This window comes from Ambystoma mexicanum, chromosome 9, assembly GCF_040938575.1.
Source record: "Ambystoma mexicanum isolate Mex_15411 chromosome 9, UKY_AmexF1_1, whole genome shotgun sequence".
NCBI lineage: Eukaryota > Metazoa > Chordata > Amphibia > Caudata > Ambystomatidae > Ambystoma > Ambystoma mexicanum.
This window is the reverse complement of record NC_090931.1, coordinates 1,198,418,511-1,198,490,599: the sequence shown is the minus strand read 5'-3', so window position 1 is coordinate 1,198,490,599 and position 72,089 is coordinate 1,198,418,511.

The window sequence follows — 72,089 nt, the reverse complement described above, 5'->3', positions numbered from 1 at the left end:
CAGCTATACGAGGGCGCTCATAACCGTGGATAGCATAGCAACGGCTATACAAAATTATTTAAAATGTGTATGTTATTATATGTCTGCATATATAATAGGTGGTCCTTAAAAGGACTGTGTTTAGGTGCACTGAGTGTAGTACTTAGCGCATTTGGAGTTCTGCTTTGATGTCATCAAAGAACACATGATTTCATTAATTAGGTAGGTCCTGTGTTGGGATTTGTCTGTGTCCGAGATGGCTGCGGAGAAACTGTAGTGAGGCTTGACACAGAGTCGCAGAGACGCTGCTAGGTTCTTTCCTCTAGTGTTGGATGGACTGGAGTACAGTTAAGACGGCGAGGACATGGAACACGGAGGGGCATTGAGCCAAATGTGTTAGTTGCACTAGTCCCCCAAGTCCCTCAGGTTGATTGTGGGCTCCCAGTTAATGTAAGACCTGTTATGATGATTTCTAGGAAAGCTAGCACAGTGTGCATGGCTGTTCCCCAGCCAATTTCCACCATTCAGGGGGTAGGCAGAATTGCCTCTAGGGTTAACAGCATGGGTCGAGAGCACCAACTTTAAACTGATTTCTTGAAATGTGGCTCGGTTAAATGGCAAAATCATCGATGAGGAATGGGTCACTTTTATCACTGGTTATGATATATTTTGCATACAAGCAACATGGGTTAAGGTTGCTCCGGCCACTATTTTAGGAAAACATTTTAATGCCATCTCGATCTCTGAAGTGGTCCCCAATTCTTGGAAGAAAGCTATAATTATAATTTTTACCTAGGAAGACCAATATAAATCATGTACACCTTTGGTACAATCCATTAGTTACATTGTGCATTGTTTACCTTAGTGACGTCATACGCATCAGCACGTGATTATGTCATTGCGGTAAGATTGATTGATTGATTGATTGATATTTTATTTCTGTTGCGCTCATACACAAGTGTTTCAGAGCACGACAAGGCAAGGGAGGGGAACAGGGGAGAACAAAACAGCGATCTTAATAGGCCCAGTGACATTGAGAACGCGCAAGTGCATGGGAGAGGGGGAGGGGAAAAGTGCATGGAAGTGGGAGAGGTGGAAAGTGCGAAGCAGAGGAGAAACAGATAAATAATAATAAATAAATAATAAAGGCAACAAACAGTGGTAATGCAGCCAGCAATTTGCAAGTGCTAGGTTTAAGGCAGCAGACAGGGTATGTCTAATAAGTGCAGGAAGAAAAAGGGGGGGGGGCTGTATGGGTACAGATACAGATCCCAGTGCAAGGGGTGGCCCGGAGGCAGTGTGGGAGGGTGGCAGGATGAGCAGGTACCTGGGCCCAAAAGACAGAGCGTGGCCAGGTGCACAGTGCCAAGAGAGAACAGATCAGTAGGGGAGAGTGGGAGCGAATGCAGAAGAAAATGAATATCGGCCATCTTGAGAAATCGTGATCTCGCAATTCCCGGAGAACGCTGATTGCATGCACACCATTTAACCCGAATTTGAATGTTTTATAATTCAGGTATCTCCATAGTAGGAGTTACGGGACGGAACGGAATGAGATCATAAGATTTATCGCGACAAGGTAAGCACCTTCGTTCACCTACAAACAAGGGCAACATGGGTTAAGGAATTAGACCAATGACATCTTATGAATCCTATATTAGAGGTACCTGCGATTAGAGCAGACTACTGAAGACAATCTTTGGGAAAAGATCCATATGTAATCTTGACCCACTGAAAGGGTTTACAAGACACACAAGGAATGTAATACAGTGGCCATAGTAACAGCTCCAAAACAGAGCAGCCAGGTAGTGATGGATTTTTCATTTAGGTTTTCAGAGGGATAAGTACGCTGATCTATTGGATAGCACTTCATTAATTAGGATTTCTCCAATTTACTAGGAGATTGAATTATTATTATTATTTTTTTATTAATGTATAAAGAAAGCGCATTAGCAGTCCAGGTGCATTGAGGCGACAGTCCAAGGAAATGTATTAGTTAATGGTACAGAGATTGCTACAGGTTACAACACGCATACAAGTTAAGAGCAGACAGTACAATACTTTATTTAGTTAAATTAGTTATTTATGGATGCAGTGAGCGGTCAATGATCACCAGTCGTAGAGGGTGATGGCAGGTTTATACGAAAAGCATGGCGTTGATCGCTTTGCGGAGGCCTAGGTGGGATGTTATTCCTCTGAGGTGAGGTGGTAGCAAGTTCTAGTGGAAGGCAGCAATTAAGGGGAAGCTGGGGCCTCCGGTGCATGTTCTCAAGACCTTAGTTACTGTGATTCGGTTAGTGTAGGGGGTTCTGGTGGGTTTGGCAGTCTGTGGTCTTGCGATTCTTTGAGAGAGATACAGGGGGGCTGTGTTGTGTGAGGGCCAAGGTTTTGAAGATGACCCTTTCTTTGATAGGGAGCCAGTGGGCTTGTTCCCTAGTGGCTGTTATGTGGTCTCTTTCGGGGATGCCAATGGCCACCCTGAGTGCATTGTTTTGGACAATCTGGAGTTTTTCAATGTTTTTAGCGTAAGTGCTGACATGGAGGGCATTACAATGATCAGGGCGGGATATAATTATGGCTCTGGCTATGGATAGGCAGTTTTGCTCTGAGAGGAAGGGTCTGGCTGCCATTAGTAGTTTGGAATGATAGGCCACTGCAGATGCTATGGCGTTGACCTGTCTTGACATGGAAAGGCTGGAGTCCAGGTGGACTCCAAGTGTTTTGACAGCTTGGGAGACAGAGAGATTTGAGCATTGTCGATAGTGAAGGCATTGTATTGGTCATTGAGTTTTCTTAGGGTTTCAGAGGAGCCAATTAAAAGAAGTTCAGTTTTGTCCCCATTTTAACAAAGCCAATTTTCTGCCATCTATGTTTGGATGGTAGCGTAGATTGAATTGAGGGATTTGGTGTGAGATTTGTAGTCGCCTGAGAGTGGGATGAGGACCTGCGTGTCATCATCTTAATTTGTGTAGGTGATTCCTAGTGCGTCAAGGATGAGGAATAGTGGCCTGGTGATTATCTTGTACAGGGTGGGGGAAATGCAGGAGCCCTGCGGGACACTGCACTTGATGATGTTGGGGTGTGCACAGGCTTGGTCGGAGAAGACCTTCATGGCTCTGTCTTTGAGGAATGAGGTGATCCATGCTGTAGCATTGGGGGAGAAGTTGGGAGCAGAGGATACGTGATGGCAGAAGGTGTCGTGGTCAACAAGGTCGAACGCTGCCAACAAATCTAGGAGGAGGAGGGCTGGTTTGCCTGCATCTCTAATGTCATCCATTTGATTCTTAAGGTCTAACAGGGCTGTTTCAGTTCCATGGCCTGGGCGGAAGCCCATCTGGCTGAGACCAAGAGGGTTATTAGCTTCTAGGAACTTTTGTATTTGGATATATGCTGCTTTGTCCAAGATCTTTAGTTGAAATGAAACTGTGGTGATGGGTCTGTAATTCCCTGGGTTAGTTGGGTCAAGCAAGGTTTTTTTTAGGAATGGGTGTACCCCACATTCTTTAAGACTGGTTGGAACATGCCCTGTGGCGAAAGAGGCATTGATGAATGTGGTGAGAAAGGGGGCAAGAGTAGATGGGAATTCTTTGATGAGATGGCTGGGCAGATGTCCCCTTTGCAACTGGAAGGTTTGATGGAATTAAGAAGATCAATGACTTCCTTTTTGTTTTTGACGTCGATGAAAGGAGAAAAGGGGAGATTCACTCCCATTGAGGTTTGTGGGGTTTGGTGGTTCAGAGGTTTGGTGGTTCAGAGATTGTTGGTGAGCTCGGATTTAGCTCTGAAGGGTGTCGAGTTTGCCCCACATGGCCGATTGGATGCTGTTGCACCAGGCTTCATGTTTGGCGAAGTATTGTGGAAGGGTAGTGGGGGATTCTAACTCTCTGAAAATAGAGAAGATCTCTTTGGTGTCTGACTTGCCGTTGGCTATTCTAGTGTTAAAGGAGGTGGCTTTGGCGTTAATGATGGCCAATTAGTATTTTTTGGCTATTTTATTGAACTCAAGTTGTGTGGAATCACTTGGTTTGGCTTTCCAGGTGGAGAGAGCTTCCCTTTTCCTGGTGCGTAGAGCTAGGAGTTCGGGAGTGTACCAGACGTTGGTGTGCTTAGTCCGTTTAGCTTTCCTTAAAGTGAGAGGGGCGATGGAGTCTACTGCTTGGGTAATGATGACCTTAAATGTGTGTGCTAGAGATTTGGGGTCATTAGAGAAAGGGGGCTTGAGGGCAGGCACTGATAGGTGGGTAGGAGCCTTTCTTTGGTGAGCAGGCAGGAACTCCTTGTGAGTGCATGGGGAAGAGGAGACTCTGGCTGGGGAGAAGCCTTAGTAGTGAACAGATCAAAGAGAATGATGCAGTGGTCTGTCCAAGGAAGGGGGGAGTTAGACTTGATAGTAAGGTGGCAGAGGTGGTGTGCTATCGAGTCGAGGCTACGACCTTTAGTGTGGGGTGGACTTGTGATGGCTTGTTTGAACTCTAGAGTTGCGAAAGCCTTATCTAAGGATTTGGCTAAGGAGTTGTTGGGGTCATTTAGGCCAAGATTGAGGTCTCCTAAGAAAATGGCTTTGGTGGTTCTCTTTAAGTTGTCAGAAAGGCGATGCAGTAAGGAGGCCTGGAAGTCGTTGGTGGGTCCTGGCTGAGGTAGGCACTGTGAGGGAGATGGTACAGTGGGGGAATGGGCTAAGCTTGAGGAGCAAGTGGTCACTTTGGTTGCCTATTTCACTCTCCACCTTTCTGATCTGGATGGATTCTCTAGCTATGAGTGCAACACCACCACCTTTAAGGTTTGGCCGGTCTTCCTGAATATTGTGTAGCCAGGGGGAATTGCAAGGGCTAGTACTGGGCCGGAAGCTTTGTGGAGCCAGGTTTCACTGATTATAAGGAGGTCTAGATCGTGGCTCGTAATGAGATCATGTATGTCCAATGCGTGAGCTGGAAGCAACCAGGCATTAATGAGGGTGATGCTGAGTGAGGGCTTAGTGCTGTGTGAGGTTTGGAGTGGTGCGGCATGGTGGAGGTGGAGGCCTTAGAGGAGTTGTTTCTAGTGTGATTGTGCTGAGTGGGCCACTCGTTGAATTGCCTTGTGAGTTTTGTCTTAGTGTTTGAGGGCCTTATGTTGCAAGGGTAGTTCCATTTTGTATGGGTGACACATCACAATGTTTCATGTCTGGAGCAGGGGGCGAAGGGGTAGCCTTGTCTGTAGCAGATACAGAAGATGTGGCATATGAGTCGGAATCAGTAGGGGTAAGGGGATAAGCAGCATGCATAGTAGTGTGTCCCATGCAAGGTGAAGTGAGTGCCTCAATGAGGTTCAGAGACTTGCTGGAGGGTGCATAGGGATCAGAATGCATTGTGGTGTCATCAGGTGTGCGGTTTTCCGAGGTGGACCTTTTAGTAGAGTACAAGGGCAAAAAGGGAGGTGACGTAGGTAGGAAGTGATTTGGGGGAATGTTGAGTGGTTTGGGGAGTACAGTAGCCATATGTAGTTTTTGTTGATACTGGTAGGCATGGCTGCCTAACTGTGTTATGGTCATCTTGAACAGATTTTCTATGTATAGTGTCAGGGAAGGACACAAGATCTATCCTGCATGAGTCACAAAGCCAATTCTATGTGTGTAGGACGGGCAAGGGTACAGTATTTGGTGCAATATCTAGATGTGTGGGCAGGCTAAGGTACACAGTACAAAGTATCTAAATGTGAGAGGGCTAAGGTACACAGTATACAATACACAGTATCACAATGTGAGACCCAGCTAAAGCACAGCGATTAGATGCACAATGGGTAGTTTCTAGTTGGTCTAGAATAAGATATATGGGTGCAAGATTAAGCTAAGGCAAAGTAATTAGCTGCAGTGAATAAGCTATGGCATTGTACAGGATGCAGGAATCAGGCAAAAAAGGTGATGTTTGGTTTGTCTAGGGTAAAACATATAGATGCAAACTGGATAGGGTACCGCACTATAAGTATATGTGCAACTAGCATGGCATAAGGTCCCGATGTGGAGCGTGTAGGTTTGACTTGAGCGCAGTGTCCACTGAGTGACTAGCAACAGAAGTGTGCCAATTTGCTGTGAATGAACGGAGGGTGTTCCAAGCTACCCGAGTGGTGCACATGTGGCAAGTATGGTATAGTTGAGCACTGTGTGGCTTGAACGTGAGTGTAGATCAAGGATCAGTTAGCTTGAAAATGTCATTAGCTGCACGCTTAACTCCAGCTGTAGGGAATCGATTAGTTGAATGTTTGGTAGAAATGGAGGGCACTCTGGTGTATGCTAGCCTTGCTTATGGGCAAGAGGACTAAGCGAGGCAGGGAGGTGCGAGTGAATCGGGTGCTGTGGAGAACTGGTGTGGCATGGTAGTGCACTTCTTGGGTTGGTCGCATTGGAGGGTGGCAAGACACAGTGTGACGTATAGGGCAATTAACACAATGATTACCTTGCTGGAAGCAGGGTGGGAGGCCTAGGCCTCGGTCACACAGCAGACAGGGCACAGACAGGGGCCTTGAGCATGGGCCTTTAGTGGGGGTTGACGTTCGCCCTCTGGGTCCTGATTGGCCAGTTTATGGGACAGCCAACAGGGTGTAACCAGGTATGAATAACATCAGAACTTATGAAATACGATACTAACTCATTCAAAGACATAGGTAACATTTGGATTTGTTATATCAGAGATGTATATAGTTAACTGAGTTATATGATATGATATGATATGATATTTTATTTATATTCTACTCATACACAAGTGTTTCAGAGCGCTACTAAGCAAAGGGAGGGGAACAAGGGAGAATAAAAACAACGGTTTTGCCAGGCACAGTAACATTAAGAACACGCAAGTGCATGGAAAAGGGAAAAAGGGGGAAAGTGCGAGGAAGGGGGAGAAGTGGAAAAGTGTGGCACAAAGGAGAGAAACATAATATATAATGAGTGCAATATATAAATAAATGCAATAAATAAAGGCAGAGGCAAGTGCATGATTTGTCAGATAGTGTATATCTGATAAGTGCAGAAGGAACATGGGGGACTGTATGGGTACAGATACAGATCCCAGTGCAAGGGGTGGCTTGGAGGCAGTGCAGGAGGGAGAGCAGGTACCTGGGCCTTAGGGTGGCCAGGAGAATGGTGCCAAGAGAGAAAACAGATCAGCAGGGGAGAAGAGGGGCAAAGGCAGAAGCAAAGAGGAAGGTCTTGAGGTGCTTCCTGAACCGGAGATGGTTCTCCTCAAGTTTCACAGTGGTCAGGAGGCTGTTCCAAAGGGAGGCCCCCGCCAAAGACAAGTATCTGCCCCAAGCTTGTTTCTTTGAAAAACGACTGACCCTAAGGGAGTTAGAAGTAGAGGTGCAAAGGGCTCGAGAGGGGAGATATTTAGGGACGGCTAGTTGAAGGTATTTTGGACCCAGGCCCCAGAAAGCCTTGTGGACAATACAGAGTGTTTTACATTTAATCCTTGCATCCACTGGGAGCCAATGAAGGGATTTCAGAGCTAGAGAGATACAATCCCGGGACTTGAGGCCAAGGACAAGTTTTGCAGTCCTGTTCTGGATTAGTTGTAAAGGGCGGAGAGTGGAGGCGAGTAGATTTAGAAAAGAGGCTGTTACAGTAGTCCAACCTAGAGGGAACCAGCGCTTGGAAGACAGTGAGCTTCTGTGGGACGGAGAGGAAAGGCAGAATACCTCTAAGAAGGTGCAGTAGGAAGTTTGACTTTTTAGAGACATCAGAGATGTGTGCGGAGAAGAAAAGTGTGGAGTCAAAGATGACCCCGAAATTCTTAGCTTCACAGGAAGGCATAGGAGGAGGGCCTAGGGAGGCTGGCCAGAGAGTGATGGGAAATGAGGGTCTAGGTGTACCAATGAGGAGGATATTTGGAATGGCGATTAGACAATCAAAGATGAGGGAAGGAGAGGAGGTGTCTGAGGGAAGCCTGAAGATGAGTTGGGTGTCATCAGCGTAGCACTGGAAGTTTGAGCAGAAAATGAAAAGGCAATAGACGTGAGTAGCTAGGTATTGGTTGTAAAGCCTGGGCGAGAGGTCAGACCACTGGGGAACACTGCAGGTAAAGAGGGAAATAGAGGAAAGGAAGGACCCAAGTTGTACCTGGGAGGGTCGATCAGAAAGGAAAGAGGTCAGCCAGGCCAGAGACTGATTAGTGATACACAGTTTGCCACAGAGACGATTGAGCAGGATGGTATGGTTGACCGTGTTGAAAGTATAGGAGAGATCGAGTAGGGTGAGGACAGAGGGAATGTTAGAGTCAAGGTTGGAGAGCAGGTCTTCACGGATGTTCAGAAGAGCAGTTTCCGTGCTTCTTGCAGCTCTGAAACCAGATTGGTGGTCATGGAGAGAGCCAACAGAGTCGGAATGAAGATTGAGCTGGGAGATGGCCAGCTTTACAAGGAGCTTCCCTAAAAAGGGAGTAATGGAATTTTGGCGATCCTTAGCTGGACAGGAGGGATCAGCTGTAGGTTTCCCGAGGAGAGGATGCACAAGGGAGTGTTTGAGAGGGAAGGGGAAAGATCCAGAGGCAAAGGAATGGTTACAGAAATCGGCAAGGGCTGGATCAAGGATATCGATGGAGTCCTTAATAATTTTAGAAAAACAGGAATGAACCTGTTTTGAGGAGGCTTTCATAGATTGGACTAGTCTAGCAACCCAATCTGTGGAGAAAAAAGGAAAGGAGGAGAAAGAAGGGGAGGGTGTGTCTGAGGGAGGGTCAGGTGGCTGGGAGGGGAGAGAAGATGGGGTGGAGGAGAGGGAGGACAGGATGTCCTGGGTTTTGGAATTAATGTGAGAGGCAATGGAGTTGCAAAGAGACTGGGAGGCAAGAGGATGAGTGGAAACTACAGCAGGGTTGGCCAGTTCCTTTCATATTTTAAAGAGTTCAGCTGAGTTGTTTGCTGCCACAGAGACACAGGCTTGAAGGTGACCTCTCTTCTTAGAGTGGACAGGGAGACGGTATTGCCTTTGGAGCAGGCAGCTGGCCAGTTTTTCAGAGGATGAGCAGGAAGCAATCCATTTCCTCTCAGCCGCCCTACACTTACTTATGTTTAAGTGTGGCTAGGTCAGAGTCATACCAGGAATTACACTTGGCTTTGGACTTCAAACGGATCAGGGGCAAGAACATCAAGAGTAGCGGAAATAGAGGAAATAGAGGAATAGATTTGGGACAGGGCTGTGTCTGGGTGTAAGTCAGCCTGTGGTGGAGGAGGGGGGAAGAAGGTGGCAGCGAAAGCCTCAATTAACACATGCTTCATGGGCCAAATGTCCGAGAAGGTGGGTGGAAATATTGGGGTAGGCTTGGCTTGGGGGGAGGAGATGGAAAAATGAGAGGAGAGGAGGCAGTGATCACTGCAGGAGAGAGGAGTGGTGAGGGAAGCAGAGATGGGGGACCAGAGGAGATCCAGTGTGTGACCAGCAGAATGTGTAGGGCCAGAGAGGAGGATAGCGAGGGAGAGTGAATCGCAGAGGTCACGAAAGAGCGCAGATGTGGATCAAAGAGAATCAAGATGAATGCTGAGGTCACCATGGAGGATGAATTGAGTAGTTGAGGCTAGGAGGGAGGAGGAGAGGTAATTTGACCAGGGGCCGGTAGAGAGTAGCAACAGTGAGAGAGTGGCTAGGAGAGAGGGAGTGGCCTGCAGACAGGGCATTCAAAAGAGGAGAATGTCTGAGTGGTGATGATAGAGGTAGGAATCCACTCAGGGAAGATTAGGGCTACACCCCCTCCAGGCCAGTTGGATCTTTGGGCAGAGAGGATCTTGTAGCCGTCAGGGAGGGTAGTGTCAAAACCATGACAGAGCTGACCATGAACCAAGTTTCATTAAAACCAATGACATCAAGCTCAAGTTCTTCTAGGAGGTGGCAGATGTCAGAGGAGTGTTTGACAGCAGAGCAAGAGTTCAGAGTGGCAAGATGAAGAAGGTTGCCAGCCTTAAAAACCTTCCAGGGAGGGGTACAAATCAGACGTATGCCCTGAAGAGGTGTGGAGGGAGCTTGAGATGGGGTAGAAGTGGAAGGAGATGAAGGCAAGGTAGCGAAGGTAGGAGGGTAGGGGCTAGCTGGAGATGAGAGGAAGTTGATGAGGCGGGTAAACTGTCTATCAAAGAGGAGAACATTAGCTTAAGTGCCTTGCACCATGACAGTGCCATTCAGGTAGACATTAATGATGACTCTGGAGCAGTCAAAGAAAGCCATGAGGACTTCCTAGCGTGTGCCACCATTAATGGGAGAGGAGTCGACAGGACAGAGCACAGAGATCATATGAGGGGTCCATAGATCGGGCGAAGGAACGAAAAAGAGAATGTTAGTCAGGATTTGTCTGGCAGATATGCTGGAATAGGTATCAGCAATGGGGAGGTCTGGGTTGGAAACCAAGATATTCTTGTTAAATTTCTTCTTGCCAGACTTAGTGAGAAGGGATGGATAGTTAGTAGAGAAGCAGTTAGAGTAGATAGGAGATACAGATAGCACCATGAGCAGGTAAAGAGAGGAGGCAGTAGGTGAAAATATGCAAGTACAGCAGATGGAACAGTCACTGGGCTAGCAGTGCAAATGAGGGCCTAGGTAATGAGATAAACAACCCAAATTTGAATTACAAAACACAACCCAGATTTGAATTAAAAAAAAACAGCCAGTTATATAGTTTAATATAGTCTTTTGTAATTATTTGTAGAAATGTAATAAGAATAATCCCCCTTGCAGACAGCAATCATACAATCAAAGGGCCATGCTGAATTCTGGCCCCATGTGATGTTAGTAAAAGAGGAAGGGCAAGGAGTGCCCCAACGATGTTCAGCAGAACCTGCATCACTGCTGGCAGACACAAAACGTGTACCACTTTGGCGCCCGCACTCTTTCATTGCGCTGCAGCCTGAAACAAAACCTGTATCATCACTGTGGCACCCACCATCATCTGCTGTTGCGCCACAGGCTGACTCCGAGCTTGAGCCTGGAAGTGCATCTGCACTATTCATTGATCATATGATACCAGGAACAAGGCGATACAATTTGCAGCCTCGGAAGAAGGAGTGATCAAGCCTACATTTCTGTTGATCTTTTTGTTGCCTCTGTTTTTCTATTCTCGGATGAAGTAGGAACCGGAGGCCTAGAGGAGAGCGGTGTGAGGGTTGTGCAAATTGGACAGCCAAAAAAAAAAAACAAGGCTCCTCGGTGCTAACAGAAAATCCATGTGTCCTGAACCCGTGCGAACGAACGGGACGCACATGGTATTAAGGCAATTGATAACTGCTCTGGAGTTCTTTGAGCAATGGGCAAGACGCACAGAGATCTTGCCTAGCGTATAGCAATCCAGGCTGCTAAGAACTGGAAGAACAGACTGTTGACACTTACCGAACTTATTGACATTCCAACGAGTGCAACGAAGAAAGATACACGACGAACACTGCAGAAGAAGGACCATGAGCGAGAAAAATGCCAGAACCAGCTTTTGCCCCCTCCTGCACCACTGCTGATAATGAGCTAAACATAGCGCATAGAAGGTTACAAAACGGGAATGGTCAGAAAAATTGTATGCTGAGCTTAACGATAATAATGTGTATAATGAGTATATTGGCCCCAATAATGACAGTACTGGTATTATGGTACTTGGAAGAAATGCACCCATCAGAAGTACTCTTGCCTGTTAGAAACATCTCCACTACTGAAAGCCCGGTTCATGTGATTTTTTTCACCTTGTCCCCAATGGAAGAAAGACATAGGGAGGGTTATGGAAATAACACATTACTACTAATAATGAATATGACACGCCCAATATTAAGAAAAAATAATTGTTGGGTTTGTGCCCACTTGCCACAGCATGGTGGTAAGGGGATTGGTTGGTATGTGCAGCCTCTGCCATTGAGTTCTGCGTGTTACGCTTCTTTGAGTGCATTATATTATGGAAAATGCAATGAAAGTGAAACTGGTCGACTAGACAGAACAAATATGAATGAATTCGAAGAGATCATTATGAAACCAGTAGGTTGTTCCATATTTCATGAAGCACGATTTGTTACACCAGTAATGATGCCACAAGATAGATTATCGGTACCCTATAAGTCATCTGTGATCACATTTCATATGAACCCAGAAAGAAATAAAGATACAGTGCCCCCCTCCTATATAGTAAATTATAGTCCACGTTCTGTCCCCTTTTGTTTGAGTAAGAAGGGTTCTTACTTGGTGGGAAAATTCACTAGATGCATGAAAATAGCATTCCTTGATAAAGATGTAGAACCAATTTATGTAGGAGATCCTGTTTATTTTATATGTGGAGAAAAAGCGTATCCCTGGTTACCTAGAAACTGGGGAGGTACTTAGGCTTCCTATTCCCTGGGGTGTTCCTTTCAAGAACAGCAGACATAGCCAAATTGGCCAGGTCTCAACCTCGACAAAATGATGAAGGAGGTTTGATTGTAGAGGATAGAGCAAAATCACTCATACCATTCTGGGGCCAAGCAATAAACTCTTATAATATAAGACGACTGTCCAGAATATTAGAGGAAACAATAAATGGAACAACAGAGGAAAAAGGAATTAGATTAATGTCACTCCAAAATAGAATGGCTCTAGACGTAATTCTGGTTGATCGTGGTGGTGTTTGCAAAATCGTGGGATCAGCGTGTTGCGTATTTGTAAGTGACTCCTCCCCCACGATTTTCGAAGCGATAAGAAAGTTGCACGTTCTGAGCTCTGACCTTCGCCCCCCTGAAGGAGGCTGGGTATTGAACATAAGTTCCTGGTTCTGGGAAGTGTTACGATCATGGGGATGGAAATTATTTGCGATCCTAGTAGCAGTATTAGGAATATTCATGACATGTTGCTGTTGCATACACTGCTTACCCATAGTATGCACTGTAATCAGCGAGGGATGTGTACAGATGATAGAAAGAAAAAACACTACTAAAGTAAGCACTAAAGTAAGCACTACTCAGATCAGTAGTGTGCAAGATACAGAATCTGATTCAGATACTTGGTCAGAGGAGGATGCAATGTATGGATGAGGCGTTTGGCATATGGCCAAAAGGAGGGTTTTGTCAGTCCAGAAAGAGTAGACACCCCCTCGATCGAAAGGCAATATACGTTGTTGGCCGAAGACCAACCACCTCATGTGTTTAGTATTAGAAAGGTGTAGCAAAAGCTTAACCATGGTGCGGCCATTTAAGGTGACTGAAATCGCCATTTTGTTTTCTCTTTGTTTTCTCTAGCGATTCCTTTTGCTTCATGCAAAACTGCTTTGCTGAAATATTATTCTGCTTCACTGGTGCATAATGCAAGGCCGCGAGAGGCATGTTGAAACATAACGCAGTAACCCAGACTGAAATGCCCGGTCTACTCCCTCATATATCCTTGGAGAGCGAGCAGCAAGGCATTCTAATCAGTACAGCAGGGGCCAGCTAGTCTTGGTAACACAGTAGAAATACTAGAAAAGAACATTAAATGACTTGAATTATGGTCTTCTTTGTGGCCCCCCTTTCCTGAGCCCTGGAGAGCAAGTTGACCCCCAGCACACAAATAGAAACCAAGAGATAGCAAGGCCTGGAATGTGTCTCTCCCCTACGCGCAGCTTGCTTGCAGAAACAGAAGCATGGTGTTCTTTACAACAAAGACTTGTGTCTGTGGGTATACAAAATTGCAAACTGTTACTAAATGAATGTTTGAAGGTGTCATACTCGTCACCATTGTCAATCATCGTGCTTATTTCAAAGGAAATGTGTTAGGGGCGGTATAGAATGTGTCACTACTGATTACAAGATGCTTGTTTTGTATATATGTAACTGTTGTACGATCTTCGCTCTCTTGCGTCCCCCGAGGTCTGGTAGACACACGTCGCGGGGCGTGGGACCAGTTGGCCAACTGAGACTATTTGCTTTGCAATAAACCCTAGCTTTTGGGAATACAACCTTGTGTCTGGCGTATCAGTTTGTGTGTGGTGATTGTGCCTTGTTTCCATACGCGAGGGTCCCTCAGGGGCCCCTTCAAGATGGCGCCCAAATAGGGACCCTCCCCAACTTGTTCCATCGTGTACGCTGTAAAATAAGGAAGGCGGAGAGAACGGCGAGGACGGGACGATCGAGCCGGGATCAAGAGGTGTTCGGGGCGCCCCTGCGAAAGCGATGAGAGACTCTGTTGCAGATCTGCACACAACTGATCCCTGATCGACGTGCCCAGCCAGAGAACAAAGAGGCGAGGGTCCCGAAACGAGGCAGATTGAGCCAAGATACGCAGACACGACGTCATTGGTTGCGTCAGTATACGGACAAATTGTGTCTTGAAAAGACAACTTGATTGATCGGGTGAGTCGTGACCCAATTCAAAAGTGATCCTGATATTGGTTGAGAGTTGATTTTGCAAAATCAAACACCCAGCGTGAGGTTGATTAGCCGAGGGTAAGGTCAAAACATGCCTGGGGTATTGTCCACCCTAGCAGGATTTTTCCGCTGCAGCAGACATTCTTTGGAAACTGGCCAGGTCGCGCCACCTGTGGGAACGCCGGCATATGAGATGTATGTGAACTATGGTGTGGGAGCGATAATGTTTTGTGAGATTTGGCATAGGCAAACCAGAAAACAGGAAGATCGTCAGTGGCCGAATCATGGGAGTTTTGAGGTGACGAGAATAGATAATTTGGAGAAGGTGTTGATGAAAAAGAAAACACGCCCTGCAGCATTTGATATCCTTAGGGACTGGAGAAGGGAAGCAATGCTTCGCTGGAAAAGTAGAGAGAAACATGCGCGCAGGCATAAGTCGAAAGCATAGATAGCGAAAGAAAAGGAAGAGGAGGAGTGGAATGATAGTTTGAAAAAGTCAAATAGACGCGAGTAATTGAGTATAGAAAAGATATACCCACATTGGGAGTTGCATTCATCAGACGAATGAATAGATAAAATATTGACAGATACAAAGCAAGGTCCAAGGAGAGAGACCAAGACGACCGTGTCAGTGGCAATTGCCCAGCCCCCTCCTGTTGCTCAACCCCTCCCAACTGGCCAAACCCCAGCACAGCCACACACTGCACAAACAGCGCCTCCCATTAGCCAGTCAGTGCCGCTACGGTCATTTCCCATTTTCGTTGTCCCATCAGCACCTCCCTCCGAAGAGATCGGTTCAGTCCCATCTGCCCCTCCCATAATTGAACTTGAACTTGTTGAAACAGAAGAAGGGGCTTGACAAAGTGGATGTACGAGAGTAACTCGTAGTGCGATTAGCAGGGGGAGGAAGCGAGAGTGGGAATGATGAAACGTCAGCGCTGGCTTCGATGTTTGACTTCAGAAGGAGCAATGAAAGACAAGTAGTGTTGGAAAGCATGGGGGAATATTTTGTGGCGAGATGGAAACAGTTAATTGGGAAGCTGCCTCCGCAACGACTGTTGGATTTGAATGCATTGGCACGTTGTAGAGGGAGGGATGAAGAAATAAGGGAACATGTAGATCGACTTTTTGAACTCAAGAATGAACTTGATGATGAATATGCTGAAATGTGTGCCACACCAAGGTATAGGAGTAGGGATATTAGGAGAGATAGAACTGAAGCAGTAGAACCATATATATAGTGGCGATATTTGCCATCGTCAAGACAGACAGGCGACAGACTAAAAGTGTGTATTCGAGAGGCGTTGAAATGGATATCAGATCCTAGTATCCCCACAATGGAAATACATGAGATAGTTGATGAATACCCCTTGCCAATGAGAATAGAAGCACTACGAACAATGGTTAAGGTGCTACTCCAGCAGGTAGCGGGACACAATAGAGGGAGAGGAAACACCCAGGGCAGAGGTAATTCGAACATGCATGGAGGGCCCCTGGGACTGAATCAATGTGCGTATTGCAGAGAGGAAGGTCACTGGCGAGCGCAATGTCCACACTTGCAAAATAGAAATGGGTACGGCCAGAGAAGACAGCATAGGGGGCATCCTGGAGCAAATGGACATAATAGAAATAACATGCAGCAGCACCAAAATAGTCAAGGGAATGGTGCCCAAAATCAGAATCAAACTCAGAATCAAACCTCTACTCAGAATCAGAGCCAGCAGAACATGCAAAATGGGAATAGAGGAAGGGGTGGGAACATTTTTGATACTCATGCGAATGCGTACTATAATAACAGCAGCGATTACACATCGGATGATGTGTTGTTTCCCAATAGGACAGCCCAACACAGGGGTTGGAACAAGTTCCTATTCCTGTGAATCAGAAAGGACCCTACATAGAAATGAAAGTCAGGAATAGAGAGCATAGCTTTCTCGTAGATACGGGGGTACAGAAGTGTTCAATAGATCATCACTTGGTTCCAGAAATACCACTGTCAGGGCAAAGAAATATTTCAGTAGGGTTTGCAGTTACCCCAGTGATTAACCCGTTGTCCCAACCAGTAGAAGTGACATTAGGCCCATTCACTGAATACTGTCCATTCCTCTTAACAGAGAACTGGGGGGAGAATCTTTTGGGATGAAATTTATTTAAAAAATGGAGTGCAGTAATCCACTGTACACCAGATGGAGTATTTCTGACCATTTCACCGCAGAATGTACCAGTATCTGAATTTGTGTCCAAACCTTTCCCAGGCGAATTAAGTGAGGTACCAACTTGTATATGGGCAATAAATGACAATGATGTTGGATGTTTGAAGATAGAACCAGTGAAAATTGCTTTGAAAAAAGGAGTAACGTGACTGCGTATTCTGCAGTATAAAATCTCAGTAGAAGGAGAGAAAGGATTGAAAAGTATTGTTTCTGATTTGGTAATATTGGGGGTGATTGAAGAGATTACAGGCAGTACATGTAACAGTCCCATTCTTCCGGTGTATAAGAAAGGAGGTAATGAGGTACTGTACCGTTTTATAATTGATCTGCATGCATTAAACAAGGTGGTAGATCCTCAATTCCCGTTGGTCCCAGACGTTACCACGATTTTGACAATGATTCCTGCCTCGGCTGAGTATTTTAGTGTCATTGACTTGAAGAATGCGTTCTTTAGCTGTCATGATATCTGCTTCCAAAAGGTCAGGGTTTTCCCAACTCCCTTGGAAGCAGATTCATAACCCAGGTTCCGAGTGCCAACCAGTCCAAATTGGGACCTTTTGGACCCAGTCCTGGCGCCAGTGGCACCAGGCTCATAAATATGCCCAGTCCCAGCGCTGGAAGCGCCGGGCTCATAATGCTTGGGTGGACTTACCTGCAGCAGACCATGCTGCTTACTTGCCTGCCAGTTGAGCCTCTGATCCTCTTCTGTTTGGAACTACTTTTCCTGTTGGGTGTGGCAGGAGCCACTCCCTAGGTTCAGAACACTGGAACTCTTCTGGAAAGCAGGAACTCTTTTCTTACCTAGGCGTGGCTGTGGAAGGAGACACCTAAGCACTACAGGAGGCTATTTAAACCACACCCGATGGATGAATCTTGCTTTGCGTTATTCTGCATCCTCTGCAGCAGAACGCTCATCGTGTCTTCTGCATCTGATCCTGGGCCTAAGGAAAAAGGCTTACCATCCTGAATCCAGTCTTCAGCAACACCTATAAAGACAAGAAAGAACAGGTTAGCATTACGGTCTTCAGTGACAGCTCTTCACTTACCTGGGCCATCGGCTGTCACCAACGCCTCGCGCTGCATTCTGAAAGACAAAGGCTTACCTACTCTTTGCACGCTCCGGAGGCCTTCGGCGCTGCATCCCGCATCTGAAAGACAAAACAAGGTGCGTTTAAAGACATTGGGGAACTTTAATACTCACGTGCCATTACTCCTTTCCACATCTAACCCAGTGGGGATTCCGGCACCCTGCAGCCGCTCCGAACTTGTACCTGCAAAATAAAAAGACAGTTAGAGCGCATCGTGAAGCAGGCAACAAGCGCTTACTTACGTGCTTCCAGGCGCTTCTATTCATCACACGGGCTCCATCTTCAATTCACTTCAGCCCGTCACCCACCTTCGCCGTTCGTGCAGTAAACGACGGACAGCAGTCCTCTGAAGTCAAGAGGCCTGCTCCCCTTATCAAGTGAAGAAACTGGTTACAGCACCCTGCCCCGAGGCAGATGGAGAGCACGGCGTTCACTTACCTAAGGTGAGAGCGTTAACCTTCGGGGTTCTACAGGAGAAGAGAAAGGGAAGAAGAGAGAGACATTCAATAACCCAGTTCATTAATCCCATATTTTCTATCTGCAGACATCTTACCCTTCGAGTCAAACATACAGTGCACAAAGGTCCAGCCCAAAGAGCCAGCCGTGTGTTACACATCACCTTTCAAGATACGGTATACGCCCAGTCAAGACCGGCGCCTCTACGGGAATCAGGTGAGCGTTACATTAGCATTCCAGTGCACAAGGAAAGCAGATATCTGTTCGCCTTTACATTAGGGGGACGATCGTTCACATTCACATGCATTCCACAAGGCTACACAGAGAGTCTGAGTATTTACAGTAGAGCATTGAAAGATATACTAGACATGCTAGAGTTACGAACAGGTTGTGTATTGTTACAGTATATGGATGATTTATTGATTGCTGCAGATACAGAGGAGATTTGTAAAGAGAGTACTGTTTTACTATTAACACACTTGGCAGCACATGGCCACAAAGCAAGTTTAAAGAAGTTCCAATATTCTCGAAAGGAGGTGACTTATTTGGGTTACCTACTTTCGAAAGAAGGGAGAAGACAGACGCCAGAAAGAATAGAAAGCATTTCGGGTATGCCTATTCCAAAAACACAGAAAGGAGTAAGAGCCATAATAGGCATGGCTTTCTATTGTCGGCAGTGGATCGTGAATTTTGCATTGATTGTGAAGCCAATGGTGGAGTTGACAAAGACGGATGTTATGATGCCTTTGCAGTGGAATGAAGAATGTCAGAGAGCATTTGATCTGCTCAAAACTGCATTGTGTTCTGCTCCAGTTTTGGGCACACCAAATTATGAAAAAATGTTCAGATTGTTTGTACACGAGAATGAAGGCTGCGCGTTGGCTGTTTTGACACAGGAACAAGGTGGAAGAAATAGGCTGTGCGGCTATTTTTCTTCTGCGCTGGACCCTGTATCGCGCGCATTACTATGATGTTTGCGAGATGTTGCAGCGGCTGCTGCGTCAGTGAAACAAACTGAAGGGATGGCATTGGGACCCACCTTAATTTTGATGGTGCCACATGCCATAGACGTTCTACTAAATAGAACGCAGATGCAACACCTCACCTCTGCTAGGTTGACTAGATATGAAATTGTCCTTTTTGCGCCACATATCCAAATTATGAGGTGTAGCGCTTTGAATCCTGCAGAATTAATGCCACTGCCCATGGAAGAACTTGATGGGAATGAATCACCTCCCCATGATTGCTTAATGGTTACTGAGGAAGAAACGAAGGGGAGAATTGATTTGACAGATACCCCACAAAAAGAGCCAGATGGAGAGTTGTTTTGTGACGGCTCCTGTTTTAAATTACCTGATGGCACATCAACTGCTGCCTATGCTATCACCACGTTAAAAAGTATTGTGGAAAGTAAAAGAATCCTCTACAACTCTGCACAAGCAGCAGAGATAATGGCGTTGACCAGAGCTTGTGAGATTTCTTAAAATCTGAGTGTAAACATATATACTGACAGCCAATACATTTTTGGCGTGGTTCATAACTTTGGCCGACTCTGGGCAGAGAGAGGTTTCCTAACATCACATGGGGCCAGAATTCAGCATGGCCCTTTGATTGTACGATTGCTGTCTGCACTTACGTGTCCGAAGCACCTGGCAATAGTGAAATGCGAGGCGCATAAAAAAGTAACATGTAAAGTGGGAGAGGGAAACGCATTTGTAGACAAACTGCCACTGACCTGAATACCAAAATGTTAACAGTACAGTCAGAGGAAGTGCCCTGCATGATAGAGAATGGAATTGCCACCGTCAAAGAGATGCAGGCAGAAGCCACTGCAGATTAAACACAAGGGTATGCTGAGGGCTCTTCTGAATTAGATCTGGAGTGTTTTTGGATAGACAAGAAGAGTAGAAACTGGATGCTGCCCAATTCCTATGTAACTGCAATGGTCACGATGGCCCACAGCCCTACTCATATTTGTTCCAAAAAGATAGTCCAACATCTAGCCACAGTATGGGAGAATGCACACATAAAGAAAAATGCTGAGAGGTTGGTCCAGAACTGTATCACGTGTCTACAACACAATGTAGACACAGTGATTGTGTCTTGTTTCCATACGCGAGGGTCCCTCAGGACACAATTATTGACACAAGACACATATATTTGTTGCTTGATTATGTGAGAGATTTTAATTAAAATCATTTTTACATTACCTTTGTTTAAGGGTTGTATGGAGAATGTCACCTTATGCTTAAAGATATTTATCTACTTGTAAATTCAGACCAGATTTTCTTAACTATGGATAGACCCTATCTTTTTTAATAGGATTATATCCATCTACATACTGTTTGGCAACTGGCCCAAGATAGTGTTCGGGGGACTAGAGTTCCCCGTTTAGGGAACTCACGCTTTCTTTCAAGAAAGCTATACTTGTCCCCATTTTCAAGACGGGCAAACCTAATGACCCCCACTGTTACTGCCCAATCTTGCTCCAGTAAGATCTTTAATAAATGCCTAAAGAGGAGAGCCGAAGACTGAGTGCAGAGTAATACAGTATCCCTTCCTCTCAAGCACGGTTCCATAGTGGATTCTCAATTATGGACCACTGCTTGGTTCTACATATTCTATTTGAGAAGTATTGTCTAATAAGAGGGGGAAGATTGTATGTGGCCTTTTTGGACCTTGAGAAGGCGTTTGATAAAAATAACAGGGTTTCTTTATGGCAGAAACGTAGGGACCTGAATGTACCACCGAAACTACTGCAGCTGATTATATGCAGTTATTTAGATACCACTGCTGCTGCACGGGCAACCAACCAACATCAGTTAACGGATGAACTCTCTCCCTCTTAACGAAGGGAGTTAAACAGGGTTGCTCCCTGGCCCTGTTTCTGTTCCTCCTATTTTTAGTCAACTTCAAGCTTGCAGAAGCAATTTCAAGGACCAATCTGCCCTGTCTGGGGGGGGGCACGTCATTTGAGGCACTGTTATATTCTGATTACACAGCTTCGATTGACTTGACCCCATTGGGACTGCATGCTAGTCTTGACCAAGCCACTCATTATTTTAAGGCTAATAAGTTAACTGTGGAGTTCTGTGTTTTAGCAAAATGACTCTGACATCAAGGTGTGGATGAGTAACTTCTTTAATCAGTTTCCAAGCATAACATCCAGTTTCTAGAATTCATCAGATGGTAAAGCCCAGATCTCACAGACAATCTCCGGCATCCTCTCTCCGAGGCTACATCTCTCAACTCCCCCAAGAGAACACCAGTCACACATAAACATTCTAACCAGTAACATTCCATTGTCAATCATGACACTCATTCCAGATTCCATTAGGATGCAGGATGAGACCGGATCCTTACATATCTCCCCTCCTTAGAGATATCAGAAAGACAACCAGTTAACTCAAGCATAACAGCTATATACAGCACACACACACACACAAACACCCACAAGTTTGATGCACCTGCATCATCTCTCCAAATTAAGAACAGTCTGCTAACCACTTTCTATATTCCATGAACATCCACACTGCTGTGTGACACAATTACAACCAATGTCCCTTCCTCTTTCTACTAAGTGAAGAAGAGACATCCAACTACTGAAAACCATTACTAGACTTTACAAACATAGAGGCACCCATACATCTAATCCAAATCTTAACTCCAACGTCCTCCAATAGAGCACACACACAACTCCCTCACAACCTTCAATCGCAAACCGGTATGTGCCTCAACACATGCCACGCCAACTAGGCTGAGTATCCCTGATACTCGGGTATCTACTTCACTACTCAGTGACTCCATTATCCCAATTGTGCCCATGTTGAAAGTATTCCTCAGTACATCAAGCTCCTTTTTGGGAGAAGCCCACTTCATACACCTAAGCAACACACAAACATCAATAACTCTGCTAAAATCCTCATGTTGTTGCATATTGCCTGCAAGCCCCTTCATAAGCACATTTGTGACTCCGAATACCTCCAACTGTGCCATGGGCTCCAAGCCCCCAAGTGTATTTATGGGCTACAAATCCCTTAGGTGCAGGTACAGGCTCCAAGCCCTCTCAAACACTGGAATGGCCCCCAGGACCCTCCTTTGCTCCAGGCGCTTTGTACCTTAGCCCAAACTTCTTCAAACAACTTCCCTGTCACTTCTTGGCGCAGCTTAGGTTCACAACCTCTTCTGATGCTGCTGCCCTGGGCTCCAAGCCCCCAGCTGCGCAACATGGCTTCCTAATAATCCAGGCGTAACTTAGACCCTGAGGCCTCTTCAAATTGCTACTGCCTTGGGCACCAAGCCCTCCATGTCGCAGCTTGGGTTACCAACCCCTTAAAACAGTCTTTGGGCCCTCAGCCATGCCAAAGTCTCTTGACTTTCTCTGTGCTTGACCTGTCTAACTACTGACAGACCAGCTGGTCCCTGGCTTTAGCGCATCTCCTTATTTTCTGCGCCTGTGCCCTTTGCGCTGGGCCCTTCTGCTCCTATAGCATTAAGCGCTCTTCCTACCGGAGAGAGAGGGTCTTCCATGGTTTGGGGGGCGGTGCTTGTCTCTTCTTCTGTGCTGGCCCCCCAGCACAGCCAGCATCCTCGTCGCCAATGTGGAGTTCTGTGTTTTAGCAAAATGACTCTCACATCAAGGTGTGGATGAGTAACTTCTTTAATCAGTTTCCAAGCATAACATCCAGTTTCTAGAGTCATTATCCATCAGATGGTAAAGTCCAGATCTCACAGAGAAGCACCGGAATCCTCTCTCTCAGGCCACATCTCTCAACTCCCCTAAGAGAACACCAGTCAGACATAAACATTCTAACCAGTAACATTCCATTGTCAATCATGGCACTCACTCCAGATTCCATTAGGATGCAGGATAAGACCGGATCCTTACATTAACCCTGACTAGGGACAAAACAAAGAGTTGAGTTTTTTGCAATGGCAGGACGAAGGTAGACTATTCATGGTATTAATGGTGAGAAAATCGAGGTTGTGAACTCATTCTGTTATCTGGGGCTGTCATTTGATAGTATTGGGAAGTGGGGCAAGCATTTGACTCAGCCAGGTCCAGGTTAAATGTGTTGCTTAGATTCTACCATAAATCTGGTGGGTGCATGTAGGGAAAAACTATAGAGGTCTACAAGTGCAAGGTGGGGAGTATGCTACTGTATGGTAGTGAAATCTGGGGGTGTTTTAATTGTGAGAAGTTGGAGGTTGCCCAAAAAATGATTTTGAAAACACTGAAAGGTCTCCCAATGGGGACCCAAACTGCACCCTGTGTTTGGAGTTGGGGATCACTAGGGTTGCCAAACTGAGACAAGGTGACTTTTTGTTCAAAGATTCTGCAGGTGTCCCTGGAAAACAATAATATTCAGTACCTGTTATCAGAGATTGCAGGCTCTGGTTTGTTTTTAAAGTTCAAGTGGTTTCAAAAGGGTTTTAACATACTGTTGACAGCAGGGATTAAGTCCCTGACATCAACAAGAGACTTGAGCCTGACAGATCCAAAATCAAGGGTTAAAAAAGGGGATAATTAGCAGCGACCTGACTCTGGAACAGAATGCAGTTCAGGCTTTAGGCTCTTTGAACCTGTTTGTGGCTATGAGAATTAATGTGATTAGGGGGGCAGTGTGTGTAGTATCCCCTCGCCTAATTGTAGGCGCTCCATTTTACTAGTGCATTCAAACATGTTACCACTAAGAGCCCACACCAATTGGGGATTGGGAGACCCATCGAAAAACTGTATGCCTGGGCTAAAAGTAACTGAAGATCTTAACCATTTTTTGCTAATATATAGGTGGTACTAAGATTTGCGAATGGATCTTCTAAGGCCCTTCTTCCTGGAAAAACATATAAGGGACTGTAAAGCAGCATTGTATAAATTTGGAACTGTCCGGATCGTGATTGTATTTTTAATTTGGGTTCTTATGTGAGCAAGGCTCTGATAAAACGATTGAAGTATTGTAGTGGGGTACATTTTATTTTTAACGTATTTTTAATTGCTTTTAATTCTTGTATAACATTTTTCTGTCATGTATTTAATGATGTATGTTAATGGAGAAATCAGATCAATAAAGTTTACTCACTCACTCACCAGTTAGGTGTAAACCATCATGTCTACACAGTTTAGAAATGTTGAACTGGATGTTGTTGTTTGATATCCATAATTGTTTTTGGTCTCTGATGAAAGCTGAAACAATTCTATTACCATTTCTCTGTGATTTTTCTATTTTGGAATTAAAACTGGTGGTGCACTTCGAATTTTGCCTCTGAGTCAGGTTGTAAAAGATGAAGGTGGTGTGAGGAAAATGTTGCATTCGTTTTTCAAAGTCCTGTTTCATCATTAAAGGAAGAGACATAACTCGCACATTACCCAATTCGTTGCCTCCACAATGAATCAGTATGATGTCTGTCTGTCTCGTGCTTTTCAGACTGAACAACTTAGGAAGAACTTGGGGTCACTGCATTCCTCACAATCCAAACAATTTAATTCTTAAATTATTCAAACCAAGGTACATGTTAATATTTAGTTTCTCACAAAAAAAGTAACCAAATGAGCCAACTGTCTCCAATCAATCATAAAGTTTTAAACCCAGCCATGATATGTGTACTCCTTCTCTGTTTCCAGGAAAATAAGTCCTCGATTGAATTTCTACTAATAGTACAAGTGGGGCCGCATGATGTCTGTGTTTTGGTGTTTGTAATTGGTTGGTGTAACTGTTGTAATTGTGTGCTTGCTGTGATAGGTTGTTGTTAAAATGTGACGGCCATTTTAGCACTTTGCTTGCTACAGTCCTGTTATACCATTGTTTTTTTGAAGTATCATAATGTTTGACATTCTGATTGCAGAAAGTACTCTGTGCAGATGTTCAGTCATTTGTTAATGTGAAGACCTGTGCCTCTTTTTGATATGTTAAAGGTGAGTAACAGTAAATGGTTGCATAGGTGATGCAGTGTGGTATGCATGAGGTATATTAAGTAGGTTCATCCTTTAAATTAGTATAAGTTATAGTTATATCAACATGTGAAGCTTTCAGTATGAAAAGAAAATTATTTATTTTAATGTTGAACAAACTTAAGAAGTTAATTAAGGTTACAACACCATGATAAACAAAGATACAAACAATTCATGTACTTACACAACACAACGTTTGTGAAGTCTTTGGTGGATAATGTAAACACACTTCTCATACAGAAAGATTTTTTTAATGAAGAGAGTTACATTCAACAATGGGGTGTACTCCTTGCTATTGATGAGAGTGGATGTAGCTATGAAGTACAAAATAGTGTGATTTCTGAAAAAGAAAAAATATGAAGTTACTAGTGAAGTTGAAACTTTAGGACAGGATGTGATAAATGCAACAAAAGAAACTTAGGTATGGACGTGTAATTCGTTGTGCAATATTGACAAGTTTTCTTAAAGAGATTTTTGTAAGTATTGCACAAAAATCATAATGTTCAAAAACAAATCAAGATGTTGCAGAGAATAGATGACTGTGAAGTTTGTGAAAAGACTGAACTTCTGGGTCACTCTCTAGCTTGTCTTGATAACATCAGATGTAATTTGTATTTGTTTAATTTGTATAGCGCACCTGGCCCGAGGGCATCTGGGTGCATGTCTTAGTACAAATAAAGAGGTGGTACAAAGTAAACAGTTACATTGTGGAGTTACATATGATCACGAGGAGCTGTCTACACAATAAAAGCAGAGATGCAAATTAGAATTGCAAGGACGTAGAAAAGCTTGATGACGCAATATACACAATATACACAATATACACAATATACATAATTATATACAATCTACACAATGTAGGTAACTAGAGAAGCAAGCAGAAATTCACATGCTGTAATACTGGAATGGTGGTGGCGAGGTATTTAATATTATGAGGTGATTAACCAGAGTTTGGCTTTTTGTTTGAATAAGGACGGAGAGCGTGAATAGGACCTGATAGCAATTGGCAGTGAGTTCCAAAGTTTGGAGGCAAGAACAGGAAAACTCACCCCGCCTGCTTTCTGAAGTTTGTATCTGGGAATGGACAGGCAGTGCACTTGGGCTGATCTGAGTAGCCGGGTAGGCATGTGTTGAGAGAAGCGGGTGGCTAGGTAGATGGGGGCCTGATTGTTCAAACTTTTGTGTGTGAGGGCAAGGGATTTCAAGGATATTCTTTGTGCTCCTGAAAGCCAGTGTAAACTTCTCCTTGATTCAGAGATGTGTGAGGATCTGGGGATGTTAAGGTCAGATCTGAAGGCGTTATTTTGAATAACCTGGAGTTTATTGAGGTTACGTTGGTTAGTCCCCAGATATAAAGTGTTGCAGTAATCAAGTTTGGACATGACCAGTGTCTAGCCAGAGTAATGCATTTAGGGGTACTTAGAAAGGGGTGGCACGCTGTGATGAGCTTGCACATGTAAGCAGATGCAGCGATTACAGCATTAGTTGGTCTATTGAGCGATAATGTGGAGTTAAGTAGTGCACTTGGACTGGAAGATGTAAGATTCAGTTTCATCATATAAGGATGCAGGCTGCACATGAATGAGATATCTTCTTGTTAAATTCTATTAGTGCAAAACACCATCTATATCTCATGCACTTTTGGAGTTAAAATCTACAATGTTGCACTCTGAGAAGCAAGACAGAGATAAAATTGTGTGATGTTTTAGATGGCCATCATATGGCATTAAAGTTAGATAAAAGAGCAAAGCACAATTAATTCAATTAGTCAATTACATTTCGAAGCCCACAGGTCCAGAATCAGTTTTAAAACTGTGCATCAATCCACAAGTAATGTTAAAATGGTACTTCAATTTAGAAATTAGTCTAGTCAATGGAGAAATGGGAAGAGTGATTACATGTCTCACTTTTCCTCACAGAATGAATTTTGAACATAATATCATGAAGTTTGATTGTGGAGAGGAACCTCATTTGATTTATTGGGTCTCTGCATGCTTCATGCTTTTTAAGGATACCTTTGGGAAAGAGCTCAATTTTCATTGTGCACTGCATATGCAATTTGTGTTAATAAATCACAAGGGTTGACTTTAGAAGTATCACTGATTGACTGACATTGGTCATACAGTGTTCAAAGAAGGAATGCCATAAGTAGCCCTGCCACGTGTAAATAATATTGAAGGTTTATTTTTCGTAAACTGTGATGAATCGAAAGTGGAAGCTGACATTTCATGCATTGAAGAATATAATAGATTACTTGTACGGTATGCTCTCCATATTGAACTTATACCTCTTCCTGCTAAGGTAATAGCAAGAATAAATAAGCAACCAGTGAAGCTACATTCAAATAAAGTGGTTCCTCGTAACACTGCAAATGAAGAGAAACTAGCAGTGTTTGAAAGTCAAACAAATATGATATACTACCACTGTAGATTTAGTAATCAAACAGGAATTGAATGCTACTGAAATGCAGCTTTGTGAACATTGTTTCAAATGACACCACTGATGGAAGAAATAGCTTCAATACTAGACAAACAGCTATGTGTGGAACTTTTAATTCGTAAAGTTTCCACAGAACACACATATGGCAATGTGATTCTGAAATATAGCAGCTGTTGCAAGTGGAAGATAACATTTCTCTCATAATACACAGCAAGGTAGTCAATAATTTGTAATGACTTTTTTGAGGTGCTAGTGCAGGAAACAGTTTGCATAGATAGATATATAGGAATGTCTTTTGAGTGGAATCACGCGTGGCCAAAATAGAAATTACTTGAGATCTTACATAAAGGTTTTTATATCATCCTATCGCTGATCAGAAAAGTGTACATTTATTTGATCATGTAACAAAAGCATACCATGATATGCAACGTAGTGACTATGGTTGTAATTTACAGTCAACACGGCAGAATCTACTTTAAATAAGTACCTTTTAATAAGGTTTCACAGATATATGGGCCGATTCGTGGAATAAATCTGCACCGAAAACGGGACACATGTGTGCAAAACGCACAGAAGCGCTTTTTTTATTAATTCATGGAAAACATAGTGCATGGCTTACCTCAGAACTGCATTAAATCCGCGTGGGTCCAACACGTCACTGCAACATCATGAATGCCTTGCCGGAGACGCCCAGTGAAGGTGCACACCGTCCAGCGCACACACCTAAAAAGGAATCGACAGCACCAAGCACTTTGGGGAAGCGTGCCAACCCATAAAAGTCCTTGACTTTCTGCAGGTGTTCTGGGCATGTATATGTGTCTGCGGACTGAGGGGCGTGCAGTCATGATTGCCAACACCTGGTGTGGGCAGCGTGACTGCGTGGGCTGTGAAACACTTCCAACTATGGCAGTTGTCTGCTGAAATGACCCAGTGGCTCCCTGCAGAGTGTCTTCACAGCTGATGGCAGCGCATACGTCCCTTTATATGTGATTTGACTGGCACAAGTGGGGTACGTGAATTTGCAGGGGTACACACGGCCCTATCCACGTGATTTGGCTGGCACAAGCGGGGTATGCAAATTCGCAGGAGTATGGGCGGTGTTGGGGGCATTACTGGCGCTGGTTGCTGTTTATTGCACCATGGCTACTGATGCCTCGGGAAATCCATGAATACGCGTGCCACGCAATTGCTGGTTTGCGCCACGGCTGACGCACGCGTGACGCATGCTCCTTCTCGTCGTGAGGCGCTAGTGCTGCTTCTGCGCTGGATTCTATGAATTGAGCCCATAGTGTAGATGGTAAAATAATTAGTTCTATGGTTTTCAATTTTGTAAACAGTCAGTTTTCTATTTGCCAGAAAGCCTTTAAAAACACGTGCAAACAATTTTCATGAGTGAGCATCCTTTCACTATGGACATTTCACAACATGGGCTTGTACCGAAGTAGATTGGCGTGTCTGCATTGACTCTATCGTCACACACCAAGCTATATTGCCAAAGGATTTAAAAAATGCTTATTTTCAATTGCTAGAACCTGCGTTTTAAAATATGTTGTATATTCTTTGTGAATATGAACATGCAAATGGACATTTAAAAAGGGAATAAGTAATTTCTGTAAACTAAACGATAGCCATTTACTAGGTTGCAATATAAAATCACTAGAAAACAAATATATATATTAGATTTTCAAGATTCTATAAATTACAGAAAAAACAAGCATATTGCACTCTTCTAATTCTGTTTTATTATGTAAAACACTGTCAGGGTAATTCATAGAATTTCGCAGAAAAGTGTCGCAAGCGGCTGGCGCAGAGTGTCCGCGTGCGATTGACTGCGCCAGGCACGTGCGATAGAACCGATTTCCGCGCACAGCGTATTCATGGATTACATGCTCCCAAACCAGCCGTGGCGCAGAGTATCGCAGCGACCCTGCAGCAGCGCCAGTAACGCCCCCAAGAACGCCCTCGCGCAAGGAAAAGCCAGCAAAATCGCTAAATCATCGCAAAGGGCTGCGCTAACTCTGGACCAGTTTACAGGGCAGCCAAACAAGGAACGCAAAGCGGGTAACGTGCATATCAGGGGTACACGTGAAGTCATACACGCGATTAGCCAGGGTACGTGTATTACAGGGGTACGCGGGAAGTTTAACACGCGATTGGCCAGGGTACGTGTATTACAGGGGTACGCGGGAAGTTTAACACGCGATTAGCCAGGGTAAGTGTATTACAGGGGTACACGTGAAGTCATACACGCGATTAGCCAGGGTACGTGTATTACATGGGTACGCGGGAAGTTTAACACGCGATTGGCCAGGGTACGTGTATTACAGGGGTACGCGGGAAGTTTAACACGCGATTAGCCAGGGTAAGTGTATTACAGGGGTACGCGGGAAGTTTAACACGCGATTAGCCAGGGTACGTGTATTACAGGGGTACGCGGGAAGTCCAACACGCGATTGGACAGGGTACGTGTATTACAGGGGTACGCGGGAAGTTTAACACGCGATTAGCCAGGGTAAGTGTATTACAGGGGTACGCGGGAAGTTCAACACGCGATTAGCCAGGGTACGTGTATTACAGGGGTACGCGGGAAGTTATACACGCGATTAGCCAGGGTAAGTGTATTACAGGGGTACGCGGGAAGTTTAACACGCAATTAGCCAGGGTAAGTGTATTACAGGGGTACGCGGGAAGTTTAACACGCGATTGGCCAGGGTACGTGTATTACAGGGGTACGCGGGAAGTTTAACACGCGATTAGCCAGGGTAAGTGTATTACAGGGGTACGCGGGAAGTTCAACACGCAATTAGCCATGGTACGTGTATTACAGGGGTAGGCGGGAAGTTTAACACGCGATTGGCCAGGGTACGTGTATTACAGGGGTACGCGGGAAGTTTAACACGCGATTGGCCAGGGTACGTGTATTACAGGGGTACGCGGGAAGTTATACACGCGATTAGCCAGGGTACGTGTATTACCGGGGTACGCGGGAAGTTTAACACGCGATTGGCCAGGGTACGTGTATTACAGGGGTACGCGGGAAGTCCAACACGCGATTGGACAGGGTACGTGTATTACAGGGGTACGCGGGAAGTTTAACACGCGATTAGCCAGGGTACGTGTATTACAGGGGTACGCGGGAAGTCATACACGCGATTAGCCAGGGTACGTGTATTACAGGGGTGCGTGGGAATCATCACACGCGATTAGGCTGGGTGGGTCCTCACAGGTGTTCCCTGTACACCCTCCACGGCCCCTGCAGGCAGCCTACAAAACAGGGGACTACCCTGCACACCTGCTCATGTCCCCCTGCACCCCCACCCCCCCAGCAGTGCAGGGGCAGCCTCCACCAGGCCCCCACTCATGTCTCCCACCACCCCCACCCTCCCGCCACCAGGGGCAGCCTCCACCAGGCCCCCACCCATGTCTCCCACCACCCCCCGCCACCAGGGGCACTCTCCACCAAGCCCCCACCCATGTCTCCCACCACCCCCACCAGTGCAGGGGCACCCTCCACCAGGCCCCCACCCATGTCTCCCAACACCCCCACCCACCAGCACTGTGGGGCACGTGGCCAGCAGGCAGTCAGGCAGCAGCAGATGGCAGGTGGGAGCGTGCTCAGGGCTCTGGGGGGCAGTAATTTCGCCTCCTGGCCAGGAGCGTGGTCTCTCGTGTGTGAACGCGTGGACAGCCTGATAGGTAGTGAAATCCCACACGTCAGCAAAGGCCCTTAGCGCGTAAACCCGTCAACAGCATATGCGCGCCTATAGTCACCTGCACGTGCAGGAAATTGTTGCGTGACACGTCCCAGTGTCAAAGCGTGTGATTGGTGAAAATGGATGTACACGTAGAAGTGACAAAGCGTGTGATTGGTGAAAATGGATCTACACGCAGGAGTGACAAAGCGTGTGATTGGTGAACGTACACGCCGCGTAAGTGACGCTGTACGTGTGGGCCTGTATATAAGGTACATGTAGAACACCATTTCCTTGTACGTGCTTTTCGTGGAGAGCGAGTGGGTGAAATCTGTACTTCTTGTCGTTTCACACGCGATTTACTTCACGGCGTTTCCAGTTCGTATTCCCTGTTACCTCTGACAGCTTTTTCTCTTTTTTCTCTTTTACTGGTTTACCTGGGCCTGTTCCCTCAAACAGTGTCCCCTTCTACTGTTGTCCTGTCTTCTCAGACAGCGTACACATCTTCTTTTGGCGGGGGTTTAGCCAGCCAAACGCGCTCATTCTTCACGCTCTTTTACCTGGCAGACGGTGAGTCACGCACGTATCCAACTTCTGTGCTTGCCCCGTGTGTTGCCTACCCCTTCAGAGGTCATTCTAGGCTGCGTGTGACACGCATACGTTCATTCTTGTGTTACTGGGTGCCACAGCGTAGTGCAGGTTTTTCTTTCTGCACACGTGGTCTAGGAGGGGTTGCGTGCACGTCATCTCACTTTTTTGGGCCTCCTGTGCGTTGCGTGACCCGTCATCTTTCCCCAGGGGTTACAATCAGCCGTGCTAGAGCACTAGGGTACAATTACCATCTGGTACCCAACCCCTTTGACCCCCAATTGCCCAGGACAATTGTCTACAGCCACTCCCATACGCACATTAATATCAGTGCCATGGCTGGGAGGCGAGGATTCCGTAAGGGTGGCAAAGGTGGAAGAGCCACAAGTGGTGGCCGTGGTGGATCCGGTAGGGGACGTGGTCGTAACTTGCAGGGTGAGCCTGTCCCCCCATGTGTGGAGGACCAGTCAAGGGCACCCATCATCCCCCCCTCCTCCCCCCCCTCCCCCCCTCCCGTTGAGGCTGAAGTGGCTGACACCATCCATGCTCAGCCCTTGTTGGACCAGCCCATTGTGGCACCAGACCTGGCTGACTCCATGGCTGACTTCCAGGTCAGCAGGGCTACGACACGTGCGCTGGTGCACGTTGATGCCATCATGCCACGTGGATCTGGGGCAGCAAGGTCATCTGCTGCACCAAGGAGGCAGGGCGGAGTGGCTGCAGGGGCAGCTGCGGCTCCATCCACCCCAGCCCTCACACACCCAGCCAGGACAGTGTCGGTCCTAGTCCATGCTGCTGACATTCCCCCTGACACCATCACACTCGAGCCAATGCCTGCACCAACTCCCATGCTGAGTGTGCAATCCCACACTCCTGATACAGAGTCCACCAGGGCTCCTGCCCCTAGTGTCCAGAGCGGCGCAGGACACTCAGGATCACCACCACCTTCCAAGCGGAAGAGGAAGAGTGCTCGTCCGGCACAGGCTGATGCCCCAGACACGGCTACACAGTCCGGCCCGTCCAGGAAGCCCAGCTTCACGGATGACGAACTGAATGCACTTGTCGAGTATGTGTCCGGACATGACAACGAGATGGTCATTGTTGCAGGATCCAAGACCACACCTGCACAACGCCAGGCACACTGGCAGACCGTTGCGGACATCGTAAGTGCCCTTGGAATCGTGAGGCGCACAGCCAATGATTGCTATAAGCGCTGGAATGACCTAAAGCGCAGGGCAAAGAGTAAGCTGGCCTCAAGTCATGCCGCAACTCTAGTGACTGGAGGTGGGTCTCCAGTAGTAGACATGGAACTCACTCCACATGAGTCAGTCGCTGGGACCTACGTCACGGAGGAACAGATCCAAGGCGTGGGAGATCTGGCTGATTACGAGGCATTGTCCGGTGAGTGCACATGCATGTGTGTGTCATACATGTGCATGGTGTGTGTGTGAGGGCTTCTGTTTGGGTGCCAGGAGAGAGTGTGTGCGCCTCAGTCGTATGGGTCAGCCATGTGCTTCATGCAATACTTCCTGCGCAGCTGCATTTGGCCATAGCAGTATCCCTTCTGCCAACAGTAGACATCTAGCACAACTGCACGCCAGTTGCCCTTGAAGTGTCACCTTGACACAACAGATTTGCTTATTTTTCACTGTTCATTCAGTCAGTTTGTTTGCATTCCACCACTTTCACTAGGCATGTCGCTGTCCACTAGTCACATGTCTGACATGGGTATGGTAAAGGGGAGTGACTTTGTTACCTGGATATCATTTGTACACACATGTCCCTGTGCAATTTGACCATTACAGACTGGCAGCTCCAGGTGAAAAATCTGACCTGTTAGAATCAGAAAAGCTATTACATGCGGGAACTGGACTGAATGAATAGGTGCTGCCCTCCTCTCCATCTTCACTCAATAGCAATGGTACATGCCATCTGTGTGATGGCATGTGTGTTTCACCTGCCAATCACAGGCCAATGTGTGATGCCACTGCCAGGCAGCATGCAGAAAATTTGTTCATCTTCCATCTTGGTGTCATCAGTGTGTGCCGTTTGCCTGCACTTCATACGCAGTGAGGGTGCATGCATGGGAGGGTTTTAGTCATGTGGGACATGTCAATCAAGTACTGGTTCTCTTGCTTCTCAGCCCTCAATGTGTGCCATGGTGCTAATGCCTGTTTCCATTACTTTGTTTTCATGTCTTTGCAGGGGAAGACGCACCTGATGCTGCTGGGGTTGTGGAGATGGTGCAGACCCAGGAGGTGTCCCAGGGCCGACCAACCACCAGTGAGGGACGTGGTGTGGTGGTGGGGGAGAACCCACAAGTGCTGCAGGTCGTGCTCTCAAGGGGTGTCTCTGGCTGCACCTCCCCCGAGCTGTACTCAGGTGTTGATTCGGATGAGACCTACGTCCCGTCGCTGGTGAGTGTTCCAGGGAGGGATTCTGTTCTGTCTCACCCACCTGCACCAGGGTCAGTACCCTCCATGGGGATGTCAGTGTTGGCAGCTACGCCTTCGGTGGTTACGGATGCAGGGTCACACTCCGCGACATCTGATCGTGTTCCTGGGCCAGCAGATCAGAGGGGGAATGCAGTCCTGCAGCCTCAGGCAGTGCCGGCACAGCAAGGCGCAGTTCGCCTTGCCCCAGACAGGTGTGGTGCCCGCCGACGTGGTGGCCGTACGCCACCTGGCAATACCGCATGGGAGCAATCCATTTACGGTATGGCTACCCAACAGGCTGCATCATCCGAGATGATGGCTCAGGCCATGGATAGGGTGGCCACTTCCATTGTCCCCCCAGAAAGGCTGATGGAGCGACTAGAGCAGGCAACTGACTCCATCTGCCAGTCACACAGGGAGGACATGTTGGGGTCCAACAGGGACAGGCGGGCGGCACTGGCGACTCTGCAGGAGGCCATCTCCATTGAGTCCCAGGGCCACAGGGAAGCCCTGAGGCAGGAGCTCCTACACCTCAGGACGACTCTTGTTGAGCTTGAGGCTTCAACACACCAAAGGACAGAACAGCAGCTGGAGCGTCTCACCCGTACGCTCTCAGCTGAGATGCAGGCAACGAGGGCGGAGGTCCGGGCATCCCGTGAGTTGTTGCATGGGGACCTCCGCACACTCATCCTCCAGAACCAGACCTACCACACCCGCATGCTTGCAGCCATGGAGGAGCAGACTAGGGCCTTGCGTGGGCTGCCTCCCATAGTGCAACCACCTCCGGATGCAGCTGCACAGGGTGATAATAGCGACAGCAGTGACACTCCCACAATAGGGTAGCCGTGTGGGCCATGAGCCCATGGAGGTGTTTTATTTTCCCAGGATCCACGCAGGTGGGTTCTGGTGTGCATCCTGTCCTCGGACCTCCTGGGTGGCCTCCCCAACCCCCCCGGGCCCATCAATGGCCATTTTTGATTGTTTCTTATTTTTATTTTGATTTTGATTTCTTTTATTCCCAATTTTTTTGGGAGGATCTGTTGGCTCCGATCTGTTGGCTCCGATCTGTTGGCTCCGATCTGTTGGCTCCGATCTGTTGGCTCCGATCTGTTGGCTCCGATCTGTTGGCTCCGATCTGTTGGCTCCGATCTGTTGGCTTCCGTGGTTCCTGTGGGCATACGCTGCATTGTGGCTGGGCACATGCAGGCTTGTAATGTATTTGGTTCAGATGCTTGAGTTTGAGTCACACACACCCCTCCTGCTTCCCGTTTCCATGGGCTTGCAAAGGGTGTGCCCAAGTGACAGTGAATTACACAGTGACGTTGGACTCCCATGAGCTGTGTGGCCAGTCTGTAGTCAATACTGTGTATACATTCCTAGTGCATATTGCTGTTGTCTTGTACACTGCATGTTGCATTGATGTGTAACTCTTCTTCTGTGTCTACCTCCCAATTTGCAGGTCCCTTCCTCAAGTCCACACAAGGACCTCTAGTCTGGCGATGGGGACCATGTTGGCAGCAGTGCACCTACAACTCTACATGGCGCCAACACTGCACAGTTGGTAGTGGTGGGAGTGCAGGCATTTCCAGGTGGTGAGACTACTAATATGTTACATTTTTGATGTCATGTTAATGGTACTACGTGCTCAAGTATGTTGTTGGTCCGGCATTGCTGTGAGCATTTCAGGTGTTGCAGGTTTCTAATAGTGCCACTGTACATAGTGAGAGTGATGTCATGTTGTGGGGATTACTTTGTTTACCTGCAATTAGCATGACATGGCACGGTGTGTCGTGTGGCAGTGCTGGGGTTGGGTTGGCTGACATGGCACTGTCCTCTTGTTGCATTTTGCAAGTGGGTATTCATTTTAGCTGCTTCAATGTGTAACTTCACAAAACTGCATTGGTGGTGTCTGTGTGGGTAGGGATGCACACATTGTGACACTTCCAGGTGAACAATCTCAGGCTGACATGGAATTCCCGGTTCATTCTCCACACATTCAGGATCAGTGTCAGGTTGAGTCATCATTGATTGTCAGATGGAATGTGCCAGGGCAGTGTGCACTCCACAGGGGTGTGATTTCTATGTGAAGTAATTAGCCACTAGCTGTGTACGGGCTGCCTCCCCCCGTGCCCTTTCCCCTCCCATGCGCAGCGGCTGTGCATGTGGTTGGGGATGTGGGGCCACCACCATGTCCACGGCCAGGCCCCGGCGTGTTGCAACGTTGTGCAGGACACATGCTGCCACTATGATCCTGCACACTACTGGGGGAGCGTATAACAGCTGCCCGCCAGAACGGTCAAGGGAGCGAAAGCGTGACTTCAGCACTCCGAATGTGCGCTCCACTATGCCCCTGGTTGTAATGTGGGCTGTGTTAAATCTTACCTGGGGTGGCGTGGTGGGGTTCCGAATTGGCGTCATCATGTGGGGGCTGAGAGGGTAGGCACTGTCCCCTGTGGAGGTGGGGATTGGTATCATTGGTGAGGTTGTGACCTTGCTCAGTATACAACATGCATGCATGTGCAGTGGCATACATACTCACCAAGCAGCCATGTATCGCCATGCCGCCCAGCTTCTAGGTCCCGGCTTAGGGTGGACATTCGGTAAATGAAGCTGTCGTGGGTGGAGCCGGGATAGTTGGCATATACTGAGGTGATGATTCCCTTGGCATTACATGCTACCTGCACGTTGATGGAATGCCAGTGCTTGCGGTTCCTATAGATGTGCTCAGATGCCCTGGGGGGACGTAGAGCCACATGGGTGCAGTCGATGGCACCTAGCACTTTGGGGAATCGTGCCACTGCGTAAAAATACAGGGCGGCAGCATGCCTTTCTGCAGGTGTTCTGGGCAGGTATATGTGCCTGCGGACTGATGGGCGTGCAGTCATGATGTTCAAGACCTGGTGTAGGCAGCGTGACTGGGTGGCCTGTGACACCCCACCCACTATGGCACTTGTCCGCTGAAATGATCCAGTGGCTAAGAAGTGCAGTACATTGAGGACCTTCTCCAGGGGGCTGAGTGCTTGGGAGCACAGGGTGGGTGATGTGAGGTCATCCTCCCACTCAGTCACCAGGTCCAGTATGATGTGTGGTGGAAACCTGTACCTCCCATACACCTGGTCATCAGGCATCCCGAAAAGGCTGGTTCTGGGTGTGAATATTCTGGCCCTGACTATCCTCCTCCTCCTCCTTTGGTAGCCCACTGCCACTGCTGCTAGGAACGGTATGTTCATCCTGGCGTCTGAGCTTGTTATTGTTAAAGTCCGCAATTTATGCTTAGCGCGTGTTCTAGGCGAGCGTGTGACCCGCGCAGCCCTGGAATCCTGTTGCCAGTCCAATAGCGTGTGGAAATTCACACACACCACGGGATACAGCGTGTGACCCGCGCAGCCCTGGAATCCTGTTGCCAGTCCAATAGCGTGTGGAAATTCACACGCACCACGGGATACAGCGTGTGACCCGCGCAGCCCTGGAATCCTGTTCCCAGTCCAATAGCGTGTGGAAATTCACACGCACCACGGGATACAGGTTCGCTGACGTACTTGCGTGTGTAAGTGGCCGCACACCCATTAAATACACGTACATAGGCCAATCGCGTGTACGCGCACTTTTGTCCAATTACACGCGATGACACTCTGACGTGCAGTATCTCCACGTGTGGCCCGTCATCACGTCCTGAGTGGGGAACACCCGTGCGGGTCACGTCACAGACGCGCTTACGCGCTGAGGGACTCTGGTCCAATAGAATCGCGTATGCGTGCTGACGCGCTTACGCGCTAAGGGCCTTTCCTCGGATTTCACGCTGACGTGCAGGATTTTCACGTGCCAAATCACTCCGTATCAAGCTGGCCATGCGAAAACACACGGAAGCCCACGCTCCTGCCCAGAAGGCCGAGTTACTGCCCCCCAGTGCCCCGAGCAGCCTCCCACGTGCCATCTGCTGCTGCCTGCCTGCCTGCCTGCTGCCACCGTGCCCTGCCATTTGGTGCCTGCACATCAGCCATCTGCAGGGGTCCAGTTGCTGTGTCCACCCCTGCTGGAACTGAAGACTCCCGACTGGTATTACATCGCTCCACAGCCCAGCCCCAGGACCCAGTTGCCCACCCACACCTGCCTCTGGGGTTGCCATGTCGGGCACTTCCACATCTGGCACCAGTGGCAACCCCAGGCCAGAGGGGCAGAGGGGCACCAGCTTCACTGTCACCGAAGTTGGTGTCCTGGTGGAGCATGTCCTGGGGCAGTATGATGCCCTCTTTGGATCGTCCCGCGCCAGCAAGGAAGGACGGCAGAGGATCTGGGCCGACTGTGTGGTTGCCATCAACGCGGAGGGGGTGGCAACCCGCGACGTCCTGAAGATCAAGAAGCGCTGGGAGGACTTGAGGTCCAGGACCCTTGTGAAGGCCCGGCGCCTCGTGGAGGGGGGCCGGGGCCGCATGAGTACCATCCAGATGAGGGTCCTGGAACGCGTACGCCCAGCGCTCCACGCCCAGATCCTTGAGAGGGAGGCCCGTCTGGAGTTGAGCGGTAAGTGTCCATGCATTACTGTGTGAGACAGGGCATGTTGCGGTGTGCTGGTTCTATGATACTTGCCTGTATGTGTGCCATAGCCCATGTATGCATGTATGTGTGCAGGGACATCATGGTAATGCATGTGCGACCAGTGATGTGTGATGCACATGGTTGTTGCATGTGTTGATATGCCGCATGGGGAGCCCTAATCAGATTATGAACATGAGAGCATGCCAGTCTCTGTACCTGAACATGGGTGGGGGTGAGGGATGGGTGCTGATGCCAGGTACATATATGGTAGCCATGTCTGTGTGCCTGACCTGCGTGTCTGTGACTTGTGCATGCCATGGATGCATGACACATGTGTGTGACAATGCAGAGATTCAGTAAAGCAGCAAAATTACCCTTGTATCCGCTGTGTTTGGTGTGTTTGGGGCCAGATGGATGTGACTGAGGTGATGTGTGTGCATGTGATGGGCATGAGGCATGATGCATGTGAGTTACATATCATTGAATGTTTCAAGAGTCCATTGGACATGCATGGAAATGTCCATGGCATGCACCATGCCTGTTACTGTGTGTGTTTTGCCTGGACTGGCCCATGTGTTGTGGAGGGACATGATGGAAGTGTACTTTGACAGTGGTGCTCATCTGCTATTGCTTCCTGTCTAGGGGACCATTGTACAGTGCCCTGATGCTTGTGTTCTTTGTCTCCCTCTACGCAGCGGCTAGTGAAGAAGAGGGCGGAGACGGCGCTGTGGAGCAAGGCGGCGGGGATGCCCCCACGGCTGCAGCGGAAGGGGTGGGTGAGCCCCCACAGGGGCCTGCTACGGTGGGAGACGGTGAGGAGCCATCCAGGTTGGTGGTTTGCACAGAGGAGGAGGAGGCCGCCACTGGGGCACACATGGGGCCTGGTGGGGGCATCCCTGCTGGTGCAAGTGGTGCAGTCCAGGGCCAGGGGCAGGAGGCAGCACAGGTCACCGTGGAGGGGCCTGTGCATGTCGCTGTCCCTGACCCTGTGAGTGCACCACCATGCACCAGCAGGGATGCCCCGTCCCAGGCCTGTCCGCAGGTAGAGGGGATGTCCATGTCACCTGACTCCCCTCCACCTGCGGACGTGGGAACCCCTGGCCGTGCGGAGAAGGTCCTGATTGGGGTCGCGTTGCGCACGGCTGCGATTCGTGATGCCGTGCGTGCTTCCCGGGAGGAGCACGCACGTCATCACGAAGTGCACCGTGCCGACGTGGCCCAATTGGGATCGGCCATGTTCGGGGGTTTCCTGCATGTGTTGGCCAATGTGGCGGCCCTCTCCTCCTCTGTGCAGGCTATCCACCAGTCGTTCTCCTTGCCGTCTTCCAGCCCAGATGCCACCAGGGCCCCCTGTGGACCTGCCCCGACCAATGCAGCCAGCTCGGTGGGGATCCCATCCCTGCCACAGTCGGGAGTCAGAGATCCAGCAGGGGTGGACACCAGAGCAACTGGACCCCAGCAGATGGAGGATGTGACGGCATCATCGGGCAGGGCACGTGCACAACGGCGTTGGTGGTTTCCATCAGCCTGGATGCCGTCGTGCTGGCACAGGCAGTTGCGTCGGAGGCAGCAGCAGGCTCAACGTGGGAGGCATCATGGCTCGGGGCCATCAACATCAGGGGTGCAGGCATCGGCCGGAGTGCAGGAGAACCCTGGAATGGGAGTGGCTTCCGTGTGGGAGAGGTTGTGCCAGCGGATAGGTGCGGAGCGGCAGCGGGCAGAGGAGGAACGGCTCACGATGGTCAGGGCGGAGGACTCCATGCGGAGGGCGCTGAGGCGGGCTGAGTGCCTCGAGGGTCTTCGCAGGGAGTTTGAGCTTGACACTGCGTTATCCCTGCGGGACCTCGGGGCCAGGGAACATGCCCGCCTCCAAGCCATTGACCAGGAGTTCGAGGATGCCCTGGCCCATGACAACAACCAGTGAGCCGTCCGAATAGCCCGCTGCCTTTGTATATAGTTGTATAGTTAGGGTTAGGTTTCCTTTGTTTTTTTGAATTTTTTTTGGGTTGCGATTGGACAATGCACCACTTTTTTGTATATAGTTCCCTTTTTAGTTAGTAGTCAGTTAGGTTTAATTTGGTAGGGCTCATGGACCCAGGATGATCTTCTTGATTGGCTTATTTTAATTTTTCATAATTTTTTCTTGGACATTCATCTTGTTTTGTTTGATTTGCTTTGTGTTTTTTCTTATTTGCTGTTCAATACATATTATTTTTTTAATCTTCAATGTGTCGTATCATCTCATTGCTTTCTGGCATGTCATGTTGGGTGTTTTGTCATTCACTTGCAGCCATTGTGTGTGACAGACATGTGTTAAATTGCATTATTTACATTGGGGGTGTAACATGTAATTGCCTTTGATATGTGGGTGGGTGTGATAGTTGGTTGGGCCTTTTGGCAGGGGAGGATGGGCATTACGGACATGATTGGGGAATGTTGGGACCCAGGTGCAGGGGGGAATGGATTGGACATGGGTGGGGGCCTGCTGGCAGGTGCCCCACAGTGCTGGGGGGTGGGGGTGGTGAGAGACATGAGTTGGACATGGGTGGGGGCCTGCTGGGAGGTGCCCCACAGTGCTGGGGGGTGGGGGTGGTGGGAGACATGAGTGGGGCCCTGGTGGAGGGTGACCCTGGTGGCTGGGGTTTGGGGGTGGTGGGAGACATGAGTTGGACATGGGTGGGGGCCTGCTGGCAGGTGCCCCACAGTGCTGGGGGGTGGGGGTGGTGGGAGACATGAGTGGGGCCCTGGTAGAGGGTGACCCTGGTGGCTGGGGTTTGGGGGTGGTGGGAGACATGAGTTGGACATGGGTGGGGGCCTGCTGGCAGGTGCCCCACAGTGCTGGGGGGTGGGGGTGGTGGGAGACATGAGTGGGGCCCTGGTGGAGGGTGACCCTGGTGGCTGGGGTTTGGGGGTGGTGGGAGACATGAGTTGGACATGGGTGGGGGCCTGCTGGCAGGTGCCCCACAGTGCTGGGGGGTGGGGGTGGTGGGAGACATGAGTGGGGCCCTGGTGGAGGGTGACCCTGGTGGCTGGGGTTTGGGGGTGGTGGGAGACATGAGTTGGACATGGGTGGGGGCCTGCTGGCAGGTGCCCCACAGTGCTGGGGGGTGGGGGTGGTGGGAGACATGAGTGGGGCCCTGGTGGAGGGTGAACCTGGTGGCTGGGGTTTGGGGGTGGTGGGAGACATGAGTTGGACATGGGTGGGGGCCTGCTGGCAGGTGCCCCACAGTGCTGGGGGGTGGGGGTGCAAGGGGACATGTGTTGGTGTTCATTAGTTCAAGGAGACATGTGCCTTTGCTGGGGGGCATGCCCATGTTGGGTGGGCTGCCTGCGGGACATGACCAGGGATGCAGGGTAGTCCCCTGTGGTGTGGGCTGCCTGCAGGGGCCGTGGAGGGTGTACAGGGTACACCTGGGAGGAGCTACACTGTCAAATCACATGTGGAACTTCCCGCGCACCCCTGAAATACACGCGCCCAGGCTATTCGCGTGTGGAACTTCCCGCGCACCCCTCAAATTCACGCGCCCAGGCTATTCGCGTGTGGAACTTCCCGCGCACCCCTGAAATACACGCGCCCAGGCTATTCGCGTGTGGAACTTCCCGCGCACCCCTGAAATACACGCGCCCAGGCTATTCGCGTGTGGAACTTCCCGCGCACCCCTGAAATACACGCGCCCAGGCTATTCGCGTGTGGAACTTCCCGCGAACCCCTGAAATACACGCGCCCAGGCTATTCGCGTGTGGAACTTCCCGCGAACCCCTGAAATACACGCGCCCAGGCTATTCGCGTGTGGAACTTCCCGCGCACCCCTCAAATTCACGCGCCCAGGCTATTCGCGTGTGGAACTTCCCGCGCACCCCTGAAATACACGCGCCCAGGCTATTCACGTGTGGAACTTCCCGCGCACCCCTCAAATTCACGCGCCCAGGCTATTCGCGTGTGGAACTTCCCGCGCACCCCTGAAATACACGCGCCCAGGCTATTCGCGTGTGGAACTTCCCGCGAACCCCTGTAATACACGTAGCCCGCTCCCCCAGGCCCGATCGCGTGAGGAACTTCCCGCGAACCCCTGAAATACACGCGCCCAGGCTATTCGCGTGTGGAACTTCCCGCGCACCCCTGAAATACACGCGCCCAGGCTATTCGCGTGTGGAACTTCCCGCGCACCCCTGAAATACACGCGCCCAGGCTATTCGCGTGTGGAACTTCCCGCGCACCCCTGAAATACACGCGCCCAGGCTATTCGCGTGTGGAACTTCCCGCGAACCCCTGTAATACACGTAGCCCGCTCCCCCAGGCCCGATCGCGTGAGGAACTTCCCGCGCACCCCTCAAATTCACGCGCCCAGGCTATTCGCGTGTGAAACTTCACGCGAACCCCTGAAATATACGTAGCACGCTCCCCCAGGCCCGATCGCGTGTGGAACTTCACGCGAACCCCTGTAATACACGAAGCCCGCTCCCCCAGGCCCGATCGCGTGAGGAACTTCACGCGAACCCCTGTAATACACGCGCCCAGGCTATTCGCGTGTGGAACTTCCCGCGCACCCCTGAAATACACGCGCCCAGGCTATTCGCGTGTGGAACTTCCCGCGCACCCCTGAAATGCACGCGCCCAGGCTATTCGCGTGTGGAACTTCCCGCGAACCCCTGAAATACACGCGCCCAGGCTATTCGCGTGTGGAACTTCCCGCGAACCCCTGAAATACACGCGCCCAGGCTATTCGCGTGTGGAACTTCCCGCGCACCCCTCAAATTCACGCGCCCAGGCTATTCGCGTGTGGAACTTCCCGCGCACCCCTGAAATACACGCGCCCAGGCTATTCGCGTGTGGAACTTCCCGCGAACCCCTGAAATACACGCGCCCAGGCTATTCGCGTGTGGAACTTCCCGCGCACCCCTCAAATTCACGCGCCCAGGCTATTCGCGTGTGGAACTTCCCGCGCACCCCTGAAATACACGCGCCCAGGCTATTCGCATGTGGAACTTCCCGCGAACCGCTGTAATACACGTATCCCGCTCCCCCAGGCCCGATCGCGTGAGGAACTTCCCGCGCACCCCTCAAATTCACGCGCCCAGGCTATTCGCGTGTGAAACTTCACGCGAACCCCTGAAATACACGTAGCACGCTCCCCCAGGCCCGATCGCGTGTGGAACTTCACGCGAACCCCTGTAATACACGAAGCCCGCTCCCCCAGGCCCGATCGCGTGAGGAACTTCACGCGAACCCCTGTAATACACGTAGCCCGCTCCCCCAGGCCCGATCGCGTGAGGAACTTCACGCGAACCCCTGTAATACACGAAGCCCGCTCCCCCAGGCCCGATCGCGTGTGGAACTTCACGCGAACCCCTGTAATACACGTAGCCCGCTCCCCCAGGCCCGATCGCGTGAATAACTTCACGCGAACCCCTGTGATGCACGTACCCTGCAAATCGCGTGTGACACTTCCCGCGCACCCCGGTATACATGCACACGTATTTTTTGTCAGCGGGTGTCCGTGTTTGTGGGTACCCCTTTGCACGTCATTTTTCCTGGAGGGCCACAGTATGGGACATTCATCATGGCAGTATATAGGTGCTATTTGTTGGCGCACCTTTTGGCGCACATTTCTTACAGCCGCAGAGACGCTACCGCCTCCTTTCTTGTGGCGGTCGTGTTTGTGCCTGTGCGCTGGTTTGAGCGTGCGCTTTTTTGCCCTATTCTATTCCATGAATACGTGTTGTAGGCGAGCGTGTGGGCGTTCCGCGCACTTGTGCCCTGTACTTCCCCCGTGACGCCCACATTTTGGCAAGTTGTTCCCCATTCCGAGTGTTACGCCCGTGTTCCGCCTACTTTTATTGCGTGCGCCGCGCTATGTGCGATTTTCGCTGTGGCCTGTGCGATTTTCGCTGTGACCTGGCGCACGCTGTTAGATGGCCTGTGCGCTAACGTGCGCCGCGCACTTTTTATCGCACATCCGCTGGTTTTCTCGCGCACGGCCTTCCATGAATCGACGTGCGCTGCTTTTCGTGCGATTTTCGCACGTTCACTGCGATTTTCGCTATTCCACTGCGATTCGCACGTTTTTGCCCACTTGCGCCGCGCTAATTATTCCATGAATCGGCCTCTGTATATTTTAACATGCAAAAGTGTTCCCTATAAATTTGTGGTTCCATGTACATTATTTTTAGTGCTAGGGAATGTAGATGTTGATGACTGTTTAAACAGTAGGAAATAGAGTAAACAAATTAAAAGCAGAGCACTTGAATATAAATGAGATGTGACCGGAATTGGAAGTTTAAAGAAAGATTTAGGTATATTGTTATTTACTTCTTATGTGTGTAGGTGGCTGAAATAAAGGCGCACACACATTTCACAAGAAGTATTGTAATGAAAATTGAAATTAAATCAGTATAGTTGTTCTGAAATGTTTGTGATCTTTTAAACCATTTATATATACTTTCTATTAGCAGTTCCACATGTATTAAGCATGTGTGTGGGTATTGCCTTTGGTTATGCTTCTATGTGAAAACTACATGTGAATATCATGTTGCAGTGCATAGAAATATCATTATATTGCACAGTCCCTTGAGCTGCATTTTGGTCAGCAAATTTAGAGATAATTAGAATGTTGGTTACTAAACCTCTGGCTAATTAAGCAATAGAACCCGAGCGAAGCGAGGGCCTTACCAAAGGCCCCGGGGCATTACCAGAGTCGGTAATGCCCCCGCCGCGAGGGTTCTATTGCTATTAGTATCGCGGCCCGCAAAATTTGCGTGACCGGGGTACCAAAAGTAATTTTTTTCTGTCACAAAACGCTTCTACATTAAAATGCTGTGGTGTTTTGGGACAGAAAAAAAACGACCAAGAAAATGGCCGCCGCCATGAAAGGGAAAACGGAGTCCGTTTTCCCTTTCCATGGCGGTCATCGGGAGTGGACGTGCTGGGAACACTTGTTTTCCCAGCGCGTTCGCACCCGAAAAAGGATAAAAAAAGGTAAGTGGGGTTGGGAGGGCGGGAGTGGGACGGGCGGAGGAAAAAAAACAAAAAAAAGTACCTGTGTCCCCAGCGGGGGACAAGGGAAGCCCCCAGCCGTGTGGAGGCGCAGAGCAGGGATGGCCCTGCTCCGAGTCTCCACACGGCTGGAGGCTTCCCTCGTCCCCCGCCGGGGACGCAGGATCAAGAAGGTAAGTTGGGGGGGAGGAAAAAAAAAATAAATAAAAGACTTACCCGAGTCCCCGGCGGGGGCGAAGGCAGCCTCTCAGCCGCGGGGAGGCTCAGAGCGGGGATGGCCCCGCTTCGAGCCTCCTCATTGGCTGAGGGGCTGCCACGCCCCCCGCCGGGGACAAAGGCCGTGGAATCCCGACAGAGGGATTCCCGGCCGGGTAGCAACCTGGCGAGAGCCAATCAGAATGCTTGTTGCTTTCTGATTGTCTCTCGCCAGGTTACTAATAGAAAATAGGATTCCACGCTCGATGTTGGACGCCTACAATTGTAGAAACACTTATCTGAATTTTGTTTCAAGGTCTTTTTCCAACTTGAAGAAACAAGCAAAGTGTTAGTTCTGATTGATTGCAGAGATGTGCATTTTAGACGGCCCTTTGAGCTACTCCACTTGTGCAACACTGCACTGTTTAAACATCAATTTTCAGTGTTCCTGAGGTAATTCATCAATGTAGTTTACCATTTGGTTGACACCTTTTGAAGGGTATTTGGTAGTTATAATCAAGCTTCTGTGCAAATCGAAGTATTCAAATAAAACATTTAAAAATTGAAGTATATGTAAGGAAATGTCGTCATTAATTTCTCATGCATGTAGGTGGCCAAAACAAAGCCTCATCACACACAGGTTGAATGGAGTGGTCAAATGCGGGTATAACAGTATTCCTGCTACATTTACCGCTCTGCACAATCTTGAGTTGGGTGGAAAATGGGAGTTTTACCTCCAGCTTTTTTGCTGAAGGTAAAAACCTCAATTTTCCACCCATTTCCGGCACTATTAGCGCAGTGGCAATTTCGCCAGCGCTAATAGCACCAAGAAACCCCTCTTGGGTCTGATGGACCCAATGGGAAAAGGGATTTACCTACCCACCGCACCACAGGATCCAGCCCAAAAAGCGCCGGACCGGGTTGCGGTAATGCTAATAGTGTTGAGGCCCACAGATTTTACAAGAAGTATTGAAATTGCATTTCTAAGATATTGTAACTTCTAGTGAATATTTATTTATATTTTGTGTATGTATTTAAATACAGGGAACATTTTACTGTCTACCTATTATTTCAAATAATGGTACGAGTAGACATGAAAAAGTTTTATGCTTAGGATAATTGTACAATGTTGACATGTCTATATATTTAATTTTGTAAAACTAATGACACATCTATGTTATATGTATTGGTTTCCTAGTTAAGGTTGCATAAACTACTCTACACATTTTATATGCTTTAAAATAAAAATAAAAGTTTGTATAGAAATGATATATTGGCTTTGTATATATAGTGCCTCATTACACATTGTCCGGTAAGGGAATACCATTACCGGTAACGAAATACCGGCAACGTTATTCCCCTAAGCCGATCACGACCCGGACCCACCGCTATTAGTGGACCCGTAAAGTACGGTGCCACTAATAGCGGCGGGGCCGCGTGCACGCGACCCCCACACCGTAAATAGCACCATGGCGCTAATAGCATGCAATCACAACCCATGCGTACATGGCAATATCGGCATCCCAAAGACCCAAAAAGCAGTTACCGGCATGGCGCTAATAACAACAACGAAAACTACACGTTAACAGACCTGAGCAGTGTTCCCATCTGCCACAGGTGGACACAATCAGCACAGGTGGAGGCAATGAAGACAGGCAGCACTAAAGATCACACCACACCCCGTCCCACACCCCTTCCCACAGCAAGATGGTCCCAATACCAGCAGTATGACATGGGCCTGTGTACATGATTGCAGTGCAGCACCAACAACAACAACAGGCAGCACAGATGAGACGAAGGAGGAGGAGGAGGAGGGCAAGACTGGCGCAGCAAGCACCACCAGGGCACCCAGAAATACAACAAGGGCAGCCAACAAACCCCCGGATTCAAGGCGAAGATGACCATGGCATGTGTAAGGCACAACTAAATGTGCATCTGATAGAATGTGCCCATGCCACTATACAACCACCAGATGAGCATGATGTGGATGTGGATGAGTATGGGTGAAATGCTCCGCCAGGACATGCAAGAGGCGATGGCACGGCGGGACAGGATCTGCGTCAGCATCTGAATCAGGAATAGCATCATGTACAAAGGTGGGGTATCATGGATGGAGAGATGTGCATTGTTGCCCTTGTGCCAATTTTGAGGCCCACAAAGGCCCCTGTCCCAAAGAAAATCACACATACACAATGATGGAGACCATGCCTGTGTTTCAACCTCAGAACAGTGTATTTCGAACATAATGTGAACAAAAAGTGCATGACCCCAACTGTGCAAACGCCCTTACCTCCCTCCCCCCACAACACCCCCGAATACACCCTTACCCCCACCCCTCACAACACCCTCGAATACACCCTTACCCCCCTCCCCCCACAACACTCCCACGTGAGCCTCAAGGCGTGAATGTGTCCCTCTCCACATGTGGCAGATAGTCCTTGATGGCCCTATTTGTCAGTGCCTGCTCCGTCTTCGGGTGGTTGCGATGTGGTGCTCCTCAGGTTGCGCATAGACCAGCGTAGGGGGCTAGTTTTCTGTGAACTCCCTGAGGAGACGGGGCCCTGTTCTTCCTGGGTTGGGAGTGGGCATCTGCGCTCAATTGCATCTGCAATGCGGTTCATGGCCTGCCTTAGTTGGGCCATTTCATTGCAGATCCGGTTGGTGCATGCTTCCATGCACTCCCTTGTCTGTTGTGCAAATGCACCAATGTCCTCCCTCAGGTGCCCTGTCTCAGCCACATGTTGCCCTACTAGACCAGTGATTTCGGTCTGCCGCTGAAAGATGGCTGGGAGGTCATGTTGCATGGTGGCTGCCAGTGGGATGGCTGATGCGTCTGGATCCATTGCATTGGCATCAGGTGAGGATACCTGGGGGCTCCATGACACATCTTGGTTGTGGGTGGGTGATCCGCCTTGGCTAAACGGACCTGGTGAGAACATCGGGCTTGACAGTAAGGGGCATGTCGGTATGGGGCTCTGACTCAGATCCTCAATGCCAGGTGCTACCTCCGCATCCAAAAGTGGGGCAGTGGCTGCTGCCTCACCCGTTGAGCTGGTGGCAGCAGAGTGCACTACCTCAATGCTGCCTTCACTTGCTGGGAGACACACTCCCGTGGGTGCCACGACGGCTGCAGGCATGGCCTCTGGCTGCGTCGAACTGCTGCTCCTGCTGCCTTTGTCCCTGTGATCATGGTCACTCCTCCTGGGTCCCCTAGAGGATGTGGCGGTGTCCCCCGTGGCATCCCTCTTGGCTTTTTTCCTGGGTGCGGGAGCAGGTGTTGAAGTGTGTGGCTCCTCAGTTTCCGTGTGTGATCCTGCAGGGGTGAAAAAAGGGGTAAATCATCATCTATGGGTCGACCTGCCTTATGCAGGATGCATACGTCATGCCGTCCAATGCATTTGGGGCTCTTCAGTGTGGAGGCAGGTAATAGGGATATTGGCTGGCTCATGCATGATTGGCCGTGTTTTGGACGGGTATGTGGTGATGCATGCATGTCTGTTTGTGGCTGGATCCACAGCATTCATATGGACACATATGATTGGGGGACCCCTCACCCTTCACTGCGCTTTGTATGGTGTATACACTCACCTCCATCGGATGAAATGGCCACGCCAAGCTCCATATCTCCGACCCCTTCGATCGATTCGACTCCAATCATGGAGGCACATATCTCCTCCCACTCCTTCAACTTCAATGGGGACTCTGCGCCACCTCCTGTGCCCATTGCCATGTTGCGGTTCACTGATGATATATTCCGCACACGGACCCAGAGGTCGTCCCACCTCTTGCCGCAGTCCTTCACACTCCGGGTGGTAGTGCCCACCGCACTGACTTTTTGTGCGACTTCGGCCCAGATGGCCTTTTTCTTAAGGAGGGCCTCCCTCCGCATGTCATTCACAAACACTACTTCTGCATTGGCAGCAAGTGTGGTGGTCAGCATCACAAGCTCATCATTGGAAAACGTTTCTTTGCTCTGGCGATCAGCTGTTTTTTTTCGGGCCTTCGGCATCTTCGGGCTATCCGGTATGGTACCTGGTCGGAGTTCCCTGGATACATGTCCTGGATGCAGAGGATGGCAATGGATTGTGTTTTTAAAGATGGCTGCCGTGCTCTTTCCCGTTCCTGTGCGATGGCGTAATTTCCGGTTCCGCTTTTTAACAGTGACCGGTAATAGCGGTGACCGCTATTTACAGGTGGCGGGAGGGCGGAGGCGCTATCAACGGTTTGGATGACGCCGGTAAAGGGCGTTTTGGGGAATTTAGCGGCAGGGCGGTACAGTCATTTACAGCATGGCACTATGCTCGTGTCCCCGTACTCGTGATGGGACGCTATTAGCGGCCTCTTGCGAGGGCGGACACTCTGATAGCGCCATGCCGTTAAATTCCCATTTTTACTGGACAACGTGTAATGAGGCCCATAGTTATTTATTTATGTATTAATTGTTTGCTTTTTAGGTGCTTATACAATAAGAATATACTGTTTCAAAGTGCCAACAGGGGAGGGAGGTTGGAAATACATTACAACACACTATTTAAGAGCAAAGTGGAAGCGAGAGAGGGACAAATCTACTATGCTTTTTGAGTATTCAGAATGTGCAAGTGCAGAAAGGAAGAGGGAAGAGAGAGTAAGTACTGGGTAGTCTGAATTTGTGGGTGAGCCATGGACAAAGTGCTAGGAATGTTATTCTTACGACATTCTTATTGTACATATTTTCTGTAAATGGAATGTATAGTGGTACCTATGGCAGGTCCATGAACTATTGACATTGCTGACAGAGTGAAGAACCTGGGAGAGTCCTCTTGGGGAATGACTTAAAAACTCTTGGAGTTGCATCAAACACCCCAGGCCTCCCAGCAAAATGAAACAGGAACAGCCTAGTATACCCAGAGAGAGTATGTTAAGGGGCTCTCCGGAGGAGATTATAGAGGAAATTATAACTCTGCAATTTCTAGGAAAAAGGGCAACCTAAAACCTCCAGGAAGAAACCAGCCAGCACTCCTATGCTACCAACAAGGACATCCCAGAGAAGACTGTCCATGATCACACCTGTGATACCTCCACCAGCTGAGGCTGAGTGTGTGGAACAACCTGGTGTGCTTGAGTCAGCTGCTGAGGAATCAGAGCTGGAAGAGGACCTTGCTCCTGTTGGAGATCTGGATCCTGCAGACCATCCTGAGCTGCAGTCTTTACTGGCAGAAGGTGGACACTGTAGGGCAGACTTCAGCAGAGTCCAAAAAGGGTATGCTACTCTTGAATGTCGTCGCCAACAGGCAGCTTCCCAGCTGGATGCGCAAGAGCCAGGGAAGCACAGCTTGTACTGGGAAGATGGTCTTTTCTACAGTGAACCGACTGAGTCTATCTCAGGGGACTATAGAAGATTTGTAGTTCCTCTTGAAAGCAGACTCCAGTTCCTACAGTTAGCCCATGAGATACCTTTGGCTGGTCACTTAAGTTTTAAGAAGACGAAGGAAAGGCTCTCTTTATATTTCTACTGGCCTAAATTGGGGTCTGATGTAGATAAGTTCTGTAGGAGCTGTCACACTTGCCAAACCTCTGGAAAGAGTGGAGCCATGATTGTGGCACCCTTGGTGCCTCTCCCAGTGGTGGGAGTTCCTTTTGAGAGGATAGGAATCGACAATGTTGGTCCCTTAGACCCTCCCACATCTTCAGGAAACAGGTTTATCCTGGTTGTATTATACCATGCTACTAGGTATCCTGAGGCTATACCTATTAGAACGGTTACAGCACAGGCTGTTGCTAAGGTCCTACTTGGTATTTTTACCAGAGTAGGTTTTCCTAAGGATGTTATCTCTGACAGGGGATCCAATGTTATGTCCCACTACATGCAGGCCATGCGGAAAAGCTGTGGAGTAACTTACAAGTTCTCAACTGCCTACTATCCTCAGACAAATGGATTGGTAGAGAGGTTCAACTGTACAATGAAGAGCATGATAGGTGCTTTAGTGGTACCCCTTAGAAGAAAGTGGGACCTTCTACTGCCATGCCTTCTATTTGCATATGGAAAGTCCCTCAGGAGGGAGTTGGATTTAGTCCCTTTCAACTTCTTTATGGCCATCCAGTTAGAGGCCCTTTGGCACTAATTAAGGGGGGGTTGGAGAGTGTTCCTTCCCCAAGCCAGTGAGAGTCACTGACTATGTGATAGGTCTCCAGAGGAGAATTTCACACATGATGGCAGAAGCATCTGATAACTTAAAAGCAGATCATGCTCTTTTCAAACATTGGCATGACCAGAAGGCCAGCATGGTTGAGTTTACAGCAAGTTTTAGTTATGGTACCTACAAGGCAGAGGGCCTTACAGGACAAGTGGCTAGGACCCTTCAAGGTTTGTGGTAAACTTAGAGAGGTCAACTATCTGGCGGACTTAGGCAATCGTAAGGCAGCTCCCAGAGTCTTTCACACCAACCATTTGAAGGCTTATGTCTCAAGACCAGAAGTGGGAGCTTTGTTTCTAGCTTCAGCCCAAGAGGAGGAGGAGAGTGAACCTCTACCTGACCTACTCAGAGGCCAACCTTTAGATGAGAAATTAGAAGGAGTTAATCTCTCTTCTAACCTGACACCTGAACAACAGGAGGAGTGCAGGTTTCTGTTAAATCGGTTTGCCTCCCTGTTTTCACTTTCATCAGGCTTGCCTCCTTGGGGTCAGCATGATATTCACACGGGTGACTGTTTACCTGTCAAAAACAGAGGTTACAGGATGTCAGATGATGTAAAATCCCACATAAAGGAGGAGGTCAACAAGATGCTTGATCTCGGGGTAATAGAGCCCTCTACTAGTCCATGGTCTAGTCCAGTTGCTCTAGTGCCAAAGGCAGGATCCAAGTAGTTGAGATTCTGTGTGGACTATAGACCTCTTAATACAGTCACCAAGACTGATGCCCACCCTTTACCAAGGACAGATGAACTGGTGGATACACTAGGTTCAGCCAAGTACCTCAGTACATTTGATCTCACTTCAGGCTATTGGCAAACAGCACTGACAGACCATGTCAAGGAGAAAACTGCATTCTCCACCCCAGCAGGCCTCTCCCACTTTAAGGTAATGCCTTTTGGACTACAGAATGCACCTGCTGCATTTCAAAGGATGGTTAATCAAGTTCTGAATGGGATGGAGGACTTCTGCATGGCATACTTGAATGACATTGCAGTGTTCAGTCCTACTTGGAAAGAGCATGTTGACCACTTAGGATATGTTTTGCAGGCTCTTGAGCAGGTCCACCTGACCATAAAGCTAGTAAATGTCAAATTGGTTGGAGTAAAGTGGTCTACCTTGGACATGAGGTAGGAGGAGGTGAAATCAGGCCATTGCCTAGCAAAGTACAAGCTGTACAATATTGGGCAACCCCTTCTACTCAAAACCAAGTGAGAGCCTTCCTAGGTCTCACTGGGTACTATAGGAACTTCATTGAGTACAATGGGACCATAGCTTCTCCCTTGAATGTGATCTTCTCTCCCAAATAGCCTAAAAAGTTCAGGTGGAATGAGAATTGCACTCAAGCATTTGAAGGCCGAAAGAAAGCCATTTGTCAAGCTCCAGTCCTAAGAGCTTCTGACTATAACCAAACCTTCTTTGTGCAGACAGATGATTCAAATACAGGTATAGGTGCAGTCCTTAGTCAACTGGATGAGAAAGGTAGGGAGCACCCCATTTGCTTCATCAGTAAGAAGCTGAAGGAACCAGAAACAAGGTGGGCAACCATTGAGCGTTAATGCTTTGCTATTGTGTGCTCATTGAAGAAGTTTAGACCATACTTGTATGGATCCACTTTTGTGATTCAAACTGACCACCAATCCTTGAGATGGTTGATGCAAATGAAAGAGGAAACCCCCAAACTACTGAGATGGTCAATCAGCCTGCAAGGGTTTGATTTTACCATTGAACACAGGTCAGGGTGTCACCACCAAAATGCTGATGGTCTCTCCAGCATGTTTAACCGACTGGAGTAAGGAGATTCATCCGAGAGTGGATTAAATCCTCCTGTCTCTTAGTCTGGGCGGGACAAGTGTTAGGGAGAATTCTACAAATGTGCTAATTTCCCTTACCTTTTGAGACCCCCAGCAACGTTGCTAATTTATAGGATTTGATTTTTTACCTGGGAAGAATGTGAGCCTTTATTTCCCACTCTTCCATATATTTTGTGTGTATTTTACTGTTGTGTTCTTTGGTTATGGAGTTTTTAAACAACTCCAGTGGCATTATATCTTACTGTCTGTCACACAGCACCTTCAGTGCAGTGGCAAAGGGGTGTCTTTTCAAACTCTCCAAAGGTTTAACTACCTTCCCTGAGAATTACTACTGTCTCTCAGGGCATGTAAAGTTAATTTGACTTTACTACTTGTTAAAACTGATTTCTGAACTCTGACCTGGAGGGGCAGAGGTTCAGAAGGCCAACCTAGTTTCTTGGAACAGGGTAACCTCTGGACAAGCCAGCCCAATCAGGGTCAAGACTAAGTCTCAAGAGGGGTGAGGGTGACTGAAGGACATCAATGAGCACACAGAGCAAGGACACTTACAAATTACCCTACCCTAGACAGGTGTTATATTAAAAATATAGACACATTTATTACAAGGCCTTTGTAACATTGACCATAGTAAAAGAATCACAGTAGCACTATATAAACCAACACATCACAATCAATACAATATATATATACAAGACCAAGGGGGTCTAAAGGGTAAATGCACTAAGTATGTCGACAACCTATGGGGGAAGAAAACAGGCAGTGCAAATAGTCTTTAGGTCCAGTTCCGCATCAATTATACACCTAACTAAGAGGCATTCCAAGCCCTATGAAGAGAGGAGCCTTGTGCTCAAAAGTACATGCTATGCAGGTGCATGCGCTTGTGCCAATGGGCAGGATAGGGTCTCTTCCCGGGTCTCTGGCAGCTCCAGAAGGTGGATGTGGTGATGTAGAACAAGTTCCCACTATTCAAGAAGGGCCTCCACCGGGGGCAGAGGCAGTTCGAGAGTGCAGGATGGGGTTGCTATTTCACAATAGCGGTGGAAAGGATAGGGACCCGCAAGGGCCACTCGTGTGTAAAAATGGGCTCTTGCACTAGGGGCCACCGGTTGGGATATTTAGTTCTCACCGGTCCCCAATGCAAGCAGACCCAGACTTCGCCAGTGCGATCCACTTCTTTGGCAGGTTCGAATGCGGCAAAAAGGACTTCTCGGCAAGAGGGTCACAAAGGCAGCAAACTTGCTCAGGTCGTTGCCACAGCAGGGCAACACGGTAACCGTGAATACTCCGGTCCGGGCTCACTCACCTCACTTCATACCTGGGAATTCCAAGTGTACGAAATTCGGTGTGATGGTGCTGTGGATGCAGAGTTAGCAGTATACCAAGTTTCGAGGGCCTCCTCGAAACGGCGGCGGTGACAGAGCAAAGGTCCTGCGTAAACTGGTCAGCCCACTGGTTGGCCCAGGGACACTTCCGAAGAGGCTTACTTGCAGGGTTTGATGAAGGTGCCGAGAATAGTTGGTCCCACTATTCCAATGGGTCAAAGCGTCTTCGCATACCTTCTTGGACGATCAGATGCAGAGGGGTCTCACAGGACTACAGCAGGATCAGGGTGCCAAACCTTCCTGCAGGTCACCAGCGGTTCCTCGACTTGGCTTCTTGTTGCAGGATACTTGGCTCCTTATCCTTTGTTCGGTGTGGACTCAGGAGATCGACCTGGTAGTGGTGTTTCCAGCCTCCTCTCATCCAAAGTACCTTTCGCGCCAAAACAGAGAGGACCCAATGGGGGATCTGCTCACAAACACTCACTTCATATGTGGACCAATCATGGCCCATGGTGTTTCCAGGCATTCAGGACACTCCAGACTCTCAGGCACCCAGGATGTGTATTGGGATCAGACATCCCAGCCCACATCCTGGAGGCACACACGCAAGGCATGCAGAAGCCTGCAAAAGCATTGGGTTTCGCGGGAAAGTGCATGACCAAATAAGGACTGGCCCGGGTCGACTCGACCTGGGGAAGTTAAAGGGGCAAGATGTCCAAATGACAGGACAAAGAACCTCGTGGCGTGGCCATTTTGGGAGCCAGGCCACCTATTTGTGCCACACACGGTTAACGAGGTTAACATAGCAGGAAAGGGTAACAAATAATGCGAAACAATAGCTGCCACCAGTCTTGTCCTTGACACATCTGCACAGTTCATAAAAAGGCCAGCGAGAAATGACTAGATACCCAAGTGTGCAGTATATTAAGATACTTTGCACACTTGTTACATGTTGCACAAAAGCTGCAACATGAGGAAAGGACTAAGGGAAACAAAGTCTCCCAGTACTGACTGTCTTAAGGGCATGTCAGTTTCCCATAAAAAGTGAGCGAAAGCCCAGAGGTGTACAGCTGAGGGCTGTGCTTCTCTGGCAAGGTCAGTCAGGTATGTTCAAACAGCAGCAAAAAGTTTGGGGTTGATACATTGAAGGAAAATTACATACAATTATGAAACCTTTCCTAACACTAGTCTCTTTAAATTTACTGACCCAGCACACCCTATCTTACTATAGCGTGCTGGAGGGGTTGCTTAGCTTCCCCTGAATCAAAACACTCATGTAACAGTAAAATGTTATCTTTTCTTATTTTAAAGGGCTGGTGGCAGTGGTTAAGCTCAACTACCTTGGTTTTTCGTGACCGCTAACAATGGTAACTCAAAATCAGGGGTAGCCATGTTTTTCAATATGGCGCCCCAGAACAACTCTGGTCATCTTTTTTTGCCATTTCTTTTAGGAAAATCCTTCTTGTGTTTGTCTCTGCGCACCAAACCAGGTTGGTCCCTGTGTTCATGCCTTTTGGCGGGCTTCTGTGCCGAAGCCCTCCTCTGGTGCCAGAGTGTCTGGGGTGGACCGGATGTGAGTGAGGTGTCCGAAACTCCCTGTGCTTATTCTCCTAAGAGACATGAATGCACTCTGGTGTGATTGGCCGGCTGGCTGTCCGGCAATGACATCCACCCTGCTGTGGGAGTGACAGCCAGGCTCAAATAATGGGGGGAAAACTGTTTAAAAGCAGGTATCTGGGACTTGGAAAGCAGAGTCGACCACTGAAACAAAAGAACAGAAGAGGAGAGGAAGGAAGAGGACTGCTGCAACTCCTAGACGACCATTGAAACCCTGCTGAAGGTCCGAATCGCCTGAAACTCCGACGACAGAGAATCTCTTCAAGGTTAACTTCTTCCCTTAAGTTTGGTGGGAACAACCAACTTGCAAGCCACCTGCACACCATCCTATTCTGGTCGAATTTTCTTCAGAGTGCTATTGAAAACCGGTTAGCCAGAGGGAAGGAAACCAGGGGGACTTTAAGGCACTCACTCCTTAAACCGACGTCTTGCTACAGCTTTTAACCACTTCCCTGGGCACTGCAGGAACCTTCCAATGTCCTCCTTCTTTTCCCCATGACTGAAGCTCAGGAACAGTGAGATCTGCTTGAACTGCCAGGAACAACTGCCTCAGCTACAGCTTTCTTCATTTAAAAAGATACTGTGCACACGTGGTCTGGAAATCTTTTCTCAACTACGAAGGCTTGTCCTTCCCTAAACATTCATCAAACTTTTCACCTAGCAAAATCAATTAAAAATCTGTGACAAAGACTTAACCGTTACATTCCAGAACTGTGCTATCCTAGACAAGAGACTCTGAACCATTGACTTTCGCCCAGGCCTATTGAGAAGAATTGCTGGTTGTATTTAACTTGTACCCTTTGCCATGCCTATGATTGTATTTGGGCTGTCTATTCTTATAACCTAGTCTTTTCCTCCCTTTTCTAAGTATCTAAAGTGCCATTTTGTTCACACTTCATTTTTGAGCTAAACTTGTTTAGTTACTTACCGGTTGGATTTTTGTGGTGTATTAGTATGTGTTATTGAGCTGCTTGTGCTAGTGTAATGTTTTATAAATGATTGAGTAAATAAATGTATATTCTTTTACTGAGAAACCTTGAGTAAGTGTTTACTTGAATCACTGTATTGGTTGGTCCTTTGTGTAACTTGTTATACTGCTCACTTAAACTCTGGATGCTCAGCCATCGTTACCAGTTTACTGTGCAGTACAGGATTGTACCAAAGGTGAAATTGTGCTTACACTACTAGTCCTAATTACTTGTAGTGTTCCCAAAGGGAATTGCAGGTGATTCTGCCTAACAATATGTTGGCAATATTTCTGATTCAGTTTGGCATGGAGATCTTCTCCAATCTTTCTGCCTGCCACGCCCAGGGTCACTCAGATAAGAACCGCTTCAGCATCAGACAGACTGCCAGCACTGAGTTTCGTCTCTAGCCAGTCTCCCGAATTCTACTCCCTCTCAAACCCATTTTTATCAAATCCAATTGTCACTCAAGTGACACTCCACTTGAGCAGATCATTCCAATGAAATAGTACAAGATATCATTGCCGAAGAGCAAAAGACACATCTCTCCTTGAGCTTCCCGCTCTAATACAATGCCCTGTTTTCGGTAGAACAGATCTTCTAAATGTGTTAGTCCATCACCCAGCACAGATTGAGCCTGTATATTTAATTTCTCATTTCTAGATCATCATGCATTTTCCCAAAACTGCATTCAGCTTGTTTCATTATGGACTAATTTGCAGTAAATGTTATTAAAGGATTCAGTTACCTGTTAACTGGGGTTGGGTTAGTATGTTAATTTATATTAGTATTATATATTAGTGCTGCTCAGGCCATTGAAATATCATCCTGAAGTAAAGGGCACATTTCAAGCATGTGCTCTGTGCATTGGCATCTATTTAATTCTGCCTGAGACTCACACTCTTCAGTCCAGAAATTAGTTTCACCCCCTAAACCCCTATTGCAGTTCAAACCCACACTAACACGTTCATGCTAAACTGATTAACCTAACCGTTGAAATGTAGAGTCTCACCATTAAAATTCATAGCCCCTACTCCGGCACAGCCAAGAAGGTTAGATTCATTTTAATTACCTTGTTATTCAGACCACGCAGTCCTGGAGTACCAGATTGATGTAATACAGTATTAGAATTGTAAACATCCTCCTCTCTGTATAGATATAAATTTGTAGGTATAAGCAGTGGTTGCATGCTAGCTCGAGTTTCAATACTTCCTGGTATGTAATAAATGGTAGTGATGTGCTCCTTCCAACTTGTCTCCCTAATAGGATTGACTTTCTGTTTACTCCAAAAGTCCTTTAATTTCTTAAACAAATACCAGCATTTCTGCTATTGTTAGTGCGTAGCGTGTTATACGTAAACTGCCACTGTGCTTTATGTATGATATTTCATGATAGGGATGCACATATTTGTATTTCGTTTTCAAATGTTTGATAAAATACACCCTGGTATGCCAATCATTACAAGAATCTTTAGTAGTAGCACTTAAATTGCATTTAAAAAAAATCTTTCTTTTTGCAATTTGAACATTGTATACCAAACATTAGCACCCGGGGCAGGAGAGTCAACCAATCAGATTCCTTAGATTGAGTGCTTAAATTGCTAATCCCAGCCTGCGTTCTGAGCAGCCTGCTGCCTGCTTGCCCCACACCACCATCTTCCCCCACCATCCCTTCCCTTAAGTTTTTTTTACTTCCTCCCTCTCCCCATACCACTTACCTTACACCTCTGCTGCTGACTCCATGCTCCCTCCAATCCACCACAGAAAGCAAAGAGGGCTGTCATCCATCTCTGTGGTGGCCATCTTGGTTTAGTATTTTATTTGAATGAACGGGATGCCTATCGGTGTCCCATTCAATCAAAACACTATTCTCATAGCGCCCCAGGTTACTGGATTGGCAACCTGGGGTGCTAGTAGCTCGTTAAAAGCCCTCGCTCTGGCCTTTAACTTGGGCCCAGGCCGAGAACATCAGCAGGCCGGGTCGGGTGTTAACGCTATAATATGAATTAGCCTGTTTTTTGTATGTTTTGTGCAGTATTTCCAAATGAATGAGCCAATTGATTCAAACACTCAATAATAATGTGTCCAACAAAATGAGTAAAATAATCCTTGTATACCAAATCATTGGTTATGCAATTATTTAAATTATCAATGTTTCCCGTAAGCACTTGATCCGATTTCCCTGTGAATTAACTTCAATTTGCCCTGTTAAAATATATGTAACTGTCAGGTTGCTCACATTTAGAGGGATAACAATTCAGAAATGGTCACTCCATGAATTAGTGACAATGATTGTTGTATCTAAATGTTCTTTCATTGTCCTACTCATAAATATATAATTTAAGTTGCTATGCTTATGTACATTATTCCTGTATATCATGGCCAGAACAAAATTAATCAAAAATGGCTACCCCAACAATTCTAGAAAAATAAAGCTATTTAATCCCCTGATCAATAAATTCTAGTTCATGAAATCGATGTGTAATGGGATGATCATAATTTGTTTGATGTTTAAACTAATGTGATTATCACGATATATAACAATAAGCATTTAAATCATCACAGGTAATAAGTTCAACATTTATATTATCCCAAGTCCATTCAGGTAAAATACTAGATATATGCAACAATATTTACTTTGTTAAATGGCACCCTGAAGAGTCTTCTACAGTTGTTACATGTAATTTAGGGGAATCAAATTCATTACATTTGCTAATGATCCCACTGTGACAAATGGATTCTACCCTGCAGGAGTACAAGGTTGACTAGGAGGGAGGGGGGGGATGCCCTCACAGTCCTCACACTTCTACAAATCAAGAGCCTACACAGCCATAAAGGTAAAACAGGCACAGTTAAGAGATATAAATCCTTTGCATATTGTGGTAACATGGTCCGAGGGAAGGTAATGATCTTAAGAAGGGTGTGCATGTTATTCAGAAGTCACCCAAACACCCGGCATGAGAAAACATCCCAAAATAAAGAGAATGTTTAATCAAGGTTCTATAAAATAGATATACTTTAATGAAACACACCATCTGCAAAATAACTAAATAGAAAAACACTATTAAAAGCCCATTTCTGAGGAAACAACAGAGAACAAGCAAAGATAGCACAATGGTTCAGTCTAATAAATAAATCAGGGGTGTAATGCAAGTACAAACTACCACCTTCTTTAAAAAGGATGTGTTTCTTGAATGCAAAAGTGTAATTGGTGACCTATTTAGTCTCTAGGGAACAGAACTGGACCATGGGTGAAGTTAATAGTCAGTAGTATCTTTTTGCAATTCTTGGTGGTTCGGCTGTTCCAAACCAAACTTCTTGGCACTGTGCGGGCAATTTGAACATTGGTAGAGTGCAAAAGGCAGCACCAAAGGATCCTGGATTGTCGAATGTGTTGACCAGTTCCAGAAAACCCAGTTCCAAACAGTTAAATGGTGACACAGTAGGTTCCCATCTGTCTTGGCTCTCATGATGCTGAGAGTCCCAATCTGGGAGCTCAGGGACAAGATTAATCAATTTCTAGTGCTCCTAAGCAAAGGGAAGGCAAGCACAAAACTGCAGGGGTCGTTCTACAAGGTGAGGTCCTGGGTACTACTGTGGCAGGCAGAAATGTAGGTGCTTGTTCCAGCAGCAGTTCACCTCACTGGTCCCTAGGGATGATTAGGGAACAGAGCTTCCCTCTGTATTGGAAACTCAGTCTTCACCTCACTGGTGGAGGACTTTGGAATGATCAATTCTCCCATCAGAGGTCCAATTAAATCTTGTTGAAAGGTTAGCATCTGAAATATGATTCAAAGATGATTCAGAGAAGTGGTGGCAGGCCACTTCATTTAAATGAAGAAGCCCACAGGTAATTAGACTAAAGCTAGCTTTCCTTAGTGGTCCAATTCCTGTTCTTGAAAGAAGTGGACTTTGCCCTTCGGACAGCACAACCAAAGTGCGTTGATCTAGAGGAAATGTAGGGGACATGATGCAGAGTGAGAGAAAAGCACAGAGAAACACAATGATGGGAGTCCTCCTGCACTGTACAGAGCCCTCCAATCCTCTCTAAACCCACCCCATTCCCTTCTTAATAGGGACAAAAGCATTAAGAAATGCAATACCCTGGCATGAGGCTACTCCCTTTGAATGGGTGTGGTCCTTTCATGCCTGAGTCTAGGACATCTTTGTGGTGGGCAGCTGTCTCTGGAGGAGGGCGTTACCTGCCCTCAAAAAGAGATCAAAGAAGAGGCATGGCCATTCAGCTTTCTTTCCTTTCATTTGGCAGACTCAGCCCATCTGGCCAAAAAATACATCAACTTCCACAGCTGAGCTGACTCACAGGAGCTGATGCATGTTTAATGTCAAATATAATCTGGTTGTGATAATTATGTGAATACCATACCCTAATTAAATTATGGAGATTAAGATTGTTCTGCCACCAGGAAGTAGACTCATAATTATAGCATTTTGAAACAGGATTGCACATTTTAAATACAGTCCCTGTGCTGCAGCTGTGCTGTGCTGCACCTGTGACCACTGAACCTGCTCTGTGCCACTGGTAGAGCAGGTGTTGTGAATCAGGATACTGATACAGTATGGACCTTATGCCAGGTGAATATGATCAGCAGATTTCCCTTTCAGAAATGGAATTACCTGCACCATTACTTAATACAAATCAAAAAAGCCAGTCCCCCCTACTTGACGGATTGCAATTCATCACAATCAGCCTCTCTCAGCGTCATCAGGTCTGCAATGTTGTTCCAGTCCAAGCGATTCAGTGTGACATATTGTTAATCAGTCAGTGTCTAGAGGATGATCAAACACATGGTATAGCCGGCCTACACAACCCGCATCTCCTCTGCCTCTGTAGTGTCTGTATCTTTCCCTGTCGCCGTTGTAGTTGTGGTTGCTTATTGCTTGATAGTGTGTTTGGGGAAGGTATACACTTCTGCTGGCAATTATTTGCACCTGTATATTCCTTTCCATCACCTGGATGCTTTAACCGCCACCTTGTAGGTGGAAGTAACTGCACTGTGTTTTGACAGATTTACCACCAATGTTTGGTGATATTTCAGTGGTATCGCTACTTGGAATGTGGCAGAAATTTCATTTTAGTTGTTGGTGCAATTCTGCTGGCAGTTCTACCGCCGGGGTTTAACCTGCCAGTTTTATGTTTCTGCCAGTTTCATAGTTGTATTGTCAAACAAATAGTCAGTGTATTCCTCATCGCTAAGATATTCAGTGCAATCAAGTTATGTCAATGTAGGCGAAGGAATGACTTCTCCTTTTTACTTCATTCTGGGACTTGGTCTGACTATCCAGTTATCAAGAGGGGTGATTTCCTCTTTATCATTGTTTGCTTTTTAATTCTTCCTTTTTTCATCATATTTTTTCCATACCAGTAATGTATCTGTAGTTTCTACCACTGTTACCTGGCCTGATACCACTTCATTTAATTTTAAAGCCGTTAAGTGGTTTTCACTATCGTCGGCAATTGGATTTTTTGTGGGTTTGCGTGCTTCTTACGTTTGTTGCAGCGACGTGCATTCTTGCCACGTTTTCTTTCTTGGAACTGTCTTACTTCTGGAAAAGATATGCTTTGCCAATTTTGCTAATGTGATGCTTCTATTTTCTATGCTCTTAAAATCCAAGATCCATATTTTAGGCTTCAAAATGAGATTTTAAGTAATACAGTTTGAAACAACCATTTGCTGCCAACAAATAACTTATGAGACGAATTCATCTTGTCAGAATGCACTTTTCTACATCAGTTCATGAAGGTAGTTTACATCTTTTACAAATTATTTCATCACTTGAGTGTAAGTTCAAGAAGGCACATGGGACTTGCTTAAATATATACTTCGACATCAATGTGCATTAAATGACAGTACATGCATGGATTATTCCTGACATAAGCTTTCCAGTCAGAAAAAATGCATTGGCTGTTAAGCAGTGGATATAAAAACATGAAAAGCTGAAAGGCGAGATCTCCATCTCCTATAATTACCATAGACAGACACCAAACCTGAAGTGACAAGGTGGTGATAAACCGTGAATGAGGGAACATGCCTTTTCATTAACTTGTCATGTCAAATCTCTAAAAGAAAGGTGGACATTAAATGTGAGGTGAGTTTTCTGTTAATGTTCCATTCTCATCAGCTTTTAATTATCCTGAATACATTAATTAATTAATCCAGCTATTTTCTAACACGTATGTTTAGTGCAGATACTATTGGTTGCCGTTTTCACATTACACACTTTGAACATAAAATCAGATTTACAACTGTATCTTGTTTGTTATATGTCATGCTTTATACAAAAACAGAATGCACATGAGGATTCCACAACATACATTAGATCTGTAACGTGCCATCTGGATCTGAGCAAGGCATGACAGCTGGTATGTGCAGCCAAAGAGTCGAGAATGAAACTGAATCTATAAAAACAATCATACTGTGAATCAATTAATGTAAGTATGAGTGTGGCCTCAGTGGTTTGCAGACCTGGACCTGACATTTTGTCTTCTGTCAAGAAGAGCAAGAGATAGTTGGCTTCCTCTCAAATGATTGGTATCCACATAAAGCATGTGGCAGCTCAAAGAGCGTAGAGCGTGGTTGATCTGGCTTGAGGGTGTCTCAAGGCCTTGAAAAAGGATTCCAAGCTGCTTCTGGACTTCTGAGTTGTTGTGAATCCCAAACGAGGGGCTGCAGGAAAAGTTGAGTGTTTTACTGTTCTGCATTTCCAATCCAGGGAGAATTTCTGCCATGGACAGGGGATCGTTCTCCTCCACTGAAGAGGATCTTGGATCCAGTGCAGCAAGAAGAGATGCCATGGTCCAACAACAGTTCACCCCAATGTTCTTTTGGGATGATTAGGGAAAGGCATTCTACTCTGCCTTTGATGCCTTCTGTAGTCTCCCCTACATCAGTTCCATAAATCCTTTGTGTCCTTAAAATAGCCCAAAGATGAATTAAGTAATAAGTGGTGCCCCACTTCTTATAAAGGCAGACTGACACAAGGGATTGGTCTCAAGCAAGCCTGCTATAAGAAGTGCAATCACTGTCCTTATAACAAGTGACCTTGCCTTCTGACATCATACACAGTGTGCCTTGTTCTGCATGAAATGTGGAAGACAGGAAGTTACAGGGAGCCCTAAAGCAAAACAAGATGTTGAAACCCCTCACAACCCACCTCTCCCTTCTGCATACTTTACCTTTGCCCCTTCACATGTTTGCTGACTTCAAAGAGACTCTAGTGGACAGCACCCTGTTGTGGGTGTGACTTTCTTATTCAGTGCTGCCTTTGTAGTACCAATTCCCTAGAGATGAAGTTGATAGAGGTCTGTCCTTTTTTGTAGTCACTGCCCCCACAGTTTCCCTGAAAAGAGCCATCATTAAGTCTGGAAAAATGGCTCTATGTGATATTTCCGCCCATTGATGACCAAACACAGAAGAAAAGACTGTTTCAGACGATTTTATGCAGCCTTCAATGTGTGGAAATATGACATTTACCTGACCCACAACCCCACAAATCAAGTCGAACCCTCCTCAACCTCCACATACCCCTAATGTGCTGGCAGGATTACTTGTAAATAGGGGGTTTCACCCCAGTGTTCCCCTGGGTCGGACTCGGACAAGAAATAGGCCCGGACACCCAAAAAAGTGCCCCACCCCTCGCCTCAAAAAAGTGGCCCTTAAACCATCATCTGTGAAACGTGTCAATTCATGATTTTACAGAAAATGCTACTTATGGAAGAGTAGAAGACTAATATTATTCTTTGGGTGTGCAAGGTGCCGGTGCGGACAACATGGCGTGTGTGGCCTGGCACTGCCTGGAGAGGAGACATGCTCTGAACCCAGTCACGGACCCTTCCTGGCCCGATAGCAGGCTGATGCCCAGAATGTAAACTTAAAACCAGGACTGGAGGCTGGCACTACCAACATATGAGAGGCTATACTTGGCATTTTATGGCAGCACGTGAGAAAGTGGGTCCGTGTTTACCATATCATTACTATACATGATGTTGGGGGTGCGGGGGGCACAGAATTCATAAAGCCCTGCCAGAGCATCCCCTAGACAGAGGTTCTGGCGTGGATCTAGAAGACAAACACGAGCCAATTTACCAAAAGAACCATGGCACACAGTGCTCTTTTCACCTAGACCTGGCGTCCAGCCTACCCCACCCCAACAACAAAAAGTGTATGCCTGGTCTCTTTTCTCGCCACCCCACAACCCCTACTTGATGTCCTATCTATCCGTCTCTCACTACACAAAACAAACACCTTGCATCCTGCCTCTCCCGTTGCCATGACAACCCAAGCTTTCATGCCACTGACACACACTGATAACCTAACCTTATAGCTTGCCATCAAGGATTGAGAGGGAAAATGTATAGAAGCAAGTGGCGATAAACATTATTTGAAGAAGGATTTTTGTATTTTTTATACAAATATTTTTTTAAAAATACATCTGCGAAAAAGATGTTTGGGGCATGTGCAAAAAATGCATTTTAAATGCTCTATTGGTGCAGTATAGATGGCGCACCAACATATAGCTGAGATTTAATTGGTATTCAATTCGAACAGTCACATGGCTCCCGCTCAACTCAAAAAACAAGCACAATTTATCGTTTGTAATGAACCTGGGACTCAAACAGGGAGAGTTATCTTTTAACCAGTTGATTAATAATATGTATAACTGTAGTGCAAATTCCCAAATGAACTGTTGCTAGCCTAAGCGCTTTGCCAGCTACCCAGAATGAAAAGAATGGCCCCTACACCCCCCAACAGGCAACAGCTACTAGGGACAACAAACAGCACAATATACACGGCTGCATTCTGCACACCTTTCCAAGCAATGGTGGTGCCACTTCACCGCAACGCCGTCCACCACGCCTAGACAGGCAGAGTGAAATGGGCCTGTGCGTGATATTGGCCAATTGATGGAACAAGGGAGACCGAGACCCCTACTCCTAGTAGTCTAGATCAAATCAGTCAGGCCGTATGTCACAGCCCTTACCTCAGGCGTATGTTGCAGCCCTTAAAGCTTTTGTGTGAAGCACAAAAGCAGGCGAATTTAAAAGGTTTCAGGTTTGAACCTCGGAATTTGGCAGAAAGGTAAAACAGGCAGTATTGCACGTTTTAACGCAGCATCAAACTTGTTATCAGGTCATACGAGTTTTCTTAATGCTGATTGATCTGGCTTGAGGTGGTAGAAGAGAACAGTGTGCATGGATTCGACCTTGCTGCCCCTATATTGAAGTTTGTACACTCTGTCCCACCTCGCTTCTTTTCATGGTAACTCACTGTGTTGCTCTTCCTGCTCACACATTATTTTCCACATCGTTCCCACTCCATCCCTTCTCGATATAGCGCTTTGAAGCAGCATGTAGGCGATATTAAGGTCTTTAAAAGAAAATTACGCCTGTACGTATGTCAAGTAGTTCAATCCCTTATTCCAGTGACTGCTTCACCTCCTCTCAAAGGTCACAGCCTCACACGAGGTGTGACCACTTCACACTTTGTTCTGCACCTGTTTACACAAATGCCAGTGCCCCCAGTGTTGCGTGCCCCGCCACCTTCTTTCCTGTCATACTCATGCTTAAATTACTGTTGGAGCACCGGATCATAGGATTGCGTAGTGATGTGCTAGCCTCATACAGCGCAGTCTGCGAACACGCATAGCACTGTTTTGATTTTCTGCTGCAGTGATAGTGTCTCTGTGTTGGGGCAAATACAGCATCAACAAATGGGCAAGGAGTGGCATGGTCATCTTTTGTATGTTTAGCTTCGTGATAGGATAGCAGCATCCCCCATCACCACGTGTTGAGAAACTGGATCCCATGTCCAAGCACATTTGATATCTGCAGACTCTCTGTGGGAGTCCCAGCAAAACATGCCAGAGGAGAAAGATCCTGCTTTCATATGTACATAGAGTGATTCGTTCTTACAGGGGCACAATGCTGGCAGACTACTAGGTGCACAGAGGCACCAAGGGCAAAGGTGATGTCTGAGGATCACACATCGCTGGTGATGTGGGGGAAGCTGGGATTGGAACCTAGCGCTTTTGGCTCTATATGTTACATCTCTTTAGCCACTTTATGGCATAAAAAAGCAAGTGCCCGAGCAAATAAACCCAGTGATCACCCAACACACAATGTAGGTATATACTGCTGCTGATACCAACTGACATTACTTTCTTGTGTAGTTGTAGGCCAGTGTGTGGCACATATCAATTTTAGGGGTAGGAGAATTGCTGCATTGTGGGGGCAAACTTTGGCCGTGGATCTTTCCATGTGGTCATGATTTTGCTTTACAAGACTAGCATCTTATAGGAGATTAATGACTGTGCAGGGGGACATACATCGTGTAATAACAAAAAGTACAACAGAAGCTTAATCAAATTCCAAATATGCCATTTTCACCATTAAGAGCCAGTGAATTTGCCTGTGCGTCACGGCTTAAAAGAGGGCTATACCACACCAACTGGGCATGTGGCTAAGCACACAACAGTGCTCTCCTGCTTAATATCATGAGCAGTTTGGGCACACATTACAATGGGCCCAGAAAGGAAGCAGAGCAGGCAATGCAGTGTAGTGAGGGGGCCTATACTACTGGGGCCCATCAAGGTGAAACTACTAACTAGGGGCTTTCTTTAGCTATCCCGGATTTGGAACTTGGTTGGACCCGGTCCACTTAAAGCATGCTGATCACCATCTTTTAGGAAGGTTTGCAGCATAATCAGGACGATGCCACCCTCATGGACACTCTTCTGCTCCTGGGGCGTCAGAACGAAGCAAGTGTGTCTCCCAGGGCCTCCACGCCACCCGAGAGTCTTGAAGCGACACACACGCTGTGAAACGTGCAGATGGTGACACACCACCTTCCAGTTGTTACAACTTGTATTATTAGATGTTAAGTGTCATTGTGCCTCTGTACCTTCTAGTGAAGAAACACACGTCTTAGCAAACACACGCAGCGCTTGCAGGCCGGTCAGGGCACTCACTGTCCATTAGAGCCCCCTGCCTGCGCAGCACCTACCCATCGCCTAGAGCGCTGGCACGCTGCTATTCAGCGGTGGAGAGTCGTGGGGGGCAATGGGAGCACCTCACCTGGCATTCAGTGCAGCCAGGCGTGGGGGGCATCCAGACCCACCCAGACCCATTTCAAACACTGTGGTTGCAGCACATTAGGGCGCTCCATGGACTTACCTCAGGGATCGGATGGCTGGCTAAGGGAGTCTCTCCTGGCGTCGGCCTGCTGCTGTGAACGGCAACGCACCCAATGTCAAGCGAGGTGGCAGCGGCACTGTCGGCACTGGGCACTTGGCACTGGGCTGGCAGATGCAGTGCCAGTGCAAGTTGCCTCTCTGCCTGTGGCCTCTGGTTGTAATGCCAGTGGTACTGTGCCACTACTGCTGCCTGCAGACAGTGCGTGCCGGACCAGAGCCTATGCCGATCCTGAGGCAGCAGGCCCACACACTGCTCAGCAAGCAGCAAAAGCCTGCTGCAGACGGTGTGCAGTGACGGTCTGCTGGGCCGGCCTGGCTGCTGGGCGGCTGGGCTTGCTTGCTGCTGCTGCACTCTCTGTCGACTCGAGTGGTGGTGGTGGGCTGGCTGGCTGGTTGGCTCAAGTCGTCGCCGTGGGGCTGGCCAAAAAATGATGCCAGTCATGTTATGGTCCCCACCTAATATCCTCTCTGAGGCTCTTGCAGGTGAGTGAGTCACGTCACGAGATTCACGACGTGTCCAATTTGGCGGCACAGAGTCTGTGTCACCGGCGCTGCCGGGGGCTCTGCTCATCAGCCACATCCAGCCCAAGTTGCTTTCAACTTTGCAAAGTGCAACAAATTTGTTGTACTTCCTGCAAAGTTGAAAGCAACTTGTGGGTTACTTCAAGGGGCCGTGCTATGTCTATTGTGCCCAGGGGGCCTCAGCCCCACCCGGGCCCGGCCCCAGCCCTGCAGGCAGGAGGAGCAGCCAGGCCAAGTGAACACAGAGCACCAGCCCTTCTGGTGTGATGGCTGCAAGGCCGCCGGCCTGGCGGCGGCCCTTCATGATGCTGCATGATCATGCAATTCATGCATCATAATTATGATGATGCAGGCAGCTGCATGCATGCATTGCAAATCATCAAAGCAAGGTAAATAAAAACGTGTGTGTGTTGTTACCTTGCTTTGATGATTATGCTGCACAGCCCTGAGCCGGTGAGCCCTGCCCGCCCTTGGCCCCAGCTTCCTGCCCCCCTGCAGACAGAGAATGTGCAATCGAGGCAAGCTGAGCTGCTCAGGCCGCGGGCACGGCAGGCGCACCGTGTCTGAAACTAGTCTCTCTCGGCAATGTCATAATAAAAAAAAGAAAATCGGCCAACTCAGCTTGTGTCGCAGGCAATCCGTTCTGCGGCACACACTGTGACTGCAGTGCAGACAGCGCCACGACTGTCGCGGAATTAAATATAAATTAAACGCAAACAATTTCATTTTTTTTTTAAAAAACGGCCCTGGGGTGGCTCCATGAAAAATCGGCCCCCCAGTCATCAAAGTCGTTCGGCCAAGGGCCGATCGACCAATGGGGCCAGTCCGGCCCTGGTGTTCCTCTTTCCTCCCTCGCCACCCCCTTCGTCAACAAAAGCCTTTTACCCTTACCCACCCCCACCATGGACACACTAGCAGTTACACAAACATGTACACACCACATGTACCTGCTCCTTGCCCCCAAACATTACTCACACATACAGCCACACACAGGCACACAAAACATTTACAAAAACACTGACTAAACAAATAGCTGGACGATCAGCGTTTTCTCTATTCCAGCCCCGCTGTGCCTGTCAGCTCCTGCAGCACACTCGTGTGCATTGCACACGGTTGACATTTCGATTTATAGCAGTCTCTGAACTGTATTTCTAAATCGGTCTTTTCTCAAATCAATTTTGTAAAATAGATTTCTTCACTTAGTACCAGTTGGAGTGTCACTCAAATTACTGGTAGGTGTCTGGGTACATTTTTCATTCAGTAACTTCATGCATTTCGGCATTTGATTGACACGCCTTTCACACTATTGGTGTTTGCAAATAGACTAAATGGCATTTAGGTACTGTACATACTTTGGTGTCATCATCTGTTCACAAACATATTTAGCAGCGTGTCCATTTCCATTTTTATGGATTTTGGAATTTTAGCTTGAGATTGGAACTAAGAATTCTTGCATTTCCTTGTTTCCACAATTCCGCCAGTTTGAATGTCCTTATAGATTCACAGTGGGTCACTGTAAATAAGTTCAACTTTATCAAAACATAGACGTGATCCCCTCCTGTCTTGGCATCTGCAAATATTATTCTCACAACATGTGCTTATAAAGTTGGTCATTGTGGGTGAGTGTAAGTTTCCTCTGAATTTTTAACATATCCTAAAAAACGTTTCTCCAAAAATGAATTTTGCTCCCACAGTTTTTACAACCTGTATATAATTACAGCTCAATAGTGGATCACATTAACCACACCTTTACATTTTGGAACCAAGGATTGGCTCCTTGAGCTAATTTAATTTCATGTCTGAAATCTCTATCTATTACATTGGTTGTCTTCCACTAATTCCTCGATTTAGCTGGCACCTTATCATTTCTAACTTTTTTAGATTCTATAGAGAACACCCTCAATTTTGGTAAAAATCACATAATAAATAATGGGATTGAAACATCTAGGGCAGTTTTTATTTACTAAAAAATTTAATCTTCTAAATACAATTTGGATATGTGTATACGGCTGAAGGTTTTTTAAATCGATTGCTGTATTTATGCTTGTCGTACTGTGTAAAGTGTATTTTCTGTTTGCATATACTGGATTCACAATTATTGTACTGAATAATACACTACTTATTTGTGATTGTACCATTCCATAGATAGGGCATTTTGCTGTTTGCTGCATATAATGTTCTAAAAATGTTTTTAAAACTTCTAATTGCAGGGAGATCTCTCAGAGTTTATCTATAAAAATATGTTGCACTCCTATAATGCCACGCGGTTGGAGTGTCTGGAAAGGCTGGGGGCTAGTGATAGGGATAATTCCATCACGTTCAGTATGGGAAAATAAATAACGGTCTAGTTATTACCCAAGATGGCCGCCTCCTGTTTATTGCAGTCCCTGGCTGGAGCCCCAAAAGGTAGGAGGCAGAGATACTCTGGATGGTAGTTAGCACAGTCTCACAACGAGGGTAGCCCACAGTGTAAATAAGGAGGAACTGCAGTTCAGCGAGGAGATCAGAACAAGGCACGAAACAGAAAGGAGGGAATGGACCACAAGCAGAGAAAAATAGAGGCAAGGTAGGGCATGCAAAAACTAGTGTCTCACCCAAAGCACGGAGA